The sequence below is a fragment of the Benincasa hispida genome, chromosome 3 (genome assembly GCF_009727055.1).
Source record: "Benincasa hispida cultivar B227 chromosome 3, ASM972705v1, whole genome shotgun sequence".
Classification (NCBI taxonomy): Eukaryota; Viridiplantae; Streptophyta; class Magnoliopsida; order Cucurbitales; family Cucurbitaceae; genus Benincasa; species Benincasa hispida.
In genome coordinates, this window is record NC_052351.1 from 6,557,679 (window position 1) to 6,629,767 (window position 72,089).

Sequence of the window (72,089 nt, forward strand, 5' to 3'; positions counted from 1 at the left end):
AGCCATTAAGTATGTCTACAATACTCACATGAAAGATGGTTCCAACATTAGAGAATATGTTCTCGATATGATGGTCCATTTTAATATTGTTGAGGCTCATAGGGTGATGATAGATGAGATAAGTCAAATAAGTATGATATTGGAATCTCTCTCGGAGAGTTATATGCCTTTCAAAACCAATGCTGTTATGAACAAAATTACTTATAATTTTACCACGTTGTTGAACGAGTTATAGACATATCAGTCTATGATGAAACTTAAGAAAAAAGAAGTAAATGTTATTTCTCGATCTAAGAAGTTTTTTAAGGGGTCGGCGTCTGCAACAAGACCCACTGATAACAAGAAGTTTGTTCCCTCTTTTTCAAAAGATAAATCTGTATAAATGAAGATTAAGGGTAAATTGAATAAGAAAACCATTGCTAAGAAGAACAAAAACAAAAACAAGACTCCCAAAGGAAGGTGTTTCCATTATGGAGAGGATGGGCACTGGAAGCGTAACTACCCAAAATATTTGGCTGAAAAGAAAGTGGAAAAGGCGAAATAAGGTAAATTAAATTTACTAGTAGTTGAAACATGTTTAGTGGAGAATACTCACCTAACCTGGATATTAGATTCAGGCACCGCTAATCATGTTTGCACTTTTCTACAGGAAACTAGTTATTGGAGAAAACTATCTAAACAAGAAATGACTTTCAAGGTGGGAACAGGTGAAGTCATTTCAGCTCATGTAGTGGGAGATGTCAAGCTATTTTTTGGAGTCTTTTATCTTACTTAGGAATATGTATTATGTACCTAAGATGAAAAAAAACTTAATCTCCATTTCCTGTCGCTAGAAAATATGTACAGAATATCTTTTGAATTAAATGAAATGATTGTTTTTTCAAGAATTGTTCACATTTGTTCTGCAAGACTCAAAAATAACTTGTACATATTAAAACCAACTGAAGCAAAGGTCACTCTAAATATAGAGATGTTTAAAATGGTTGAGACTCAAAATAAAAAACGGAAAATTTCTCCTAACGCCTATCTTTGGCACCTCAGACTTGGTCACATTAATCTCAACAAGATTGAGAGACTAGTAAAAAAACATTCATCTAAGTCAGTTAGAAGATAGTTCTTTACTTCCATGTGAATCATGTCTTGAGGAAAAAATGACAAAAAGATCTTTTTCTGACAAAAGGTCTTCGTGCCAAAGAGCCTCTTGAACTTATACATTCAGACCTATGTGGTCCGATGATTGTAAAAGCACGAGGAGGCTATCAGTATTTTGTCAGTTTTATTGATGATTACTCGAGATATGGCTACATTTAGTTAATCAGTCACAAGTCTGAAACTCTTGAAAAATTCAAAGAATTTAAGATCGAGATAGAAAATTTGTTAAGTAAAAGAATTAAAACACTTTGATCTGATCGAGGTGGTGAGCATATGGATTTACAATTCTAGAACTATCTAGTAGATCATGGAATTCAATCCCAACTCATGGAACTTGAAACATCACAACAAAACCGTGTTGCAGAAAAGAGAAATCAAACCTTGTTAGACATAGTCCGATCAATGATGAGTTATGCTCAGTTACCTCAATCCTTTTGGGGGCATACAGTAGAAAATGCAGTATATATTCTAAACGTTATTTCTTCAAAAAGTGTTTCAGAAACACCGTATGAGTTATGGAGAGGACGCAAAACTAGTTTACGTTATTTTCGTATCTGGTATTGTCCAGCATGTGTTGGTACAAAATCTTAAGAAACTGGAAACACGTTCAAAATTATGCCCCTTTGTAGGATACCCTAAAGAAATAAAAGGAGGATTGTTTTATGTTCTCTAAGAATACAAAGTATTTGTATCGACAAATGATACATTCTTAGAAGAAGATCATATTAAAAATCATCTACCTTGCAGTAAACTGATATTGCAAGAAATGACTAAAGATGCTACAGAAACATCAACAAGAGTTGTTGATCAAGTTGGTTTATCAACAAGAGTTGTTGATCAAGCTGGTCCATCAACAACTTTGTTGTCCCGTCACGTCCATCTCAAGAGTTGAGTATGCCTCGACATAATGGGAGGGTTATTCAAAAACCTGAATGCTATATGGGTTTAACAAAAACTCAAAACGTCATACATGATGATGGATTAGAGGATCCATTAACCTTTAAGAAGGCAATGGAAGATGTTGGCAGGAAACAATGGATAAAAGCCATGGACGTTGAAATGGAGTCTATATGCTTCAACTATGTCTGGAAACTTGTAGATCAACCAAATGGGGTTAAATCTATAGGTTGAAAATGGATCTACAAGAGAAAACGAGACCAAACTGGTTAGGTGCAAACCTACAAAGCCAGACTTGTGGTAAAAAGTTTTACCTAAAGAGAAGGGGTTGATTATGAAGAACTTTTTCTCCTGTTGCTATGATAAAATCAATTAGAATACTTCTATCAATTACCACATATTATGACTATGAAATATGGAAAATGGATGTCAAGACAGCTTTTCTGAACGGCCATCTTGATGAAAGTATTTTTATATTTCAACTAGAAGGGTTCATCAAACAAGAAAAGAAGCAGAAAGTCTGTAAGCTTAAATGATTTATTTATGGGTTAAAACAAGTTTCAAGATCCTGGAATATAAGATTTGATACCGCAATCAAATTTTATGGCTTTGAACAGAATGTTGACGAACCTTGTGTATACAAGAATATAGTCAACAAGACTATAGTATTCTTAGTTCTTTATGTTGATGATCTCTTGTTCATTAAGAATGAGACAAGCTTAATTTCTTGCTGACGAAAAGAGATGGTTAGCAACACAATTCCAAATTAAAGATTTGGGTGATGCTCAATATGTTCTAGGAATACAGATCTTTCGGAATCGAAAGAATAGAACCCATGCACTATCTCAGGCATCTTATATTAACAAGATGTTGTCAAGATATAATATGTAAAATTCCAAAAAAGGTATGTTATCTTTAGACATGGAATTCATTTGTCAAAGGAATAGTGTCCTAAGACACCTCAAGATGTTGAGGAAATGACAAAAATTCCATACGCATCTGCAGTTGGGAGTTTGATATACGCAATGTTATGTACACGCCCTGACATATGCTTTGCAGTTGGAATCGACAGTAGATTCCAATCCATTCCAAGACATAGTCATTGGACTGCTGTAAAAAACATCCTCAAGTATCTAAGGAGAACAAGAGACTATATACTTATGTATGGACCTAAGGATTTGATCCTTACAGGAAACATTGATTCTGATTTCCAGACTGATGTAAATTCAAGGAAATCTACTTCAGGATCAGTTTTCACTCTTAATGGAGGAGCCATAATTTGGATAAGCATTAAGAAAAGTTGTATCACTGACTCCACAATGGAAGTAGAATACGTAGCCGCATCTAAAGACGCTAAAGAAGCAGTATGGTTATGCAAATTCTTGGTTGACTTGGAAGTAGTTTCAGATATGTATCTACCTATCACACTGTATTGTAACAATAGTGGTGCTATTACCAACTCCAAAGAACCAAGGAGTCACAAACATGGAAAACATATTGAGAGAAAGTACCATCTCATCATAGAGATAGTAAACCGAGGAGAAGTGATCGTCACGAAGATAGCCTCTAAAGACAATCTTGCTGATCCATTTACGAAGGCCCTCTCGGCTAAAGTGTTTGAGGGCAAGTGGGAGAATATCTATGGTATTAGAGATGCCCTAGTTTATTGTATTTTCCCTTTATCTTTCTCAACATTGTATTGTATATATTTGTTCTCACTGGATTTTAGTCCAAGTGGAAGATTGTTGGAAATGTCCTAAAACTCGTAGTTCGAACATTTTGTGTTAAACATTCTATTTATCAATAAAGTTGTTGATTTTGCATTCTATTATGAAAATCCAATAAACATATCCATGGCTATAGTATGAATACTTTAACTTTATGTGGTGACATAAACAAGATCAAGTTAATAGTATATAGCTTAAATGATCTATAAGTATATGGATGAAATTGGGTATCTCATCCTAGTAACACTATTGGATGCGACCTATTTTGTGTAGGTAATACAGATGACGTTATCCATAGATCATTTATGTAGAGACATGTGAGTGGGGGCATCCTATGCAACATCCTATGCAATGAGTTTGCATACAGACTGGACCACGAAATAGTCACTTTTTCTTTATAACGACCGTTTACCGTTAAAACTGACTATTTTATACTTAAGTAACCTAGGATAACTCGATCTTAATCCTGAGCTAGTTATAAACTCCTATTTATTCGGAATTATCCTTTGATCTACATGGGTGAGAGTAGTCCAACAGCACTACTCAATAAGCCTTCCATTTTGGGGATAAGACCGGATGGGTAGCTGGGGACATAGCCCTATAAAATAGAATTCACTCCTACCCATTTTAGAGTTAGCAGATAGGTTGTTCTTGTTGGATCGATATGGCAACCCTAGAGGGGGGTGAATAGGGTTTAATTAAACTTTTTTTTCTAAATTAACCCAATTAAACTAATTAATACACTTTTTATAAATAATAAGAAAAATTCAATTTATGCAACAAATAAGATGACAAAAATGTGATAATTTAATTCTATCAAATTTTAGCAAATAAATAAGAACAAACTAAAACATACAATAAATTGCTTAAATTAATTGCAAAAATAAAAAGGAAAGAGTTAGAGAAGAAGACACCGTAATTTTTATATGGTTCGGTCAAACTCGACCTACTCCACTCCCCAAGCGCCTCTTGGGAATTTGAATAAAATCTTTCTGACTCTTTCCACGGATTAGAGCCCAACCATTACAACACCGCTCCTTTTATGTTCAAGAGCAACCCCGATCCTTTCCACGGTTTAGGATCAAACCGTTACAAATGTTGGAATTTTTGAAGAACACAATACAACTCTCACTAGAGTGGATTTACAAGTTTATGCATTCAACAAATTTATCCTCACAATACAATAACACTCTCTCAAGAATAAGATGAAAAGAAAAAAATTAGGAGCTTAGAGAGAGCAACAATGAAACTTTTGAGTTTTGGAGGATTACAAAATGTAAAATTTGTTGGTTTAAAATTTGGAGAGGAAGATGGTTTATATAGAGATGGAAAAATTTTTAGAAACCATAATTAATTTGGACCATTGGATTTTAGAAAAGAAAAATCAATGGTGGAGATTTTAAACTAAATTAGTCGTTAGATACAAACAAAATATAATATTAAATTCATTTTCTTTTGAAATTCATTTTCTTTTTAAAATTAATCCAAAAAATAAAAAAAAAACATACTATATGTCAAAAACTAGCCGTTAGACACAAACATAAAATAATATTAAAGTCATTTTTCTTTTAATTCATTTTCTTTTTAAATCAATTCTCTTTAAAGTCAATCCAAAAATTAAAAAAAAAACATATCATGTGTAAAAAACTAGCCATTAGACACAAACATAAAATAATATTAAATTCATTTTCCTTTTAATTCATTTTCTTTTTAAATTCAATTTTTTTTTTAAATTTTAAATCAATCCAAAGAACAAAAGTCTATCATATGTTAATCTCTTAATGATCCACCATTCAACCAATATGCTGCCACATGTCTACATGCAAATGGTCTGGTTATGTCACATCATCCACCACGTTATTTTCTCTATAGACTTGTTTCGGTCATATCGTCTTCATTTTAGCTCCGATTTGAGTGATTCAAGAGGTGTTTGAATCGTTGTTTCGAGCTCTACGCTATGGACATATTAAAACACTAAGATTTTCAGTAATTAAAAATTGAGTTTGTTATCATCAAAACATTGATTACTTAATTAATTAAAATTAATTAATTTGAGATTAAAGGCCAAAAAGCCAACAGTTCTCTTAAGTGCTGATTCCAGGTCTTGAACAATCGGGGCCCCGCCTTCTCATAGTAGAGAAGGATATGATTCATGAATAGTATTATGAATTGAATTGTTCATTAGAGGATCAGTGGGAACTTAAGGAACAAGATGTAGGGGTAAAACGATAATTTTGACCCAACTGTAATTACGAACAACTTGTGAATGATCGATTTACTAATTATGGTTTATATGGACAGAAATACATCTACAGTGAGGAGAGTGCAACTATCGAGTGATATATCTTGCTAGTTAACGAATAGTAATTAATTTGATTAAAGAGTTTTAACGAATTAATTACATATCGTTGGAGCTCATGATCTATAGTTCCATTAGGTCCCTCTACTAGCTCATTAAATTGGAATAATGAATTGAGTATCGATGTATGAAATTAAGGTTATGAATTTGAAATGTTCAAATTCAATTTTAGGATTTTCGATTGATTGTATATGATACAATTATAAACGTTTAATTTAATTGAAATTAAATGAAATTGGAAAATCAATTAATATTTAAATATAAAATTGATTCATTGGTGATGTTGATATTTTATTAATTTAATATTAGATATTAAATTAATATTTTTAAATTAAAAAGTTTAATTAAAAATCAATTAAAACTAGTTTTATTTATTTAATTATTTTTAAATTAATTTTATAAAATAAATTAAAAAAATAAAAATGAAAATGAAAATGATTTTTGAAATCATTTTTAGTTAGTGATTTTTCCAATTTTTGGAAAAAATGCACTAACCATATTTGATGGATTATCACCAAATTCCATTTCTTTGTGTAATGATGTTCAAGTTAGAGTTGCTCTTCATTGCAAAACCCATATATAATTGCATGAATTCTACCTATATATAGAAGCTCCATGCATGAAGATAAGTAAGCAATCTGAGTTATACTCGCTGAAGTGATAACCTGAAAACCCTACTTACCCCTTACTAGTTCTTCATCAATTCAACTTGATTTAAGTGTTTCCACCACACATTCCAGCTTGAGTGTAATAGAGAAGATCTCGGTGGTAGTCCTCTCAGAGTTTCAAGCTCTATCTTGGTGGATCTCAACTGAATTTGTGAAGGATATCTTCAAAGGTAATATGTGTTTCAAACCCTCTTATGAATATCATATGAATAACATGCTTAAAACTCAAATTAAATGTAGTTTAAGTGTTTATTGATTCTGTAGTCTTCCGTTGCATGATATATCATTCCTTCAGGATATGTGTCTTTTAGAGATGCATCAAAGATTCACGTCAAAGGTCGAGGAAAAATACGTTTTTTCCCAAAGGAATGGAAAATAAGGTACTATGGATGTCTACTATGTACCTGAATTGAAGAGTAATATTCTAAGTATGGGGCAGTTATTGGAGAAAGGATGTTCGGTCTTCATGAAAGATCGAATGTTGCACTTGAAGGACAGAAATGATTGGGTGCTTGCACACGTTGAGATGGGGAAGAATCAGATGTTCAAACTCAATCTGAAGAATGTACAAGAGAGGTGTTTACAAGTCAACATGGAGGACAAAACATTCTTATGGCACTTACGGTTTGGACACTTATATTACGGTGGACTAAAAGAGTTAGCAAAGAAGGACATGGTCCATGGGCTACCTAAAATGGACTACACCAAGAAGTTTTATGAAGGTTGTGTACTTGGCAAACTAGCAAGGACAACTTTCCAAAAGAAAGAAGAATATTGTTCAAAGGGATCTCTTGAGTTGATACACACAGACATATGTGGCCCAATCAATCCGAAATCTTTCAGTGAGAAAAGGTATTTTATTGCCTTTATTGATGACTATATAAGAAAGACTTGGGTTTATTTTTTGAAGGAAAAGTCAAAAGCATCTGAAGTATTCAAAAAGTTCAAGATGATGGTAGAGAAGACAACCAATCTTTACATCAAGGCTTTACGGTCAGATAGAGGTGGAACCGCTTTCACAAATTATGTTGAGGAATAAGATATCAAAAGATTTTTTACTGCACCATATTCACCTCAACAAAATGGCGTTGCAGAAAGGAAAAATCAAATGATCCTTGATATGGTTTGATCAATGCTGAAGAGTAAAGACGTGCCAAAGGAATTCTTGGCAAAAGTAGTACAATGCGTTGTATATCTGCAAAACCGATATCCATATACAAAATTGGCGAACCAAACACCGCAAGAGGCTTGGAATGGTCATAAACCAACCGTCTCACACCTTAAAGTGTTTGGTAGTGTGGCCTATGCGCAAGTACTATACCAAAGATTATCCAAACTCGATGATAAGAACAAGGAATATGTGTTTATTGGTATGATGAGAAGATGAAGGCTTATAAATTATTCGATCCAATTAAAAAGAAGGTGATTGTAAGTCGCGACGTTCAAGTGAATGAAGAAAGCGCGTGGGACTAGAAGAATCAAAAGGAGGCATTACAGGGAGAGCCATTGAGAATTGCACATATAAACACTCTAATGACTTCTCAAATATATGACGAAGTGGAAGAGCCAAGTCAACCTAGGATGCGGAGTCTACAAGATCTATACGACACAACCGATGAAGTACACCTAATTTGCTTATTAGCAAACTCGGAGAACATTGCTTTTGAAGCCATAAGAGACAAGAAGTGGAAAGGCACAATGTATGAAGAGATAGAAGCAATCAAAAGAAACAAAACTTAGGATTTGGTGTAAAATGAGTATACAAGAAGAAGGTGAATGCCCAAGGTGAGATTGAAAGGTACAAGGCGCGTCTAGTTACAAAAGGTTATAGACAAAAAGCAAGAATCGATTATGACGAGGTTTTTGCTCCAGTTGTAAGAATGGAGACAATCCGACTTCTTTTATCTTTAGCTGCACAATTCAAGTGCGCTATCTATCAAATGGATGTAAAATTATCATTTTTAAATGAAGTTCTTGAAGAATAAGTCTATGTGGAGCACCCCCTGGATACATGAAATCTGGAAAGGAAAATAAAGTATTGAAACTAAAAAAGGCACTCTATGGATTAAAGTAAGCACCTCAAGCATGGAACACTCGAATTGATACTTACTTCAAGAAGAACAAGTTCATACAATGCCCATATGAGTATGCATTATAGTAAAGAAAAAAGAAGGTAATTTGCTTATCGTTGCCCTTTATGTTGATGATCTTATTTTCATGGGGAGCAATGAGAACTTGGTTGTGGACTTTAAAGGTGCTATGACGCGGGAGTTTGAAATGGCAGACTTTGGATTGATGAAATACTTTCTTGGTCTTGAAATTAGACAAGAAAACTTTGGGATTTTTGTTTCACAGAAAGTATATACGAAGGCCGCATTGAAGAGAAATAAGATGGAAAAATGCAAGCTTGTAGCAACACCAATGGAACTTGGCACGGGAGGAATTTGTTGAGCATTCAATTCAAATTGTCAGTTTTTTTTTTTTTTAGCGGAAATTAAAAGGTAAAATGACATCCAAATTAAATGTGTGACCTATGGATTTTGATGCCCCGGATGTGTACTTTCTGATAGTTCAAGTCTCAAGTCGTTTGGTATTTTCTGTGAAAAGTTATGACAGTTTGAGTAACGAAGGGTCAAGAATTACTGCAACTTTTGAAATTCTGTCTTAATTATTGTAATCTCTTTCATTTGCTTTTATTAGTGATTTATTGAAGAAATTTAGGGAGACACTTTGTAAGACTATATATATAGTGATATTTTAATCTTTGCCAAGACAAGGTTGAGAAAGAAATCAATAGAAGATTGAGTATTAGTGTCATACTTCTTTCTCTCTTCAATAAAAAACTCCACCACTCAAATAATTTTGTATTTTTTCAGAACTAAGTTCACTTAGTTTATTGTAAATCGAAATTAGTCCCTTGATTGCACACACAACTTAAATTTATTGTTATTCTTGCGATGTATTTTCATGCTTTTACACATACATTTAGTTATTTGGTAGGATTCGAGGAATTGAAGTGAAAGCAGTGATTTGAACGGAAAAAAGTAGAGTATTTGGAGCTGTTGAGCTTAATTTGGAGTTTTGAAGAAGTGTTGCACCTAGAAATCCAATGAAGATAACATCTAATATTCTTAAGGGCATAAAACCCTTACCCACGACACTTTTACTTACATGCAGCTCAACGGGTAATTATTTAAAGGAGTTGTCACAACTCACAACAAAAAGTTATTTAAAGTTAATTAAAGTAGATTAAACTAATTTTCTAAATATCATTCCCATGTAGAATTCAAAAACATATAATATCTAGTTGATGTCTTCCTAAATTTGCAACTCAAACTAAAATTTCACCACATCAGCATCTCACCCAGATCAGTTGGACCCCAAACCTAATTATTGGAAGTTGAATGTTGATTCATACAAATTTAGAGGTGAGACGATCTAGATCGTGTGTGTTATTTTGACAGTTGTCTATGTCGTATGACTTTCTAGTGATTTTTATTTTTATGTACAATTAGGAGTAGGAGAATTCGAACCACGAACTTCATCGTTACCAACACTCTTGATGACAATTGAATTATATTCTATTGGGCTCTAGGGTAGTCGTTTGGTTGTATTGTATCGTTTTTCTCCTAAACAAGATACTCACTAAAATTTCTTAAATTGAAATTGAATGCTATTTAATTCCGACATTAATCCACAAGCAATTAGAAACCGTTACGAAGCCTAACTGCTACATGTCCAGCTTCTCTAGTTTTGAAAATTCATTCCCCCATTAATTCAAACTACTTTGAATTGATTTGAGAAAAAAAATGTGTTTCAAAAAACTCATTTTTATTTAAACAATTTAAAAAAAATAAATATTGAAAGTACACTTCATAAACTGATTCCCAAATAATCAACATTTTTAAATTTAAGGCCTAAGTTCTTTTTGTTTCTAGGCAACAAGAGAAGGAAGGGACTGAAGGAAAGCTTTGGCAATGAAGCTATAAGCAGCTTCTGTTAAGTGTAAACCATCCCAACTCACGTACGACCCAGGATTTTCACACGCCTTTGACCCGACATCGCCGCACTTTGCCGATTTATTGAAATTGTACGGCCCTCCTCCTCCGCAGCACGCTTTTAGAGTCCCCTCGTAAAACCCTGCAATATCGACCCTTTCTTTATTGTTTTGATCAATTTATTTAGGAATCGGCATTGCCTTTGGATTAAACAAAACCCACCGTGATGTTTCGGAGCGTGGAGTAATGGAATCGTGGCGCCGTAATAGTCGGCATACATGATTTTGGCAAAGGGATATTTGGTTCTGAGCGCATGTAGGGATCGTTTAAGATAATTGTTGTGATATTTGGCGAAATCGTTGAATGCCTTCAAGCATCCATTTTCATCGTAATCTGCTCTGTTTGGGCTCTGAAACAGAGTTAAGTACACGGCGGAGCAGCCAATCGGCAAATTTCCCGGTACCACCAGTTCCACCGCCCCTTCCTCTATCAACGCCTGCTCCCCAAATTCAAAATTTTTACATCAATCAATATTGACCAAAATGTCGGATCCCTACAATATACTGCTTCATTCTACGCTTCCCCATGTTTTTGCCCTCCATTTTAACAACACATCAGAAAAAATATATATTTTTTTCTACAATCAAGAAGGAATAAGAGTTTGTTACATTTATCACTGTGATTCGACCCACTTAAATAGACTGAAAAAAGATGAATGCACTTCAATTTCTTTTCCTTATCGATAAGGGTTAATGGAGATGGTAATATTTGAGAAATTATACTATATATTAAAGTAAGTGTATCTAGGTTGCATCTAATCTATATATATTCCTCTTTTTATACATAAAAAAATAAAAAATATACTACCACATAGAAGATTTTTACTGGATGAGCTGTGTATTACAATTTATCACTGAAAAGAATAAGGTTCAATCCATCATCTTACATTAGTTGAACTAAATAAAAAAAGTTTTTGGTGATAGGGATTAGGTAGATGTGCCAAAGACTTCCTAAGTAGAGTACTATGAGATAGGAAAAAAGAAGTTGAAGCATGAGAGTTTATTCTACATACTTTAAAATTTGCGTCTATTAAATCTCTAAACTTTAATAAGTATTTTGTGAGTTTTTAACTCTTCAATTTTGTATCTAATATCTATTATGCTAGGTTAAAAATTAATTGATTAGGTAGATTATTATTCATTAATTAGCCTCAATTATATAATACCAACGGTAATAAGGTAATACTTAATTAAAAAAATAAAAGAAGAGGCAGGAAGAAGATGCAATTCAAATTAAGGGTGGGTGTGTGTGTGGTCAAACAAGTGTAACGTCGGATATGACTTACAGCGGTGGCTGCAGTAATTGCCTCAACTACAAGTGGGACAAAAGATTGAACTTCACTAATACTTTCACCAACAAAATAGGCGTCGTTATAATCGTTTCCACCGATCTCTCCCACCATAAACAACGAATTCTTCATGTATTTGTCACACTCTTCAACCAAATACACATCATAATTCAGCAACATTAAATATCAATGATAGTCCAATCCCCAGTTGCTACTGGGTGTTCACCCCTATTGAATACATATAGAAAATTTCACCGCCGACCTACAGTCTCTTGGAATTCTCTGTACTCTGTTTAAGGGAAACATTGTTCTTCATTTTTAATTGCCAAAGCCTATTTTTTATGATGTTTTTCTGAAAAGAAAAGGAAGAATATGACGAACGGATTACCTTGTGTGGAAGTACAAAGAGAGGACTTGAGATTTCTAAACCAACCAAGTTGTACAGTAAGCGAATGGTTGGTCCAAAGTATGATTCCACTTTTCCTTTTGTAGAAGAAATCCGCGTCCAACGCCGTGGCTCCGGCCACCGCAAAGTTCACTCCGCGGCTGAAATTTTGTCCCTGTTTCAGACCCAGATACGGCGGCAAATGCGGCAACCCAAATGCCTCCGCTAAAAAACCCACTTACAAGTTAAACAATGCTTATACAGTAATTGATCTTATCCTCAAATCATTACCCAGAAATGACGGAAATTAAGACAAATACCAATGAAATCGATAACCAAACGACCGTCAGAGCAACGGCCGGTGGCGTGTCTGAAGAAGGTTTCGCCGTAGGGGAGCTTGCCGATGGCTGGAACTGCATGGGAACGAGAACGGAGAAGGTTTCCGGTGTCGCTAAGAGAATCGCCGAAGTTGAAAATTGCATTATATGGCCTAGAAAGTGCAGAGCTGCAGAAGCAAAAGCATAGGAAGAGGAAGGCCAAAAGTGAATTCATGGCAATTAGCAGTGGTCAGTTGAAGCTTGAAGACTGGGGGGGTGAGCATATATATACGCAGAAATAGTATACATATAACAAAGATGAATTTGAACCATAGTCTACTCTACTCACTTTAAGTTGGAGCCAAACAATTTCTTAAGATGAAATAATAAGAGAGAGGACAAAGAAGTTGTTAATCCAATTTGGTGCTAACTCATCTAACTAAATAAAGAGTTAAAACAATTACAATAATAAACTTAGGGTTGATTTTTTTTTCCTGTTATTAATCTCAAATTAATTAATATTAATAAATAAATAATTAGCATTTTTTAGGATAATAAATTAGAATTAATTTATTATCAATTTGAACCTTTCAAAATATTTATTGTTTAGAACTCCGAATAATGAATCTAACGTAATTTGAATTACTCGAATCACAATTCAATAGTAAAAGTTATAATCGAAATAAATTTAGTTGCCAAATCAAGAATTGGATCAACTTGTTAGCATTGGAAGAATCACACACATGGGATTCTTCTGGCGGTTTTTTTAAAAACTGAATTTAATATATATATATGCTTCTAACGGTCTAAATAGCCTCCATGGAGCACGTTTGGATTTTTAAATTTGTTTTTATTATTTTCTTTACTTCTAATCTCAACTTTGAATTTCTAAAAACCTAAACTAAGTTTAGTTTTTACTTCCCCTCCTTTTAAAAACATCTTCTTTTCCAAATCTTCATAATTTTTAATCCTTTTCAAAAATATAAAACTTCCATGGTTTCTTTCTCTAAACTTTAATTTTCTTCTTTTCATCTTATTTTAAAAGAGATTTATGTATTGTGAGGATTGAGTTGTTGTGAACTAAAATTTGTAAATCCACTCTTTTATAGAGTTTGACAAGTATATTATTCAATTTTTCCACTTTTGTAAGAGTTGCTCTTGATTTCGTAAAAGAGTTGTTGTAGACGTTTGATTATCAACCATGAAAAGGAACAATTTTGTACTTATTCCTGGAAGAAGAACTTGTAGCAATTCGAATAACTCATGGAAAGAGTCAAACGTTTCTAGTGAAATATCCAAGAGGAGCTTAAAAATGAAGAAGAGCAGTTGTATAATGCAGAATATGTTTTATCTATTTCAATTACTTAATAGTATGAAAATGCATTCATTTCCTCTGCATTGACTCGATTTATGATACTATCGGAATGAAACAAGGGATCTAAAGAAGAACATAGGCTAGACTCTATTAAGCTGGGAATTGTGGATTAGTCATACGAGATCCTGGAAAAAAGGATTTCAGAATACTAGGACTAGGAAGAGAATTAGCGATGTCTGTCTATCATTGCCCTGTTTGAGAATCAGATCCTTGTGACCCCATGGCCGATTGTGGGTTAATCCACCACAAGTTCAAAGCAAATCTGGAAGGAAATGAGAGGGACAAACCCATTTCTAGCATGAGCCAATCCGATAAAAAAAAAAAAGAATCAAAACTTATATTACATCAAACAACTAGGACTTACTGTAGTAACAAAGAATATTCTCTTTATTCATTAGTTTTTAAACTCAATGAAGTACATTCTATATTTAAGACTTCTGACAACAATTACCTCTATAAAATTTATGGTATCAGTTTCTTATCTCTCTATTATTTAATTTTGTAATTAATTTTTATTATATTTTATTGTTTGAAATTAATTTCACCTCATCTTGAAATTAATGGCTCATTTTGACTTATTTTGATTGATAGTTATTAAATTTCTATATCTATTACCATATTGTTTTTTCTTTTAGAATATTACCAATCTTGTTATTAAAATCAAAATAAGGGCACCTTAAAGTATTATTATTAATTTCTTGATTACTTTTGAGTTGAAATATTTCCATAAAATAATTTTTTAACTTAATTTCTAACAACAAGTTGGTTGATAATTTGCTTAATAGAGTCTACATTATCAAAAAAAAAATTAATTATTCTTAATAAACCGTATTCACACCTTCTAAGGTTGTCATACCAATCCTATACTTAGCTTAAAAAACTCTGTAACATCCCGAGTTAAATTCAATTTAATTTTCTTCAATTATTGGATTTTTATGTCGTTTAATTTTAAACTTTTCCAAGTCAAAATTTAGACAATTGAGTTATTATGATTGGTTCGGTTTTACTTTTGGATTTTATTTTGGAGAAGATTTGAATTTTGGGATTTAAAATGGATCTTGGAATTTGATTACATTGATATTTGTTGGGATTTGAAATTTTGAAAGGATTTAAATTATTGAGAGATATTTGCAATTTAAAATTTGGGAGATTAATTTTATGTTGGGTTTAGAAAGAGTTATGAAATATAAATAAGTGTATATGTTTATCGAAATCCAAATAGATTTGGATATTAAGGAAAATAAAAGGAAATTCTTTTTATATTTATTTGGGGTTTTGAAATTTAACAAGGATTAAGGAAAGTTGTATATACATACATACACCTATAAATCTGTCTCTTATACACATCTAGATGTGTATAAGAGACAGATATATATGCATCCAATTGTGCCCTTTCCTCAAGGCATGCATCCAACCACTCCATCTTCCATCCTCTATGCATCCAACATGCCTCTACTAGGGTGTGTGTCTAATGAGTCGTCCAACACTTAGCCAAATTCTCACCCTAAACACACCATGTGTCCATCTCAACCCTAATCGTCTAGGTTGGCTCAAGCATGTATCTAAGGTGGTCCTTTCTTGATCTAGCATACGTTCAACATAGTGCTTTTAGGGTTCTACTCGACTATGCTACGAGTTGAACTTCTTATTTTCAACACTTAGTAAAAAATTCATACTTCTTAATATACCAGACTTTCAACTTACACCCCAACTTTTGCATGCCTAGTTTCACCACTTAGAGGTTTTCCTAAGTCTCCAAACTCCTTCCAAAGCATAGTCTAAAAACTTAGTCACATTTCCACTTCTCCAGTGGCTATGCGTGAAGGGATCGAATCCCAAACGAAAGCGTTTGATTGCCTAACAATTTTGTTTTCGATTTTACATAAGAAAAAAAATATGGTGTAGGATAAACAATTAAGATTAGCATGCATTTAAGAGAAGAAAAGAGGGAAGAACTAAACCTTACCTTTGTAGATTCCCAAATTATTCACGATTCCCTTTGCGTCTTCTCCAGAACGTCTCTTCAATAATCAAGGGACACCATCGTAAGTGAAACCTTGTTATTCTCTAGGATCCCAAGAATTGGATACTAGAAGACTAGGATTCAGAATTCCCAATTCAATGTGTCACAAACATGGTAGTTCCAATTTAATTAAATAACTTTTATTTAATTAATTAGTCCAATAATTACATATCCATATATATTAAATCCAATTTAACTTATATAATTAATTAATTAATAAATAAACATCACATGTTTATTTATCTCTACTTCTAAAAAATTAATCAATTAATTAACTAACTATTAATTAATCAATTAAACGACTATATTAAATCATATTTAATATATAATTAATCAACATATAATCATCACATATTTATACGTATATATCTCTTTAATATTTGAATCTTATTCAAATATTTTTCTCTCTTAATTATAGATCACCTCTATAATTAACCATATTATATTAATCTCATTAATATACAATTGATTTGAACAATTCAAATCATTGCTCTTGTATATCTTTAGTGAGCTAACAAAGGGACCTTATGGACCTACAAATTAGAACCTTCAATGATATAAGATTAATTAATTAAACTCTTTAATTAAATTAATCAATTTTCATTAATTACCGATCACTCTATTAAAGACCGATAGTAGTAAGTTGACTCTTCACAAATTGCTTATAACAATAAGTGGGTCAAAATATTGTTTTTCCCTTGTAATTACATCTAACTTTTTAAATACCATCCCTCTAATGAACAAATAGTTTATAATCCAACTATAGACTAACATCTCTTGAGCCAGTGAAAGGTTAAGGCTTCAATGTTCAAAACCCAGAATCAGCTAAATGAACAATTTATCTACTTTCCCTAAGGTCGGGAAAGGAGTAAATTCCATCTTATATAGTTGTATTCTCAGCTCCCTACTCGGACAAGTCCCCAAAATATTAGGCTTGTTGAGTCAGCTAACAAGGCCACTCCCACCCATATAAATCAAAGGATTGTCCTCATAGATAGGAGTTTACAATTCACTCAGAATTAAGGTCAAGTCACCTATGGTCATCCTAGTGAAATGTAAGTCTCTTCTAGCAATGGTGTTATATAGAGACTATTCATTTCGCGATCCGGTTTTATACAAACTCTTTGTATAGAATACTCCCGCTCGCATGTCTCCACATGAACGATTAGGATTAAATCATTTGTAGCACTTTACAAAAATTGTAAAAAATTGTAGAATCTACAAGGCAGGCCGTATTCGTAGTGTCACCAAGATAAGGTATCTAATCTTATCCATCTACTACAAGTCGTTTAGGTTATCACTTAAACGTGATCCACTTGTATGTCTCCACATACATGTTTAAGTTTCATAAAATAATCTTGAATCTTAGTTTATTGGATTGATTTAATGCAGTCTAAACATTTTCTAAAATACCTCATATTTTATTAAATATATAATTTGTCTTTACAAACTACAAGATACACTCGATTTAGGACATTAGCTCCAACAATGCGTTCAACCCTCACTTCCAAGGCTCCAACGCATGATTCATCTTTTCCCTATGTGTTTAAGCACATTTATCCCTTCTAAATGCTTAACTATGCTTCCAACTTTTGTACCCCATCTTTTCTCTTCAATACTTGACCAAACTTTTTTTCTCCTCTTCTCTTCTAGTCCAACACATACTTTACTCCTAAGTCAACCACATGCTTCCAACACTTAGAAATTTTTCTAAATACTGATTCTTCCTCTAAAGTATAGTTCAAACACTTAGCCAAAATTTCACCTCCAAGGTTTCAAGTATGAGTTCATCCTTCAATTCATGGAATCTTGTGGAAGCCTGGGTGTTACATGATGTATGAGAGAATAAAAAAAATATATCAAATCTATATTTCATGATTATTTAGGATGGTTGCAAATTTTTTTAAACTTCATGATCTATTAGTTATTATGAATGCCATAATCATTGAATAATTTTTCATCTTAGTTTCTTGATCACTTTGGACATTGATATGAAAACTCTTTTGGGATGAGAACCCTTAATTCTCAATCACTAAAACGCTCAAATCAACTTGTTTTCAACCTTAAGGATTAGGTTAGACATGGATTGCTATAAGTCAAATATCTTGAAACATGAACAAGTTCATTGCCCTAAGATTCAAATACTCCACAAATAGGATGATCAATCCCACATGAATATTCTTGGCAAGCAACTCAACACATAAATTGTAAAAATTGAAGAAGCTCTCGAAAAAAGAAACTCAAAGACTAAATTCAATTCATCGTAAAACTTAAACTTCTGAACAACCTACAGACAAGGCTTTAAATAGCCTCCCAGTAAATGAAAAATTACCCCTTCTTAAATGTCATAAAAAGGGATAAAATTGAAAAATATTAAAATTATACCAAAATTATGTGTTTACTAATCCTACATGCCATATAAACTTTAAACAACTTACGAAATTTACCTTTTGAACTCGACTACAAATTAAATTTCACAATTAGCAAATGAGCAAATTAAACCAGATGAATCTAATATTCTAAAAATCATTCACATGTAGAATCCAAAAATATATATCGTATATAGTTCAAGTCTTCTAATTTTGCAACCAAAATTACTTTGAAGACTTCTTAGTTACCTGCGATAATGTTTTGATAATTATTCTTATGAAGTATTGTTTTGCTCTAAGGAAATCTTTTCGCGTTGATGGTTCAATCATAAGTATTGGATTATTATTCATTTGTGCGTAAATTTAATTTGTATATTCAATGGCCAATTGAAAGTTCTTTCTCCTTCTATTTGACATTTAAAACTTAATTTTTTGTTGAGATTTAACAGCCTTCATGACTATTCATGTGTTTCGTTGCTACTATGTGTTTAGTTGTGACTATTCTCCTTCATGACTATTCATGTCTTTCATGACTAAATTGAAATAATGAAGTGAGTGAATTCTTTTGACTTTATAAATCACTTCATTCCAAAATTTGTATCACGGATGCTTCTTGAATTTAAACGTTTTGTTGCAATTAAAAATATTGGTTTATTTGTTAGTCAAATTAGAATTCTCTTTGGTTGTTGTTAGTTCTTCAAAGTTACAAGCTAAATAGATTTATTATGATTGTCGTTGACGTTGATGCATTGAGTTGACTTCTAAAATGAATGTTGTGTTTTTACTAGGTCTTGCACGAACCAACTGAAGTGGTGAAGCTACCAAGTAAGTAATTGAAGTTTGGTAAGTGACAAAACTTAATATAGTCACATGTAACAATACCTTGTTGTATTTAGTTTCTTTGTAAAAAGTTTACCAAATTTGGTTATTAGTTTGTCTGTACTTAGTTTCTTTGTAAAAACGTTATCAACTTTATTGTTATATATGAAGGTTCTAATTTATGTTTGTACTTATTTGTTTTTGTCAAAATAAGACTAGTTGATGATGTACATCATGTGTAATGACAAGGTTAAAAAAACAACAAACTATCAAGATATGTATTTTACTAACAATATAAAAATGTTATAAATACGAAATTTTGTGAGAATAACAATATGTGGTGAGAAAACATTTGTCAACCTAAAGTATTTATCTTGATTCAAATATTTTTGACAATAAAGTGTTATCGCTTATATATTCTTGACAAAAAAAATGTCATTATATATCTTTTTTGACATTTTATTATTGTCATCAATAGTCATAACACTACAATAATAAGCTAATTTGAGGATTTTCACAGTGACAGTTTATAAAATGTCTACAAAGTTTTATTGTTGAGAATTAATATTGTTATTAAAAGTTTAATTACTAGATTTTTTTAAACTGTCATTAATATCAATATCTTTACAAGGATATAACGACACAAAATAAGTGTAATCCGATTTTATTATGGTACAAACTCAAATCTCTTTAATTGAGATATTGAATGCAATCGGAAACATTTTCAAGGCCTACATGCATGTCCAGCTTGTCTACTTTTCCAAAATAACTCTGTTAATTAAGCAAATTTAAGGCCAAGTTTTCTCTAGGTAACAAGAGGAGGAAGGGCATGAAGCAAAGCCTTGGCAATGAAGCTATAAGCAGCCTCTGTCAAGTGTATCCCATCCCAGTTCACATACGACCCAGGATTTTCACATGCCTTTGATCCGATGTGCCCACACCTTGCCGAGTTATTGAAATTGTACGGCCCTCCTCCTCCGCAGCACGCTTTTAGAGGCCCCTCGTAAAACCCTGCAATAATATCCTCTCTTTTATCGTCTGTTGATCGATTTATTGAGGAATCAGCATTGGCTTTGGATTAAACAAACTTACCGTGATGTTTAGGAGCGTGGACTAATGGAATCGTGGCACCGTAATAGTCGGCATACACGATTCTGGCGAAGGGATATTTGGTTCTGAGGGCGTGTACGGCTCGTTTAAGATGATTGTTGTGATATTTGGCGAAATCGTTGAATGCCTTCAAACATCCATGTTCATCGTAATCTGCTCTGTTTGGGCTCTGAAACAGAGTTAAGTACACGGCGGAGCAGCCAATCGGCAAATTTCCCGGTACCACCAACTCCACCGCTCCTTCCTCTATCAACGCCTGCCCCAAATTCAAAATCTTACATAAATCAATATTATTCGGAAAAACTCGGTGCCTTGCACCAATAGAAATGCACCACTATAATTTTACGCCTTTATAAGTTTATTTTTTTTAAGGAAAAATTATTTTTTGTTATATTATTGGTACAGTATGATCGGAGCAAAGCTCTATATTTCCTGTATTTCCTTTATTATTTTATGTTAATATAACAATCATATCAACTCTCTTGGTCAACAAACGGTCAAAGAATTGATGAACCAGAGAGATAATGCAAGGAAGAGACGTAATCGTCAAATAGATAGCCTTAGAGCACAACATTGATGATTCGTTTGCAAAGACACTCACAACTAAAATGTTTAAGAACTAAGCATAGATAATATGAGGAAAATTTAATGCATGTTGAGTTGTGTATCTTTGCAACCCGACAACATGGCAAACTAAGCATAAAATTGAGGGAGAGCTCGAGCTCCCTTGAGCCCATACTAAATCCGCCTCTGGTTCCAATTTTCTATTCCAACTTTTTTTAACTTTCTAGATTTTTCTTGCTTTTTGTATTTTTCTCTTATTTTTCTTTTCATATTCTTTTAAATAACGAAATCAATAAAATCCAATAAAAATTTTATTAATTATATTGATACGCAAAACAATATATTATTCACTCAATTACTTTTGGTTAACTTCCTATTCAAAACATAATAGTCACATTTATAGAGACTATTTGTTAATGGGTTTTTTTTTTTTTGGAAACATTAGTAATTGCTAACAAAAATCTAATCCGTTACAGATTGATGACTTAGATCATTAATGTATTTTGTTCAAGTTTATTTTGAATAATTTTAAATGAGACAATTAGATATAATTATATAACATAATATTTCAGTAGTGATTCTTTTGTTACATTATTATTTTAAGTCTTACATTTTTAATTGACAAGTCGGCTTGTAGTTCACAAGGGGTGGATTCTAATCTCTAAATTCTTTCAGAGAGTATTGGCCAATTGAATTAGCTTTTGAATAGTTGCTACGGATTTTGTATAGTAAAACTATATAACTGTATAATTGATAGTATTAAGGAAGAAAATAATGCCTACAATATACAATTATGTGTAACTAGGTGTACAATTAATTGAAAAAGTAATTTTGGGTTATTCATGAATTAACAATCTGAAAAGAAAATTTGAATACCTTACAAAAACCTGAACTAATAATTTCTGTTGGCCTTTGTTGATTATTTTCGCAAAAAAAATTGCCAAGAAAAAATAAGAAAAAAAAAACAAAAATCAAGAAAAATCTGGAAAGATAAAATACATTGGAATAAAGAAAAGAGATTTAAAAAAAAAATGGGGAAACGGGGAAGAGAAAAAAAAAAACGCGCTGAAAAGATTTTTTGTTTAGGATTTTTTTAAAAAAAAACTAACGTGATCTGATGTCAATGGTGCAATAGACATTTTTTAAATAAAAAACTGATAAAACATGGGTAGGTGATATTTTGCCACGTGTTTGGACTGCAAAAATACTCACAGACCGTCCTGCACCTAGGTTTCCGTATTATTTGTTATGGTTGTCCAGTCCACTTATTGTACAAATAAGATTTTATTTTAAATTTGTGTTTTGTGAATGAGGCTAATTTTTTTAATTGACCTATTTTGAAAGTCCGAGGTTTTCTTTTATATGACATGAGAATGACTTAAGGGAAAAAGGAGTGAAAAAAATAGGTAGAAAATCGGAGAGAAAGACAACAGTTCAATTTTTCAATGACAGCTTCCACAAAGTTGTTGATTGTCGAAGTTTGAACTATTGGATTGTGTTGAAATTTGGTCATCTTGTTTGGAGCTCTGGTTTGTCTGTGATCACTGCCATAAAACTAGGTGATTTTCATTCTTTTTTATCTATCAAGTGTTAATAAATATATTGGTGGGTAATGAACTTTTGTATATCTGATTTGGATTCTTTATCCCTCAATTTGACAAGATTGGACTCCTCACAAGTCCCGTGGTTTTTACTCTTCACATCGAAGATGTTTTCCACGTATAATTCGTATGTGCTTTTTGCTTTTAGTCTTCCAGAATTTTTATGGTTTATTGTTGTCCGTTGTTGGTTGATTTCTTGGTAATTATTTGGTGATTTATTTGTGGTGTTTTGGAGAACAATTATCTGGTTGATTGTCTTGGAGGAGATCCTAGTGCGTTGTTGTTATATTGTTTGGGTTCTGTCAGTTGGTATCAAAGCGAGTTTTGATTTAATCATCGTTATGGAATCTACTAGTAATGGTGGAGGTAGTTCGATGATAAAATTGACATCAATCAATTATTCCCTCTGGAGACCTGTGATGGAGGATTTGTTATATTGCAAAGATTTATTTGATCAAATTGAAACAACCACAAAAGCAGATGAAACAATTTCTAAACCTACAAAACCAAAGAAAATGGAAGAAAAAAATAATGGAAAGTTAAAGAGAAAAACTTTGGCGACTTATAGGTAGTGAGTTGATATTAGCATTTTCAACCATGTGTCTAAGGAGTCCGACCCATATGAGTTGTGGAAGAAATTAGAAGGCATTTATGAAAAGAAGACCGCACATAACAAAACTTCTTTAATCAAGCAACTTGTTAATTTGAAATTGAAGGGCGGGAAGTTTGTTTCTGAGCACTTGAGTGACTTTCAGGACATTATTAATAAGTTGATTGATTTTGATGATGAATTGCAGGCTTTGTTCTTGTTGAGTTCTTTGTCGGACAGTTGGGAAACCTTGGTTGTGACTATTAGTAACTCTACTCCAAAAGATGTTTTGTCTTTGGATGTTATCAAACAAATCATGTTCAATGAAGAGATAAGAAGAAATGAGATGGGAGTTGATAATTCACATGCTCTTGTTGTTGAGAATCGTGGAAGAAATAAGAGTAAATGACCTAAAGACCTTAGTAACTTAAAATGGAGGTCCAAGTCTAGAGACAAAGATACTAGGACATGTCATTACTATAACAAGTCTGGCCATATAAAAAAAGTTTTGCTATCGTTGGAAGAAAGAACAAAGTAAAAAGCAAGACTCACAAAAGGAGGAAGATGATAAAAATACCGTAACAATTATTTATCAGAGTGATAATATTGTCACATTGATTTGTGAAACCAGTGAGTGTCATCATGTAGAAAGTTTAAACACGGAGTGAGTGGTAGATTCGGGTGCTTCATACCATTGTGTTTCCAAAAGAGAGTATTTCATGAACTATCAATCTTGTGACTTTGGTAGTGTGAAGATAGGAAACAAGAGCTCAACTAGCAGGGTTAGGTGATATTCGTGTGAAGACAAATGTTAGGTGCACGCTTACATTAAAGAATGTGCTTCATATTCCTGATTTATGCCTTAACTTCATGTTTGCAAATGTCCTTGATCAATAAGGATTTTTGCATGCCTTTTGTGATGGTAAGTGGAGATTGTCGAAGGGTTCAATAATAGTTGCTCGAGGTGAGTTGTGTTGCTCTTGGTATAAAACAAACTTGAGCATATAATCTTTTGAGTTGAATGTAGTAGAAGAAAAGAATTCTTCAAATTTGTAGCATAAAAAGTTAGGGCTTATGAATGACAAGAGGACTAAATTGTTGATAGGTAAATATCTTATCCTTATTGATAAAACATTTTCTCTTGAACCTTGTGATCATTGTTTGGTAGGTAAGCAACTAGAATTTTCTTTTCTGGGAAGTCCACTAGAAGGCAAGGAAAATTGGAGTTAATACATTTTGATATTTGTGGGCCAATTGAGGTGGATTCACTTGGTGATAATAAATATTTTGTCACTTTTATTGATGATGCTACTTGAAGAACTTAGGTATATATGTTGAAGACAAAAAGCCAAGTATTCAAGATCTTTAGGAAGTTTTGTGTCATGATAGAAAGGGAGATCGAGAGAAAATTGAAGTGTCTTTGATCTGACAATGGTGGTGAATATACTTCGAATGAGTTCAAGTATTATTGTTCATAACATGGTATTGGACATGAGAAGATAGAGCCTGACACACCACGATATAGTGGAGTTGCTGAGAGGATGAATAGAACCATTATGGAAAAGGTGAGAAGTATGCTTAGAATGTCTGATCTTCCTAAGACATTTTGGGGTGAAGCAGTGCAATGTGTCATGTATTTGATTAATTGATCTCCATCAATTCCTTTTGGTCTAGACATTCCAGAAAGAGCATGAAAGGGACATGATCCCATTTATTTACATCTCAGAGTCTTTGGCAACAAGGCATACATGCATGTGCCTAAGGAACAGAGATCAAAACTTGATTTGAAGACCAATCCATGTGTTTTTGTTGGGTATGGGGATGAAGAGTATGGTTATAAGCTCTACGATCCAGAAAAGAAAAAGGTAGTGAAAAGCAACGATGTAGTATTCTTTGAGCACGAGAAAGGTGTAGATCTTCTTAGTACAAGGTACACTTCTACTTCAGAGTTGTATTTTGATACTATTAATGATTCTACTTCTACTCCTTCTGTTGTTCAGCCGACATATGAGAATGTTGATGATGTATATGATGATGTTGGTGAGATACAACCTGATGGTAATGTACCAGATCATATTGATGATGATGATCTTAATGAGTCTTCATCCAATGAAGAAATTCATGAGAAAGATTCATATGAGGAAGTGATTCATGGAGAAGTTCATAAGTAGTGGGAGCAATCTATTCCTCAAATGGAGGATACTGAGGCTCGAAAGTCCACTAGAGTGCGTAAACCTTTAACAAGGTATCCAAGCTTAGAGTTCATTCTAGTTAGTGAACATGGAGAGCTAGAGAACTATCAAGAGATTTTGTCACATTATGAAAAAGACCAATGACTCGATGCAATGGAGAAGGAGATAAATTCTCTGGAAAAGAATGAAACCTATAAGCTAGTGAAGCCTCTAAAGGGCAAGAAAATATTGAAAAACAAATGAGTTTTCAAGTACAGGAAAGATGGTGAGAAGATAGGGATGTACAAAGCCAAATTAGTTGTTAAGGGATGCAATCAGAAAAAAGGCATTGACTTTGATGATATCTTCTCTCCAGTGGTCAAAATGACATCTATCAGAGCAGTGTTAGGATTAGCAACAAGTCTTGATTTTGAGATAGAGCAACTTGATGTAAAAACTGCCTTTTTACATGGTGACTTGGATGAAGAGATATACATGGAGCTTGAAGAAAAAGGGAGAGATAAACTTGTTTGCAAGTTGAAGAAGAGTCTTTATGGGCTTAGACAGGCACCAAGGTAGTGGTACGAGAAATTTGATTCATTTATGATAAGCAATGATTATAAATGAACTACAACCGATTCTTGTGTGTATTTTAGAAAGTTTCCTACAGACAACTTCATCATTCTTTTTTAATATGTAGATGATATGTTAATAGTTGGACAAGATATAGATATGATTCAAAATTTGAAGAAAGACTTGTCCAAGTCATTTGACATGAAAGATTTAGGTCTTGCAAAGCAAATCTTAGGTATAGAGATTGCTCGCGATAGGAAAGTTGGGAAATTGTGGTTATCCTAGGAAAAGTATATTGAATGGGTGTTGGAAATGTTCAATATGAAGCATGTTAAGCCTGTTAGTACACCGCTGACAACTCACTTTAAGCTAAGTAAGAGAGCTTGCCCTATAGCAGAGAAAGAGAAAGAAGTTATGTCATCTATTCCTTACTCTTCTACTGTTGGTTCTTTGATGTATGCTATGGTGTGTACTAGACCTGATATTACACATGCAGTTAGTCTAGTGAGTTGTTTTCTATCCAACCCAGGTAAGGCTCACTGGGAAGTAGTGAAGTGGATCTTCAGATACTTGTAGGGCACTTCTAAATTGAGTTTATGACATGGAGGTGGAAACCTATGCTTGAAAGATATACTGATATAGGCATGATAGGTGATCTTGATAACAAAAAGTCTACCTTAGGTTATGTATTTACATTTTCAAAGGAGCCATCTCATGGAAATCCTAGCTACAAAAATGCGTAGCATTTTCAACAACTGAGGTAGAGTATATTACAGCAGTGGAAGCAAGCAAGGAGATGTTATGGCTTAAAAGATTCCTTCAAGAGTTGGGTTTGAAGCAAGGTGAGTATGTTATATTTTGTGATAGTCAGAGTGCTATATATTTGAGCAAGAATCTAATGTATCATACTCGTACTATACACATTGATATTAAATATGATTGGCTATGAGATGTAATTGAAGAGAAGAGATTGAATCTGAAGAAATTCCATATTGACAATAATAGTGCATATACGTTAACTAAGGTAGTTCCAAGAAGCAAGATTGGGCTTTGTAGTAATCTTGTCAAGATGAGGTTCAAGTGATCATGGATCTAATTGAGTCTTCCCCGTGTTAGGCTGGAGGGGGAGATTGTTGTGGGTGTCTAGCCCACTTGTTGTACAAGCAAAACTTTAATTTAAACTTGTGTTTTATGAGCCTAGTTGGGGCTAATTTTTTAGGTTGGCCCATCTTGAAGGCCCTAGATTTTCTTTTATGTGACATGAGGATGACTTAAAGAAAAAAAGAGTGAAAAAAAAGGTAGAAAAACGAAGAGAAAAACAGTAGTTCGGTTTTTCAATGACAACTTCCACAAAGTTGTCGATTCCAGACGTTTGAATCGTTGGATTGTGCTGAAATTTAGTCATCCTGTTTCGATACATAGGGTCTCATTATGAATGGTTGAATTGTTGTTTAGTGCTATGGTTTGTCTGTAATTGTTGCCAACAGAACTTATAAAACTGGATGATTTTCATTATTTTTTATTTCTCAATTGTTCATCTTTTATGTATGAAAGTATTGGTGGGTAGTGAACTTCCGTATGACTGACTTGGATTCTTTTCCCTCAATTTTATCATAATAAGAGAAGTTGACAAGGGTGGGCTCCTCACAAGTTCCGTAGTTTTTACTCTTCACATCCAAGAGGTTTTCTATGTATAATTCGTGTGTGATTTTTGCTTTTAGTCTTCCAGAATCTTTATGATTTATTGTGGTCCATTATTAGTTGATTGCTTGGTAATTATTTGGTGATTTATTTGTAGTGTTTTAAAGAACAATTATTTGGTTGATTGTCTTGGAGGAGATCCTACTGAGTTGTTGTTATATTGTTTGGGTCCTATCATTATTTGAGGATTGAAAATGTATTATATAAATATAATAAAAAGATTATCCTTCAAAGAGTTCAAATCCATATTGTTACATTTCCCTTACTCTTATATTATGTTGTACTAAAAAAGTTATTGGCGATAAAAATATTCAGGTGCATCAAAGAGTTTCTAACTAATTACGAATAATCTTAACACCATCAAATAGAAAAAAAAAAAAAGAAGTTAAACCACGAGATTTTAGTCTATAAACTTTAAAGTTTGTGTATAAGAGTTCTTTGAACTTTAATATGTATCTCTAGACCTTCAATTTTGGTGTATAATAGATATTTGTCATATAAAAAAATATTAAAAGTTAAATGATTTAGTTGATGAATATTTTCATTAATTAGGATCAATTATATAATAATAATAGTGTTGTACAATAAACAAATAGAAGATGCAATGCAAATTAATGGTAGGTGTGAGGGGAAACAACTGTAAAGTCGGAAATGACTTACTGCGGTGGCTGTAGTAATTGCCTCAACTACGAGTGGGACATAAGATTGAATTTCGTTAATACTTCCACCAACAAAATAGGCGTAGTTATAATCGTTTCCACCGATCTCTCCCACCATAAATAGCGATTTCTTCATGTATTTCTCACACTCTTAACATAATCCAACAACAATAAATATCAATTAAATCAATTATAAGGAACAATGTCCAAAAATGGATAGCTGAATCCACTTTTTTCTAATATTTTTCTCAAAAAGAAAATAAAAAATGAAGAACACATTACCTTGTGCGGAAGTGCAAAGAGAGGACTTGAGCTTTCTAAACCAACCGAGTTGTACAGTAAGCGAATGGTTTGTCCACAGTATGGTTCCAATTTTCCTTTTATAGAAGAAATCCGCGCCCAACGCTGTGGCTCCAGCCACCGCAAAATTCACTCCGCCGCTGAATTTTTGGCCCTGTTTCAGACCCAGATACGGCGGCAAATGCGGCAACCCAAATGCCTCCGCTAGAAACCCACATACAAGTTAAACAATGCTTGTACAGTAATTGATCTTCTCCTCAAATAAAAACTAGAAAATGAGTGAAATTAAGATTACCAATGAAATCGATAACCAAACGACCGTCAGAGCAGCGGCCGGTGGCGTGTCTGAAGAAGGTTTCGCCGTAGGGGAGCTTGCCGATGACTGGAAATGAGAGGGCACCGGAACGGAGGAAGTTTCCGGTATCACTAAGAGAATCGCCAAAGTTGAAAATTGCATTATATGGTGTAGAAAGTGCAGAGCTGCAGAGGGAGAGGAAGAGGAACGACAAAAGCGAATTCATGGCAATTAGCAGGGGTCAGTTGAAGCCGGAAGACTCACTTCGGTATATATAGGGGAATGATGCAGCCTATCCTTATACTTCTCTTTTCTTTTCTTAAAAAGAAAAATTAAAAATTATTTTGGACACATAGCACAATACCTCGGACTGCATAAAATTTTTTTCCTTGTATTATGCACACATAAATACACACCTAAAAGTTGGGATCATTATTACCACTTTATGAACTTAAAAAGATACTTTGGAAACTTTAGGCTTTATTATGTTGGTTATATATGAACAAAATTTTGAAAACAAGAATTCAGTATATACTGAATTATAGTTTAACTTTGGTAGTAAATTTAGAAATATGATTTCAATTTAAACAAGGATTCACAAAATTTGTTTATATAAAATATCTATAAAACATAAATTACCTACGAATTAAAAATAAATCATAATTAATTAATTTATGGATATATTTTATGTTAAAATGTATACAATATCTTATGATTTATAATAAATTATAGGATGACATAAGTTTTTATTTTTTTTTTTATCCTAGTGTAATTTTAAAGTGGACACTTTAATATCAAAAAATTTAAAAAATAGTTATAAATGATCCCTAAAACTATGTTAGTTGTTAATTGACTAACAAATTATGATGTTTGGCTTACTGTATTTTGCTGACTTCCTATATATATTTGTGATGGAGCATTTTTTTTTCCTCCCATCCTATTTTCTCTAAATCAGCGATTTATGTTGTCGTTGTTGTCGTTCATCATGATCATAATTAGCTTTTTTTTTCTACGATTAAGGATCTATTTGAACTCATGGGAAGGAAAAATGTTTTTTTAAAAAAATCATTTTTATTTAAACTCTTTGATAAAAATTAGAGTTATTATTTTAATTGATAAAATTATTGAAAATACTTACAAATATAGCAAAATATTACTTTCTAGTAGTGATAGATCGCGATAGACCGTAATAGACATCTATAACTGACACTAATAGATTACTGCTATAGATGTCTATCGCAGTCTATTACGGGTAAATAGTAATATTTTACTATATTTATAAATAAGTTGGTTTATTTTCCTTTATTTGAAAACAATCTTAAAAACTAGTTAAAATACACTTTAAAAACTATTTTGAATAGTTGTGAAATTTTTTTTCAAAATGACTTATTTTCGAAATTAAACATTTGAAAATTAAACATTTTCCTTTAAAAATTATTTTAGAGACAACAATGCAATACCACTTTTTATTACCATTAGCAACGCATAAGGTGTGGTTTTAGTAAAGTGCATGCGTCAGTAAAAGTCACGTTTTAGCGGCACACGAAGAATACGTTACTAAAACTATCAACTATGTAGCTACTGTGGCAGCTACAACAACATGTGCTTAGGCGTTACTAATACTTGTAACGCCATTTTTCAACTTTTAGTGACACATTTTTTGCGCCATTCAAAGTGGTCTTTCCTATAGCACCAATTAACTGGCAAATCATAATTCCATTAGCGAAGTTGAATGGTCAATATAGTTTTAGGGCTATTTAAAACTATTTTTGAAATCTATTAAATTGACTATTCTGAAAATTTTAAGAACCAAATAGACATTGGCTGGGGAAAAATAAATATAATTTGCCTTATACTTTTGTTTTTCTAAATATTTTTTTTTAAAAAAAAATTATGGTGCCCGTTTAGATATTTTAAGGGGCTTTTTCAAATATAGAAATAGGGTTGAAAATATTTACACACTATACAAAACTTAAAACAAATTTAGATAGCCCAGCTAAAAATCAGGTAAAATACCAAGAAAGCCCACACAACCCAAGCCCTATTACCCAACTAATTCCAGACCTGAGACAACCGATTAATCGCTCGACTGAAACAAAATCAAAATCGCGTGCTTCTTCATTTTCTTCCCCAACGAACGTCAGTTTCATTATTTGTTATATTCTTCTTCTTCGATCTTCTTCTTCTGTTGCTACTGCTTGTGCTTCATCTTCTTCTTCTTCCTCTGTTTCTGCTGCTTGCTTCATCTTCTTCTTCTTCCACTACTACAACTTTTTTTTTCTCCACTTCGTCCGTTATTCTCATTTATTTCTCTTCGATAGTATCTGTCGAACGATTAAAATCTATAAGTGACTACATCAATAAACACATCAAGGTAATTACTAATCATTTAAATTATAGTGAAGCTTATGTTGTTTTGGTCGGTTGGTTGGTTTGGTTGGTTTTATTCTTTAATTTTTAAATTTTCTAATTTGGAAATTTTCCAAACGTCCAGACTTCTGTTTGATCGACTCAATTTTTCGGTTCATCATGCTCAACCCTAATTATAGATAGAGGTATATTTGGATTGGGTTGAGGGTGTTTTTTTTGTAGTAACCAAAAAATTCGGATTGATTGGATTGACAAAAATGACCCAAATGAAGTTTTCAACCCAACCCAACCCTTAAAATTCAGGTTGGATTGGGGTGAGTTGTCGGGTTATAACTTATTTTTTATTTTTAATAAAAAAATATGTAAATTTATTTTATAACATATGACTAATAACTAAAATCTCATAAAATTCGAATTCTAAATACTAAATATCTATGATATTTATTGCAAATTTTAAATAAAAACAAATATCATAACGATTTTAAAAGAAAAATATTAAAAATTCACAAATTAATTAATACAAAGTAATCAAACTTCAAACGAAGAGGAATATATATTATTAATATATATATAATTCAAGTTAGGTTGGGTCAACCCAAATTCTTTTTTAGCCAACCCACAACCCAATCCAACTCAATAAAAATAGAATCATTCAACCCAACCCAATCCAAGAATCTGTATTGTTTGAGTTGTCGGGTTATTTGAACACTTCTAATAATAGTTATTAAACCTAATTTTTGTAAATATATGGTAAGCAATAAAAAAGAAAAACAATCAAAGATGAATCATTAAGCAAATGAAAAAAAAATCTGAAAAGTCGAGGAAGAAGAACATAAAAGCAAAGGTATAATTATAAACTTGTGATAGACTATCACTGTCTATCACTTATAGATATTTTGTATACATAATTGTGCTCTATCAAGGCAGTAATAGATGTCGATCACTGTCTATTACTAATATAAAGTGATAGACACTGATAGTATTTTATCGGTGTCTATAAGTAATAGACAATGATAGACAACTATCATTATCTTCACTGCTAATTGAATTGCAAAATAAAATTGTAATGTTCATCAATTGTAGTTGCTTCTTATATAATATTCTTGCAACTAATCCGTTTGATTATGATAGATACTGATAGTTGCTTGTTATATAATGTTATTGTTGATACCTAGTTGCTCATATATAATGTCATTCTAACTTTGTCTATCAGTGATAAAAATTGATAGATAATTATCATTGCATATCTAAGAATGGCAATGATAGACAATCGAACCCTAAGTGATAGATAAAGTGATAGGATACTATCATTGTCTAACACTAACATAGTCTATCAGTGTCCAACTGTGATAGACAATGATACTATTCTATTACTGTCTATCATTAATAGATAGTGATAGACTACTATTAATGTCTATCAATGGTAAACTATGCTTGTGTTCTATCATAGTCTATCTTAGAATGACAATGTTAGACAATCGGAGGACAACTGATAAACAAAGTGATAGAACACTCTATTTGGGATAGGCACTAATAAACTACTATCATTGTTTATCCGTGTCCAATTATAATAGATACTGATAACTTGTTGCTTGAAACCAAGGTCAACAAGAAATCATAAGACTGTTAAAAACAAGTATGAAAGGCCTAGAGGATAGATTTTCATTCCAAAATCTTCCACAATAACAAGGAAAAGAGCATGAAGAAAGTTTTGAAGAAAATAATGTTCCATCTTGTAGCCTTCAAATCTTGGAAGAAAATGATGATATTGATAGAATGGTCGATTATGCAGCAAAAATATTTAAGTGGGATAAGTCTTTGCTATGTGGTATTTTATTTTATTTAAATATAACCATATATTTACTAAAAATTGCTTTTCATTGTAGATTGAAGTCGAAAATGAGATACTAGAAAAAGAAAGGGAAGGAAAGGTTTGTCTTTGACTTTTTATATTGATAGATAGTGATAGAAGTCTATCACTGTAGCTTGTCTATCCTTGTCATTATCTTTGTGTTTGATGTTGTCATTATCTTTTTGTTTGATTTTGTCATTATCTTTGTATTTGATTTGTCAAGTCTATCATTATCTATCATTAATAGACAATGATAGTGTCACACCCCCTTCTGTTCTTACTCAAGCCCAAAAGGAGGCGTGAAGATGGTAGACACCACCCTTTTGTGATATCTACTGTCCACTCACCCCTGTATATTAGATAATTCTTATAATACAAATGTGTCTAATTTTAAGTTAATTTGATTACAACTATCTATATTAAGTAGGTTTATAAACATATCTGTGATTCTTTCTGAAGCCTAATAACTTTCTATTATAGTAGGATCTAGGGTTTTGTACCACTAGAGTGGTAGATCCTAACCTCGAGCGACACTCCACGAATGTCCTCTTCCATTACCTGGGGGAAAACAAAACATTGAAAAATGTGAGCTAGAAACTCAGTGAGTGATAAGACTTTAAAGAAACTAAGTTTTTCTTTTTATAATTCGTTTTGAAATAATTTCACAAGCAACAATCATAAACAATGTCAAGAAATAAGACATAACCACCCCAGCCTGATAGCCGAGGTAATACTGGCATGATCATGTATTTTCCAGGTAATCAAGTCCAATCCAAGACGAAAGTGAGAGGAAACACTCCCAGTACCCAATATGGCTCTCCGAATGTGCATATGTCAATAAAATCCCGTTAGACGTGCTCAAGACATGCTAAGATTTACCCAGGGTACAATTCCAATTTTCAGACAAATCCTTAAAAGCATGTTATCAAGCAAAAGAAAAGTTACACAGTTATTCACATAAAAAAACGAAAAATCAGTAATTTAAATTCGAGAAGACACATTTACTGATCATGCCAACCTTACCAAACCATACATATATATATCATAACATATATGTATATAGGTACAACCAAAACACTTGAAAATAAGACCACTCATAGTTCACCCACAGAAGTTCCCTTTCTTGAGCTTTTCCCACTTCCCTAGTGAAAGAACCGGTTCACAATAGAAGGAGATCATCCCAGTTGTACAATTTTCACAAAATCACAAATTTATAGAACAATCAAACTATACATTATAATAAAACTACAACATACTTTTAAGAATAATTAGGGAAGGAGCAAACATACCCTTGAAGACAAAAAAATCTTCACGAATTTCCTCGAACTGACCACGAACACTTTATCAAAAACCAAAAATCCAAAATGGACACCACCATAAATGAAACTTCCTGTATTCTCTTGGAGTTGAGAACTCAACAAGAGTAGTGGACTCTACTTCTTTTTGGAAGAGGGAAAAATTAAGAGAAGGAAGAAGAAGAAGAAACTTTCTTCTCTATGAATTCCAACGAGAAAAATACACAGAGAGATTTCTCTGTAAACAATAGAGGAAGAAGATGATTGGGCATTCTAAAAAACTGAACCCTGGTCGAGAGAAAATTAAGGGGAGTGAGTTGTAACTCCCTCCCTTTAATTAAATTAAAATTAAAGTTAATTAATTTAATTAATAACTATATAGGTATATATATATCTATATCTATATCTATATCTATATCTATCTATCTATCTATCTATCTATCTATATATATATATATATATATTAATGGAGTTGACAATCAATAAACGGAAACTATTACGGATCTAAGCACTCTAACTACATCAATTTTAAAGAAAAAAAACATGCATGTTCAATCGAAAAACCAGAAATAGGGTTTATGAAATACAACATTTGTAGAATCCACCAATTTGCTTGATTCCTTTATGGTTTCTTCTTTAATCTCAATAATAGACCACCATCAAAAGCTTATCTACTATCTTCAGGCCTTAGATTGAAGTGTGGTCTTCAAATTGAAAAGAATTTGGAGTAGTTTTTAGAGAAATTGAAGAAGGAAAAAATTGATTTTTCTGGTTCTAAATCTCAGAAAATATGGTTGCATCCATCCTCAATCTGATCTTCAACCCTCATTATAAAGCCTTAATCCATGTCAAATTGGATTAAATTTGGTGGTGCCATTTCAAAAACCATTAAGAAAGTGGCATGAAGTGTAGTATTTAATGGAAATTGTGGGATAAACCCACTTCCATTAAATTTCTATTTTTTTTAATTTGTGGCATGAAGTGTAGTATTNCATTAAATTTCTATTTTTTTTAATTTGTGGCATGAAGTGTAGTATTTAATGGAAATTGTGGGATAAACCCACTTCCATTAAATTTCTATTTTTTTAATTTAATTTCAAATTTTGATTTCAAAACCAATTTTTAATTAAACCAATTTTATAAATTTGAAAATCATAAATAAAAAAAAATTGATCCAATTAATTTTATAATTTTGAATTTCATAAATCTAAAATTTTAATAAATTAATTTGGAATTTTTTTTTATTAAACTAATTAAATTAATTCAATTTAATATCAAATATTAAATTAATACCTCATTAAATATTTAGATCATATTTAAATATTATCAATTCTCTAAAACCGACATGTTTAATTCATTAATTAAACATTATATCAAATATAATAATCCAAACTCTAAATCGAGCTTGAATATTCCAAATTCTCTCAACACGCTATTTTAAGGTTTAATCCTTTTATGAGCTAGTAAAGGGACCTAATGAACATACAGATCATGAGCTTCAACGATTTGAGATTAATTGGCTAAACATTTTAAACTGGATTAATCACTATTTGTTAACTACCGAGACATACCACTATGACTTAGTAGTTACACTCTCCTCACTATAGATATATTTCTGTCTACTTGATTTAACCATAACCACTAAGTCAATCCTTCACAAGTCATTCATATTTACAACTAGGTCAAAATTACTATTTTACCCATGTAATACATGTTTTCCTTAAGTCTTCACTGATCCTCCATTGAACAATTAGTTTATGGTCCAACCAATAAACCAAATCCCTCTCTATCATGAAAGGGCGGGGCCCCTTTGTTCAAGACTAGAAATCAGTACTTAAGAGAACAACCTAACTTCTAACCCTAAAGACAAGTAGAACTGGATTCCATCTTGCAGGACTATGTCCCCAGCTATCTATCCAGTCTTACTCCTAAACTGGGAGCCTTATTGAGCGGTGATGTTGAACCACCCTTACCCATGCAGATTAAAGGATAATCCCGAATAAAAACGAGTTCATAGTTTGCTCAAAATTAAGATTGAGTTACCTTAAGTCATCAATTTGAAATAGTCATTTTTAACAGTAAACGGTCGTTATAAAAAAAAAAGTTATTATTTCGTGGTCTGGTCTTATGCAAACATCTTTTGCATAGCATACATCCACTCGCATGTCTCTATGAACGATTCTGGGATCACATCGTTTGTATCCATATACAAAGAGGGCCGCATCCATAGTGTTCCCAAGATAAGGTACCCAATCTTATTCATATACTTATAGATCTTTTTGGCTATATACTAAAACTTGATCCTCTTCCATGTCTATACATAAAGTTTAAATATTCATATTATAGCCATATCTTAATTTATTGGATTTAAAAAAGAATGCAATTCAATAACACCTATATTGATAAAAATTTCAATAACAACGAGAATAAAATATGTTTAAAGATTACAAACTGCGTGTTTTAGGACATTCCCAACATATATACTATATGTTATATCAAACATAACACATAACCTATAGTTTTTATATTGTATCAAATACAATATAACCTATAGTTTTTATATTGTATCAAATACAATATAACCTATAGCTTTATTTTCTCTCAACAATGCATGGTATAAATCACATTTATACTAAATTCAATTATATGAATCTCATCCATATAATTAATATTTGAATCATATTCAAATATCAGTTCCTTTCTACCATTTATGGTATTTAACATAAATTATATTTATATTAAATTTAATTATATGAAATTCAATCATATAATTAGTATTTGAATCATATTCAAATATTTAATTCCTCTCAAAGTAACCTTTATGTTATAATATATCGAATACATTATATTAATTAATTCACTCAATTAATTTGAACAATTCAAATTAATAAAAAAAATTAATTCTCAATAATCCATGTTGAGCTATAGAGGGGATCTTATGGACTTGTAGATTGACGCTTCAATGGTACTTAGATAATTAATTAAAATATTTAATTAAATGTAACGACCCGACTCCCTAGGACTCAAGTTAGGCCGTTACTAAACACATGCATGCATGGAACTTAAAACGACATCATTTTATAGTGAAATAAATGTTAAATAAATAAGTTGAACTCAAAAGACCTTCATTAAATTTAGATATTAAAAACAGACGATAGGGTACCCATAAATCATAAATGATAATAAATAGGTCTGAAAAAAAATCTTAATAGTAAGTTTCAAACATCAAATTGAAAGTTGAGAAACATGGAAAGAAATTTAAATATCATGAGTGGAAGCATAAAACTGATCCCTAGTGGCTCGTTTAAGGATTCCTCTTGTCATTCGCTAGTGCGTCCTTGCCCTAACCTAAAACATAAACATGAGAAAGGGTGAGTATAAAATACTCAGTAAGTAACCCTACTACTGGGGTCGGGCTAGACATCTATGTCTTCTATATGCCTATCTCTGATGGAACATAAAAATTGCTCTAGTCCTCATGGGACACACATACATTCAAAACTGGTTTCTATCCTACTGTAGTTAAGTATGCCCACTACCTCTGATGAATCCCGAAGGAAACACAATATTTGGTGGATCTCAAAGGAAACACAATATCTGGTGAATCTCGAAAAAAATACAATCTGGTGAATCCTGAAGGAAACACAATATTTGGTGAATCCCAAAGGAAACACAATATCTGGTGAATCCCGAAGGAAACACAATCTGGTGAATCCCAAAGGAAATACAATCTGGTGAATCCAATATTTGGTGAATCCTGAAGGAAACACAATCTGGTGAATCCCGGCGGAAACACAACACCTAGTGGACATCTAACTAATCAGTAAAGACACGACCACAGTCTCAACATCACAATTATTACAATATGGTTTTATAACATACATATACACCTCAACATCATGGCTATACAACATGCATAAATGCCTCTATATCCTCATATCGAATATACCCTCAGTGAATCAAGTATCATCTCTTACTAGCATGCAAGTATCGGTCGTACTATACTATCCATCTATCATGTTATCGTTCTTTCATAATATTCATTTATCATGCTGGCATATATCTAGTGTCTGGCCCCTGGGCAGTTCCAGTAGTAAGATTACTTACTTTGATATTAGGTTGAACCAAAAAGCAATTGAATCTTTGTGAAATTCTTGAATCCTTAATCGAGCCAAATATTTGAGCAACTAACCCCTTCTAATCTCCATAATCTTTGAATTAAATCCTACTACATAAACCAGAATAAAATTTAACCTTTAGGTTCACACCTAAGCGTTTAATCACGCCAAAATCAGCAACAAAACTTAATAACATAATTCGTATAAATTACATTCGAACTGAACAAGTCACAAAGCCCTAAATCTTTCCAAAATTCTTGCCGAAATCACCTTAACTCTACTTGACAGCACGCTAATGACCTTTTAAAATCCTTCAAACTTTCAAATTCAACCTCCAAAATCACGATTGAAATGATAATTAAATACGTTATTTATTGAGTATTTAAGATCCTCAACAAAACCATGAAACTCATTTAGATCTTATCCCAAAACTACGAACCTCACGATGGCATTCGACAAAGGACAACGATTGGAAGAGAGGAGGACCAATGGCGAGCAGATCCAGGACGTGAAGGTCGGAGCAGTGTGGTTTCAACTTGACAGAGGAAAGGATATGGACGTCGTCGGTGCGGCAACCGAAGTTCGCCTAAACCAGAGAGAAAGTGAGAAAGTGGGGATTTGAAAATTCCATATTTCTTTTCTTTTTAATTTTCCACCACACAAATACATAAACAATATATATATATATATATTTTATTATATATATATATATATTTCCTTAATAAATATGTTATATTAAACTCAAATATTTCACCTCTTTTCCAATTAATTAAATAAACCTAAAATTAAATTCATAAACTTTAATCACTTCTTTCCAAAAATTCTAAATCCAAAAATTAAATTCTAACTTTCCAAATTAACTTGAATCCAAATTTACAAATCTTTTTAAGTACTTGATTAATTACTTCCAAATAAACCAATCATCTTTTCAATTTTTTACTTAAATTTTGGATCAAAGTTCCAAAATTAAAGAGAGTAAAATCTTAACATCACAATTTCCTCTTTTCCCTTTCAAATTTCACAAAAACTCAAAATTTCTTATACAAATAATTCAATTATCTCTTCCAATTAATTTAAAACTCTACTCAAAGAATCCACATAACACATAAAGCTTCTTCAACGGCAACAATTTGATTCCAAATTCCAAAGATTAGGGAAACCAAAACTCAATAATTTGCGATAATTAATTTAAATTTTTCTAAATAAATCGGAATGTTACATTAAATTACTGATAGCGTTGCAACGCTACGAGCTTTGATGAACGAGGAGCCTCACACATGCGCAAGTGAGCGTCAGTGCAGCGTTGGACTCTTCACCCTGACACTCTTGATCAGTTGCCTTAGCGTTGGGATGCTGTCTTATTTTCTATAAATAATCTCCTTTGATTTTAGGTTAATTCATGTTGAATGTCAATGGAGGTCGCAGAGAGGGCGCGTTTTCTTCTTCCCCCTTTATATTTTCAGTATCGTTAGGCTAGTTTTTGGTTTAATTTTGGATTGTGAGAATGGATTGGATTGTATCTCATGAGTTTGTCTATGAGTCGAGTGCAAATTTTCTATCTAGTTCTTGGATTAGGAATTCGGTGTAACTCTTGAGTTTTCTTCCGAATTTGATGTTGGATTGACACCCCTATCATAATTGCAATTCTCCGCTAGTTAATTTCAAGCTTGCACATTTCCTTGTAGTTCATCTATGCTTGAATTTACCCCGATAGCAACAATTGAACATGTATGTTTAGGTTTACAGGTTGACCTTAAATCTTTATATGCATGTTTAATTTAGTTTTGAAAAATGTTTGGTTAATTGAACATGACTTTTTTTAACACTTAATCAACATAGTTGAATCCTAAATCTTTATGCATGTGTTTCTAGTTCTTTATGGCCACTAAGAACCCAATTGAATCTAGGAGCATGTAGATTAGTTAGGGCATGGTCTTTCTAGCCTTTATTATTAATTAGGACGTTTGATTGATTTCGATTTAATTGATTGTCGACCTTTATAGAGATTAGTTAAATCACATCAATTGAATAGCTATGCATGCATAATTTGGTAAGTCAATTGGCAGAAAACGATGATTGAAATTATATTGAATGTTTACTTGATCTGAGAACTAGATGAACTAATTACGACTTACATTTATCCCTAGCAATTTATTTTCCTGCATGTTCTTAAATTTCACTCAAAAACCAAAATCACATTTTTACTATTTTTCTAAGATCAATTTTAATTTAAAAGAAATTAATTCAACGTTTCTCTATGGTTCGACCCCGTACTTACCACTGTTACTACGCTTTAGTAGTAATAGGAGTAGTTTGGTGTATACAAATTTTCTTTTGTTTCAGTTTGGAGTCAGATTAACGACATCAGTTCTCGAACCCGAAAAATTACCCAACATTCATTAACTATCGATCACTCCATAAAAGACCGACAACTGCACTTTTCGCACTACAGATATATTTCTATGTCCATTGGATATAACCAGTCAATACTGCGTTGACTCTTCACAAATTGCTCGTAAGTACAGCTAGGCCAAAATTATCGTTTAGCCCATATAGTTACATCTAAGTCCTTCATTATCACTGATTCCTCTAATGAACAATAAATCATAGTCCAACTATAACCAAATCTCTCTAGGGCCAAGAGAGGGTGTGGCCACATTGTTCAAGCCCTGGAATCGACCCTTAAGGGAGCAATTTATCTATTTACCCTGACATCAGGGAATGAGTGAATTCCATCTTGTATAGCTGTGTTCCCAGCTCCCTAATCAGACGAATCCCCAAAATGGTTGGCATATTGAGTCAGCGATCTAACCACTCTCACCCATACAAATTAAAGGACCGTCTTCATGGGTAGGACAACTCACTTAGGATTCATGTCATGTCACCTATGGTCATCATGGTGAAATGTAAGTCTCTACTATTAATGGTATTATATAATGAGACTAGTCGTTTCGTGATCTGATCTTATACAAACTCTTTGTATAGGATACCCCCACTCACATGTCTTCACATGAATGATTAGGATCATATCATTTATAGCACTTTACAACACTTGTAATATCTACAAAGCTGGTTGCATCCGTATTGTCACCAAGATAAACTATTTAGCCTTATCCATTTACTACAGACCGTTTAGGTTATCATTTAAACATGATCCACCTGTATATCTTTAAATACATATTTAAATTACATAAAATAACCTAGGATCTTAGTTTATTGGATTGAGTATATACTCATAAAATAACAATTATTTTATTAACAACAATTTATTTATACAATGCTTATAAACTACAAGAATACAAGAGAGATTTAGGACACCAATCCCAACAATCTCTCACTTGTCCTAAAGCTTAGGGAGCCAAATGTACAATATAAATAAAGTACAAAATACAATATACTAGGGCCTCAGTAGCATCTTCCATTTTCCCTAGAAAATATGTTGCATATCCCATAGACCTAGACTTTCTAGATGACCCTCAAACATTTTAGCCATGGGAGTCTTTGTAAATGGATCATCAACATTGTTCTCCGAAGCAACTTCATGACAATCACATCACCTTAATGCACAATCTCCCAAATAAAGTGATATTTCTACTCTGTGTCTTTGCCTCTTTAATGACTTCTAGGTACCTTAGAATTTACCACACCAACATTGTTATCACAATAAAGTGTAATGGGCAAAGACATATTTGGAACAACTTCAACTCAATAAGGAACTTCTTAAGCCAAGAACCTCTTTAGCGGCTTCACAAGCAGTTATGTATTCAGCTTCATAGTGGAGTCTATGATGCATCCTTGCTTGATACTCCACCAAACTATAGCTTCTCCATTCAGAGTAAACACTGACTCTGATGTGGATTTCCAAGAGTTCCGATTAGTCTGAAAGTCGAGTCCATATATCCTGTAAGGATGAAACCCTTATCTCCATATACAATCATATAGTCCCTTGTTCTCCAAAGGTACTTGAGAATTGTTTTGACTACTGTCTAGTGATCTAATACTTGATTGGATTGATATCGACTGACAATCTCTACTGCATAGCAAATGTCAAGTCTAGTAGATAACATTGTATATATAAGGTTACCAACCGTCGATGCATAAGGAGTTCATCTCATTGTCTTAACCTCTTGAGAAGTTTTAAGACACTGCTCCTTAGACAATACAATTCCATGCCTGAAAGGTAATAAACCCTTCTTGAAATTGTGCCTCGAATATTTGATAAGCATTTTTCAATATACGATGCTAGCGACAAGGACAACCTTTTGTTCTTACGATTCCTAATGATGATCTCTAGAACAAATTGCGTCTCTCTCAAATCTTTCATTTAGAATTGGGCGGCCAACCATTTCTTTACATCAGTCAGAAAACCTACATCATTCCTAACGAGTACGATATCATCCACATACAGCACAAGGAAAGTTACTGAGTTGTTGATGATTTTCTTGTAAACACAAGGCTCGTCAACATTCTGATCAAAGCCATAAGATTTTATCGTAGTATATAATCTTATATTCCAAGATTGAGATGCTTGTTTCAGTCCATAAATGGATTGATTAAGCTTGCAAAAATTTTGCTCTTGATCTTGTTTAATGAATCTTACGGGTTGATTCATAGATGATCTCTTCAAGATTGTCATTCAAAAAGGTATTCTTGACGTCCATTTATCATATTTTATAGTCATAATATATGGTCATGGACAAGAGAATTCTAATAGACTTTAACATGACACAGGTGAGAAAGTTTCTTCATAGTCCACTTCTTCAACTTGGGTATAACCTTTTGCCACAAGTCTAGCTTCAAAAGTTTGTACCTTTCCATTTACACCTCTTTTTCTCTTATAGATCCATTTACAAGCTATAGATTTTATCCCATCAGGTTGATCTACAAGCTCCCAGATAGAATTGAAGTACATAGGCTCAATTTCTTTATTCATGGCTTTAATCAATCTAACACTTTAATAGACTGTCCTTAACTTGCAACATGCATCAAATCTATCTAATTCACCTTTCTAGGTAAGTTCCCAGGTAGGGGTGTTACGTTTCCATGAACTTAAATACCTCAGCCTAGACAAAACCCACCTTAGACAAAAAGTCCCTCATAGATAGATTTGCTATACTTTAACCTTTTATTAGTCAATTTAATCCTATTAAACTGATGAAAAAGATTAAAGCCTTAGGGTTGCTAATCATATTAGCACCCTGATCTTAGGTCTATGTAATCCAAGTTTTAAACATTTTAAAACCATGAAATAAACCTAAGTGAGCATGCATGTCTTTCTTATTTCTTTTAGTTCTAATTTCTCTTTAACTTTTAAAAAGAAACAACTAAAAAACATTGCGCACAACAAGGTGTTAATAACAATTATAAAGTAACCTATGTGTCGTGCTTCATGCAATGTCCGGTCATTACTATACATAACTTTTATATATACGTGTAATAACCAAGCAAGCATGCTTTCCATTCACCCTTATACTATAACAATTATGATACAAAGATGATGCATGTCAATGTTTTTTATGCATACATAAATATAACTCTTATATTATATGATACATGAGCATGCTCTTACATAATTAAATCATGCTTCTCTAAATTATAACATTTACAATAAAGAGATGATGCATGACTAATGCATAACCTTAAGGTGGGATTTACTATATGTGCATACCATATGACATATAAAAACGATACATCGCATGTAATAAACCAAGGATTAATGGACTGGGATGAGCCTTTAAAAAACCAGAATGAAATAACCCTATCTATTACATTTTCAATCGAGCGAACCAGTTCACAGGCGAACTGGATCTTGAACCGCTAGGAGGACTCCATCGAGTAGTAAATGTCGAAGGTAGACGATTGTTCAATGCGCACTAGATGATAGGCGCATAAGCTAAACGATCGCTTAGACGACAACGAGGTTGCGAAGCCTAATCGTCTAGGTGATCGTATAACGTGGCGAAAGGTAAATGATTTACCGTATGTTGCTAAACAATCGTTTAGTCAGTTACTAAGCAGTGAAGCTTGCTAAGCTAAACGATCGTCTAATGCACGTGCACGCGTTAAACGATACGTGAGTATCCCATCATCTACACGATCCGATACTTAGCGATTGCGTACCCTATCGTCTACGCAATGCGATCAACCCTTGATCGTCTTCTTCCTTGAAGAACTGCAACTCTTGCTCCAATCTTCTTAAACGAAATTTGAATTACAGACTCGATAACGATTATTAATGCCAAAAAACACCAGGGCCTTTACAATCAACCGAAAATGTAAAAGAATTAAATCAAACCGAGGCTACCATCCATGAAAACATCCATTAATCCGTACATCCACAACAATTTAACGATTAAACAAAGCAGACATGCAAACACCAAGAACATATATGTAATTCGTTGCAACAATGAAATTGGAATATCAAAACCTGGCTCTGATACCAATTGAAGGAACTCTTAACAAAAAGCATCTATGAGTGCATTCGGATCTTTCCGATTTCGTTGTGACCAAAATATAACATGTACATTCTAACAGACAGTTATGCAAAATAACACTAATTAACAGCATGCTTCAAATAATAAAAATACAAGGGAAAAAGTTCTCATACCAGTTGAAGACTCTCTTCAAACGTCAAACTCAGAAGCAGCGAAATCACCTCTACGCGAATTCTATCACCCAACAAACCAGTTAGCTTCAGTAACATGATCGTCTACACGAATGGCAGCAACTCAAACAAGCGCGAACAAGTAAACAACAAGGACGACACCACCAGTTGGAGCCCTTGGTATTCTCGGAGTGAGAATCCAAAGCGTGGTCTTTGGTGAATTTGGTATAGGTAGGAGGAAAGGCGATCCTATAGACGATAAGCAAGTAGGAGAGAAGCTATCGTATATCGGAGTGCTTATCGTTTAGAAGAAGCTACACGATCGTGTAGGTTTTACTAAGCGATCGTTTAACAAGAGGTAGATGATCGTATAGAAAATGCAGCACGCTATGGGATTATTTAGGAAAGCTAAGGGATCGTTTAGAGACAGACATGCGATTGTTTAGACGTGAGGTGTGCGATCGTTTAGATGATAAAACTCTATCGTATAGGCTCTCGACTATGTGATCGTTTACGTTTTCACACCGATTGCAAAAAATTTGAACCATTTGCAAAACAAAACAAAATTTCATTTTATTCTTCGGTTACAATAACCGACTTCGGATTCTCCTACTAACGCACGACTGTGAGAAGTTTTCGACCAATTATCATATAATTAACCAATTTAATAATTAATGAATATAATCATATTATATTCTTATCCTTCCTATAGTTTGATATCACATATCTACTATAGTAATTTCTCCTCCACTTGATATAAATCATATTTATATTTAATTTCCTCCAAAATAATGTATTTCATACATTTAGTCAATTATATCATATATAATTAACCAGTCCAATTATATCATATACAATCAACTCTTTCTTGTCAATTTGAACATTTCAAACTGACCCAAATATTGATTCTCGACTTTATCCAAGCTATCTAGGGGACCTAATGGACTTATGGCTTGAAGCTTCAACAGTATGTGAATAGCTAACTAAACTCTTTAGCCACGATATCCACCATCCGTTAATTGTCAGGCATTCTATTAAAGACCAACAACTGAACTCTTTTTACCACATATATATATATATATATATATATCTGTTCCTATCGAATATATCCAATCATTAGTACGATGACCCTTCACAGATGCTCATAAGTATAGCTGAGCAAATTTACCGTTTTGCCTCTGTAGTTATATCTCACTTCTTAAGTACCACTGATTTCTCTAATGAACAATACAACATAGTCCAACTATGTGTGAACACCTCTCAGGCCAAGAGGAGGTATGTGGCGCCACATCGTTTAAGCCCTGGAATCAGCCCTTAAGAGATCTATCTATCTACTTGTCCCTGCCTCGGGGAAGGAATGAATTCCATCTTGTGTAACTGAGTTCTCAGCTCCTAAATCAGACGAATCCCCAAAATGGTAGGTTTGAATTGGTGACCTAGCCACTCGCACCCATACAAATTAAAGAACCACTCTCAATGGCAGGAATTCCCAACTCACTCAGGATTGAAGTCATGTTATCTATGGTCATCCTAGTGAAGTGAAGTCTCTGTCATGAACGGTGTTATATGATGAGACGTTAATACTTCGTGGTCAAGTCTTATACTAACTCTAGGACGCCCCTGCTTGCATGTCCCCTACATGAACGATCAGGATCAAATCATTTGTGACAAGTCACAACATTTGTGACCATTCCACAAAGCGGGCCACATCCGTAGCGTTACCAGGATAAGGTTTCCCTCCTATATCCATATACTATAGACTATTTTGATTATCACTCAAGACATGATCCACTTGTATGTCACCACATACATGCTTAAGTTATATACAGATAAATAGGGATTTTATGTTTATTGGTTTGTGGTAAAGCAAATAAAACATACAACTGAGCAAAATCATGATGTGAAGTAAATATCATATATTATACAACACAAGTGTTCGTACAAACTGTTTACAAACTACATGACACGAGACTTTAGGGCATCAACCCCAATAGTGTACACACCCAGACATATGTTATGCAGTTGGACTAGTCAATAGGTTTCAGTCCAATCCTGGATATGATCATTGGACTGTTGTTAAGAATATCCTCAAGTATCTTCCAAGAATGAGGTTCTATATGCTCGTGTATGGTGCTAAGGATTTGATCCTTACATAATACACTGACTCTGATTTTGAGACAAATATTGATTCGAGGAAATCAACTTCGGAATCAGTGTTCATTCTAAATGGAGGAACTATAGTATGAAGAAGTATAAAGCAAAGTTGTATTGCTGACTCCATCATGAAAGCGAAGTATGTAGCTGCATGTGAAATGGCGAAAGAAACGGTATGGCTTAGGAAATTCTTAACTGATTTGGAACTAATTCCAAATATGCATCTGCCTATCACACTATATTGTGATAACAGTGGAGTAGTTGCAAATTCAAAAGAATCGAGAAGCTATAACCGCGAAAAGCACATCGAGAAAAAGTATCATCTCATTAGGAAAATCAAGTACCATTTCATTAGGGAGATCGTACACCAAGGAGATGATTGCAAATCGCCTTAGAAGACAATCAAGTTTATCCGTTTACGAAGGCCCTCATGGCTAAAGTGTTAGAGGGTCACTTAGTCAGATTAGGACTATAAGACTCATAAATCTAGGACAAATGGGAGAATTCATGGATATGTGATGTTCTAGTTTATTGTATTTGTATTTTATTCTCTCATATTCAACATTGTATATATGTAAACCCACTGGAATTTTAGTCCAAGTGGGAGTTTGTTGGGCTGTATGTCTTAGAACTCGCAGTTTCTAAACATTAAACATATTCTATTTTGCAATAAAGATGTTATTGAGGTATATTCAGTAAGGTTGTTATCGAATATGTAAGTTGCACTTGTTAAAGCTTAAATCCAATAAATTAATGGACCCCTGACTATAGCATGAATACTTGAACTTTATGTGGAGACATAAAAGCGAATCAAGTTTGAGTATATAGCCAAAACCATCTATAAGTATAGGGATAGGGCTGAGTACCTTATCCTAAAAACACTATGGATGTGGCCTACTTTGTATTGAAGACAAACAATATGATCCTAAATCGTTCATGTAGAGACATGCGAGTGGGGACATCCTATGCAAAAGATGTTTGCATGAGACTGAACCATGAAATAGTCACTTTTCTTTATAACACTGTTTACTATTAAAACTAACTGTTTCATTTCGATGTCCTAAGGTAACTCGATCTTAATCCTGAGTTAACTATGAATTTCTGTTTATTCGGGATTATCCTTTAATTTGCATGGGTGAGAATGGCTCAACATCGTCGCTCAATAAGCCTTCCATTTTACAGGTAAGACCAGGTAGATAGCTGGGGACATAGTCTTACAGGATGGAATTCACTCATACTTGATTTCAAGGTTAGTAGATAGGTTGTTCCCTTAAGTATTGATTTCTAGTCTTAAGCAAGGGGCCCCGTCCTCTCTATGACTGAGAGAGACTCACTTTATTGGTAAGACCATCAACCAATTGTTCATTAGTGGATCAGTGGAGACTTAAGAAGCAAGTGTATTATAGGGGTAAAACAATAATTTCGACTCAACTGTAAATACGAACAACTTGTGAAGGATCGACTAACTGATCATGGTTAAATCAAATGGACAGAATTATATCTACAGTGAGGAGAGTGCACCTACTGGGATTTAGTGAAATGTCCTAATAGTTAATGAATGTTGGTTAATTTGGTTAAAAAAGTTTAGTCAATTAATCTCGGATTGTTAGAGCTCATGGTCTGTACGTCCATTTTGTCCCCCTACTAGCTCATATCGGACTAAACCTTAAAATGGTGTGACGAGTGTGTCTGGAGTTTTCATATTCTAATTAGAGAATAAACGTTAAATATATGCGATATATTTAATGATGTGTCATTCAATTGAGAATTGAATTATAAAAAGAAAGTTTGAGATATTTAAATAAGATTTAAATATCAAAACTATGAATAAGGATTCATCGGGATTAGTGTTGGATTTAATAATTGAATATCAAATTAAGTTAATTAAATTATTGTGTCTGGAGTTTTCATATTCGAATTAGAGAATAAGCGTTAAATATATGCGATATATTTAACGATGTATCATTCAATTGAGAATTGAATGATAAAAAGAGAGTTTGAGATATTTAAATAAGATTTAAATATCAAAACTATGAATAAGGATTCATCGAGATTCGTGTTGGATTTAATAATTGAATATCAAATTAAGTTAATTAAATTATTTAATGAATTATTTGAATTAATTTTGAACTAAATGGAATTAATCAAAATTGGTCGAAGTTAAATGTTGACTTCACCAAGCTTTGAAGGTCAAAGGTCAAAAGTTGACTTCACTAAGTGGGAAATTCCAAGATTAGTTTTGAATTATTTTTTAATTAAAATTGTATGAAATTAAATTTGTCTAAAGTCAAATGTTGACTTCAAAATAATCAAAAGTCAAAATGTTGACATCACTTAATGGAAAGATCAAAGAATGATTTTTAGTGGAAAAGATCCAACTTTTGGTAAATTAGTGAGTAATTCATTTGGCAAAGTGTTGATTCCATAAAATATCACTTATCTCACTAAATTGAGTACATTTTGAAATGTCAAAATCTGGTTAACCCAATTTTACATTAATTGTATGTAATTGCTCTACAAATAGGATGCTTTGATAAAGATTAAAATTCTTGGCCATTTTGATGATTTTCAAGTTAGTTGAAAAACAAATTCTTCTTGGGAACTTAGAGATTCTAAAAGAGTTTTAGAATTTAAGTCTTCAATTCTCACTCAATTTCTATTCTAAATTCATCCCTAATTTAGCTACTCACTGGATCCCGCCTTCTCGTTCTAAGGCTAGAGAATAGTTGGGAAGACCTTTATGGTGGTTCACAACCAGCTTGTGAAAAGATTGGAGCTGAATTGGTGGTCAATTTGGAGCTACAAAGGTTGTAACTCAAACCCTAATTTCAGAGTTATTTGCATGCATATTTTATCTTTAAAATTAATGAAATTTAAAGTACTTAAAATCCAAACTGTTTCCACATGCATTTTGTTTATTCTTACAATTGATATTAAAGCATGTTTTAAGCACTTAATTTGCATTAATTTTAGCTTGGTGGGTGTTATATTTCATGAGATGAAAGTGTGGTGGCTAAAGTGGATATATTATGGTTTTTGCATTTTTTAAGCCTCGTTAATTGCCCGATTGTAATTACTGTAATAGCCTGGTTGTTTGTGGGCTTTAATATGTGAAGAAGAATATGTAATTTTTTCAAAGTCATTAGAGTTGATATTAGGTTGTAATTTGAAGAAATCAGAGCAAGGCACAAGCTGTTTTTGAAGTTGTTTTTTGGACTGTGTAGACCAGTTTGGACCGGTTCGATTTTTTTAGGTGGTTCAGCTTGATTTTCAAACTTTGGAGGTTTGATTGAAGATTTTTTAAGCTGTTTTGGGCCAGTTTGAAGTGTTCGGGAGCGATTTAGAGTTGTTTATGAATTATTATTGTAATAATTTAGTTGTTTGTTTGCCAAAGATGCCAAAATTAGTCCACTTTAGTGTGTTTTATTAATTATGCTTTGTGAATGTATGCATTAATTATATTAATCTTGATTGTGCATAAAGTATGTCATGTAGATTTAAAACCCCACCATAGGATAATATGTTGTACCATTAAAAAGTATGTTATAAGTGTTATAACATAATTTGCATGCTTAGAATTTTATGAGTATTAATATAAGTTGTGAAATGTATGTTGTATGTTATAAGTGTTATAATATAATTTGCATACTTAGAATTTCATGAGTTATAATATAAGTTGTTATATTAAATTATGAAATGCATGAGGTATGTTATGGAAGAATGTCTAAGTTATAGAAGTTATAAAATCAATTAGATATTTAAAAATTTATAACAAAGATAACATGCATGCTCACCTAGGGTTAACAAATGGCAACTTGTTTTAAATAATTAAAATAAGTCATTATCTTGTAAAAAAAAACTTTGGTTACAAACTCACTCGGGCTAAATCCTGTCTAAAGTTGTAGGTACTTAAGTTGACTGTTTATGAAACACCTGCTACCTGGGGATTTTAGCCAGCTCTTGAGTGTTGTTAACCTGGTTTTATGAGCATGCGTGAGCGATATGAGGTAATAAATTGGTTTATCACCTAAACATTGTAGGTTAATTTGAATTGTCCAAATTAATTAAATATAATTAGTTGTATAAGATATAATTAAATAATGTATATTGATACATTATAAAATATGATGTATATTGATACATCATATAAAAACTATATGTTAAAATTTAATGTGAATATGATTCATATCAAATTTATATAGTTTTATGAGAGAAATGAATATTTGAATATGATTCAAATATTAACTATGTGAATATGATTCATGTAGGAACTATATGCTAAAATTAATGTGAATATGATTCATATTAAACTTATATAGTTTTATGAGAGAAATGAATATTTGAATATGATTCAAATATTAACTATGCGAACATGATTCATGTAGGATCTATATGCTAAAATTAATGTGAATATGAATCATATTAAATTTATACAGTTTTATGAGAGAAATGAATATTTGAATATGATTCAAATATTAACTATGTGAATATGATTCATGTAGGAACTATATGCTAAAATTATTGTGAATCTGATTCACGAATTTATATAGTTTTAGGAGAACAATAATTATTTGAATGTGATTCAAATATTATTTATATGAATGTGATTCATATAAAAATTATAGGTTAAAATTAATATAAATATGATTCATATTAATATCTTAGGTTGTTTGAGAGTATAATAAACTATAGTTTATATTGTATGTGATATAACATAAACTATAGGTTATATATTATATATGATATATCATATAGTTTGAATATATATTAAAATGGTTAATATATATTAAATTCAAATTTAATAATTTCCTTTTGGAGTTATTCTCTCAAATTAATAAATTAGATGAGAAGTTATTTTGGATTAATGGGATGAGTCTTTTACGTAAAAGTAGTTTTCAAAAAAGGATGGATCTCCCTCCTTATAAATCTCTCTTCAAACTACTGATATCTAGTAACTCTTTTTGGGAGTTATTCTCTCAAATTAATAAAATAGAGGGGAAGTTATTTTAGATTAATGAGATGAGTTTTTTAACATAAAAACAATTTTAAAAAGAAGATGGATGTCCCTTCTTATTAATCCTCTTCCCAAATCTCTGATGACTCTCTGAAGAAAAGATCTCTCATGCTTCCTCTCCTTCCCTCTTACCAAAATTGAGTGTAAACCCACGAAAATCTACATGATTCTTGTCATTGAGAATAACGAGGAAGACCTTGGGGTGGTGTCTTCTTCATTCTGTACGTGACGTTCACGATTTCAGGTTCGGAAGATCGATGAAAGCAGCTCTTGTTCTTATTGTGGAGAGAAAATATGCAGATATAGATCTTCAAGGGTATATATCTCTTAATTTCATCTCCTCTTTAAGCATGTTGTATTTCGAATGTTTATCTTATAGATTATAAGTTTCTTGTTCTTTTCTATATTTCTATTTAAAAATCAAATTGAAAATTGAATCGTACGACGTTTATACGCTTCCGTTTGGGATTCAATCCCTTCAGAGTATATGGATATGACATTCCAAAATTATTTGATAGAATATGGAATCATATCTCAACTTTCAGCACCTGGTAAACCCCAACAAAATGGTGTATTAGAAAGGAGAAACATAACCTTGTTAGACATGGTTCAATCGACGATGAGTTATGTTTTTCTACCTAACTCATTCTAGGGTTATGCAATGGAGATTGTAGCCTATCTTTGAACCAAATTCCATAAAAATGTATTTCTGAAATACCTTTTGAACTCTAGAAAGGTCGTAAAAGTAGCTTACTACATCTTAAGATTTGGGGGTGTCCAGCTCATGTGCTAGTGGCTAATGCAAAAAAATTGGAGCCACGTCGAACTTTTGCCTTGGCTACTCAAAAGAAACGAGAGGTGGTCTCTTTTATGATCCGAAAGAGAAAAAAGTGTTTGTATCAACAGATGCTACTTTCTTGGAGGAAGACCACATTAGGAAGCATAAATCAAGAAGCAAAATTGTATTGAATGAGTTTTCCAACGAAACTACTGAAACTTTAACAAGAGTTGTTGAATAACCTAGCAATTGAACAAGGGGTGTTGAATTTGCTTTATCTAGTCAAACACATCCTTGTCGAGAGTTGAGGGAGCCTCGACGTAGTGAGAGGGTTATTACCTAACCTGCCTGCTATTTTGGTTTAATAGAAACTCAAGTCGTCATACCAAATGATGACGTCGAGGATCCATTGACCTATAATCAAGCAATAGGTGATGTGGACAAAGATGAATGAATTAAAGCCATGAATCTTGAGATGGAGTCCATATACTTCAATCAAGTCTAGGATCTTGTAGATCAACCTAATAATGTTAAACCTATAGGTTGTAAATGAAGGAACTCTTTGATAGGTCCTTGAGCAGAACACATCGTCCTAATTTCCCAACATAATACAAAATTTTATAGTAAACATACATTATTCATCTAAATTTACAGCATGCATACACTAAATTATAGAGAAGAAATTACGGTTCAGAATCCATTACTTTTGAAGAACAGTTCTTCAATTGAATCCTTTGAACCGACGAACACCACCACAAGACTACCTCCATATTCTCTGAGATGAGAACCTAAGAGTTTAAGGGCTCTGGCTATTTTGGTGAGAGAAATTAGAGAGAAGAAAAGAGAGGAAGGGAGGAAGATAGTAATGTGAGATCTCTTAAAACGTTCTGTGTTCTTTGTGAAGGAAAAAACTAGAGCAAGATAGTGAAGACCTACTACCCCACTATCACGTAGTGGAGAGAAAGAGGGGGAGCGAGTTACAACTCCTTCCCCCCCAATTTTTTTTAAATAAATTAAATAATTTATTTATTTAATAAATTATTTAATATATAAATTTACATGATAACTACCTTATCATATAATATATACATTAAACTATATGTTATATTAAATATTTTATAGCCTATAGTTTATATTCTCTCACTAATGATATTTAATATAAATCTCATTTATATTAAATTTAATCATATGAATCAAATTCATATAATTAATATTTGAATCACATTTAAATATTTATTTTTTCTTAAATATATTTTATGATATAATGTATCAAATACATTACAATAATTATGTCATATATAATTAAGTTAATTATATCATATATAATTAACTCCCTCGATTAATTGAAAAAAATTTAAATTAATCCAAAAACTGATTCTTATTTCTTTTCGTTCAGCTACAGAGGGAACCTTATGAACCTATAGCTTGAAACTCCAACGGTACGTGAATAATTAATTAAACTCTTTAATTAAATTATTCATTATTCATTAACTATCGAACACTCCACTAAAGACAGACAGTTGCACTCTTCGCACTATAGAGACATTTCTAGTCAACAAATTATGATGACCCTTCACAAATTGCTCATAAGTACAGTCGGGCCAAACTTACTGTTTTGCCCCTATAGTTACATCTAACTTCTTAAGTACCACAGATCCCTCTAATGAACAATAAATCATAGTCCAACTATGACCAGACCCTTCTCATGCTAGGATAGAGTGTGGCGCCACATTGTTCAAGCCCTGAAATCAACCTTTAAGGGAGCATTTATCTACTTACCCCGACGTTGGGGAATGAATGAATTCTTTTTTGTGTAGTTGTGTCCACAGCTCCTCAATCAGACGATCTGACCACTCTCACCCATACAAATCAAAAGAACTGCCTTCATAGACAGAAGTTCACAACTCACTCAGGATTCAGGTTATGTTACCTATGATCATCCTAGTGCTTGTTTACCCCTAGTCTCCAGCTCTCTTCTTTCTTGTCATGATGTGCTTGTTTACCCCTGACCCTTGAAGTCTATTGTTGCGAAGGTGTTTGTTTACCCTAGCCTCCAACTTTCTTATCGTGTTCTTGCATAATGAGATGCTTGTTTACCCATGACGTCTGAAAAAATTACAGTTTGGTGTTCACCCCTCATTGTCCAAAATTTTATGTTTTAGAATCTAACCTTAGTCATTCTCTTTTTTTCATGCATTGTTATTTTCGTTCTTTGTTTTTGTATGATGAAGAAATAAAATATCGAACAATATAAGGTCTACTTCTTTGTCCACCTTCTATTCTATAAGGATGAACAAAAGGGGTAGACTGTAGACTCCTGAATTTGTTTGATATTTTATTTCATCATCCTTATTTTTGTTAATTTTTTGTGACATTGCTATAATTTAGAATTCGTTAGTTTTTATGTAAATAAATAGAATATAATAATAATAATAAACTTTTGAGTAATTGATATTGAAATAATTTTCTTTTTTTTAATTAAAATAAAATGATACATATTTTTTGAGGGAGAATAGTTTGAATATTCATCTCTTTCGGTTATGAAAAATTTCCATCTAACAAACTTTTAGGGAATTAATTTTGTCAAAATGTTTTTCAAATCAATCAAATTATATTTAATTTATTTTTTCTATTTATTCCTTATTTTTTCCTAATTTAAAATGATTTGAGTTTTCTATAAATTGAAAGGACCATCGCACACAAGATCATACTAGAAAACCTACATTTTTCTCTTCAACATTTGTCTCTCATTTTCTCTTCTCTTTCTCTCTTTTACTCCAACAATCTTCATACTGTTTTTTCCTCATTTTTATAACAGAAAAAAAAAATCCATATTCTCAAAAGTTTTTTTTTTTTTTCCTCTTTTTGTTTCCATTCTTTTTTAAATTTACCATTTTCTTCTCATGATATTTAAGCTTCATAGCAACTTTATTTTCTTTAAAAAAATTAAGTTTTCTTTGTTCGTAACTTTATTTTCTTTAAAAAATTAAATTTTCTTTGTTTGTGAAATATAGGAAAAATCATGGCATTATCTCTTATGGGGTAAGTCTCATTTGATTTTATTAAATATATTTTTATGTTTATATTAATATATCTCTTTTGCATTCACTCATGATGTTACTAAAAAAAAAAAACAAAAACAAACAAAAACAAAAAAAACAAAACAAAACAAAAGATCAATTTTGTACAAGCATATTTATTTTATGACAATTGTATCCATAATCATTATATATATTTGATATTTGTGGCATGAAATTGGTTGAATAATGTTCTTTTATGTTGTTTTTCGTGAAGTATTTGTTTTTTTTTTTTTTTAATCTTCTTCTTAATAATTGTCCATGCATTTCCTTTTGAGTTGAGAAACACTTTGTTCTTGCATTTATATATATATAAAAAAAATCTCCAATGAAACTTAAACTTTTCGAAGGCGATTATTTGAGATTCTTGAAATATAAATCCAAATTCTTGGGAGGCAAAAATTTGATTTTAATATGTTTTCTCGTAAATAATATTTTCTTCAAGTAAAATTTCTTATGCTTTCATATATTCTTTGATTTCTTTAATAATAAAAATTCATTTATTGAAAAATATGCATTACAAAAATCCTATCATAAAAGACATTTTTCTTTAAAAGTAAATTTTGAATTTTGCTAAAATCAACCCCTTACTATTTATTTCAATAAAACAAATTAAACATAAAATTGATTTCACAAGATTTCTTTTACTTGCAACAAAAAAAGTAGTAAAATTTTCTTTTCCTACTTCTCTTTTAAATTAAATTAAATAAAAAATTGATTTCAGAAAGGAGAATTTTCATGATAGAAAAAATGTCAAACTATTTACAAAAATAGAAAAAACACTGATAGAAACTGATAGACTTCTATGAACGTCTATCAGTGACTTGGTATCAGTTTCTATCACAGATAGTATTAATGATAGACTTGTATAAGTTTCCATCACTGGTAGATGCTGATAGACTTCATTAGTGTCCATCTGTGATAAACTTTGATAATAATATCTATCACAACTATCTAAAAGCAACAAAACTAAAATCTGGCATCCAACTTTATGGGTAAGTCAATTTTAATACCAAAACTTAATAGGTGTTCAAGAACAAAAAAAATTAACCCAAAATGTCCAAAATCTTACCCCTAATGACCAAAAGTCCGACGAACTCTAGCACTGGCAGTGATAAGATAGCGACGATGAGGATTGGGCTACCTGAATATAAGAGTTAGAGGAAGAGAGAGAGAAGAATTGGCTCACCGGCCTTTGAAAAAAAAAAAAAAAAACTAGACATCCCTTAACAAACCCAACAAGAAATTCATATCAAAATTGCAAAATAGAGCTTGACAATGATCAATAAAATCTCATTAAAAAAAATCTCATATACATTTAGGAAAAAGGGTCCCAAAAAAAAATTGGAAAATGCAAGCAGCTAGGAAAATTTCAATTTTTACCAAAAGATCTAGAAATTATGAAAGTAATAATAGAATCCTTCTTCTAAAGACCAATTAGAAATCAAAAGTAGGCCACGGTGGGAAAAACCTTCAATGGGTCTCCAGTTCTAACCCGATCCACCAAAAGAAGCTCGATGGATTAACGAAAATTAGAAATATTTTACAAAACATGTTTGAAAGAAGGAAGACAAAGAAAGAAGTTAGACAACATATGAAAATCTTGCTACTCTATTTTGTGAGTTTAATGGTCTAATGGGTTTTCAGTGTTTTGTTTTGTTGTTATTGAAAGGGAAGGACAACAACACCGAGGGAGTTAAGGAAAGCGGATGAAGATTGAAAAGGGACAAAAATGACTGCTGGACGTCAAAGTGCGTGGGTTAGAGAGGGAGATGAGATTGGACCGAAGAAGAAGAAAATGTGTGGGTTAGAAAGAGAGATCGAGAACGGATCAATGAAGAAGAAGAGGAAGAAGAAGAAGGCGGAGAAGGGGGAGATGGAAAAGGGGGAGGATGATTAAATTCTAGTTTGTATAAATAGTTTTCTTTATTTTTCTATTTTTAAAAATCTCCTTTTTATAAATAATATTTTCCTTGAATAAAAAATAAAAAAGGGTTTTTGCAAAGGTTTTTTTTTTTTCTTCAAATATCTTTTTAATAAAACTTTCCTGTGATGGAAATTAGGGTTTCAAGAGCTTTATTCCCTAATATTCTTGAAGTGATGAATTTATTTGGAAGACCAAATTAAATTCAAATAACATCTTATAATAGCCTTTGGCCACTCATAATTATTGGTCATTATTTATCTAATAGTGACCAATAAAATATGGGACATTTAAAAGTCAACACAAAAATTTTGTTTTTCTACAAAGGTCATTTTCCTTAAGTTACACGAGAAAAATAAATTTTGTTCTTTTCCATATACAAAAAAAAAAAAAAAAAAAAAAAAAAAAAACTCTGAACCCTTTATCTTTGTATGCAAACCATTTTTTGCAAGTTTTTTATGCCAAACCATACCTTATAAATCAAGACTGGTGGTGACTTCATATTTCTCCTCTTAAGAACCAACTCGGCAACTCCATGTCGCAAACTCGTAGTGACACTATCCGTAAACGAAAAGGTAGAATACTAATTGATGTAAAAAAGTACATGTTTTTATCATCTATTTTAGTATTTTTTTATAGTAAAAAGACACTTTTTGGTATTTAGACTCCGAGATGCCCTAAATTAGATAAAATGAGAAATCACACTTCTTTGAATTGTTTAAAGTGTGTTTTTAGTAATCGGGGCTAATTATATGAGTTTTTGACTGATTTTTTTTATTATTTTGCAAATTTTGGTTTCACTGCGACAGAATCACTAGATTCATTGCGTCTGTATCAGAAAGCCCTAATTTTATTATTTTCTTGGTCAAAACTATTATTCAATGCCTAGGATGATGGATAAATGTCTAGAGCATGATTTAAGTCATTCCTCAACCATCTTTGGCCTATATAAAGGAGGAGAAGCCTTCCATTTCAAGCATCAACCCTCCAATGAACTCTTTCCACACTCCACCAACGAAATTCAACCATCCCTTACCAGAAATCTCATCCTTCCATTCAGTAAGCTTCAAGAACAAAAGTCCCTCTAAGGCTTCGCTCTAGGTTAATTCTACCCTGTAAAAGCATGTGGAGAAGTGAGATTCATCCTTGAAAGAGGAGAATCATCCTAGAGAAAGATTGGACGAGTGAGAGATCATCACAAGATTGTTATTATTATATTTCCAGCATTTCTTTTAGTTTCTTTTTGCAATTTTCTATCTATATTTTTTTTTTACATTGTAGTCATGATTTCTTATTTAATGAAATCTAGTCATTTGTTATTGATCATGAGCTAAATTCTATAAGGGGTTCAGTTATGTGAATACCTTAGGGCTTTATGGCTTGACCAATGCTTATGCTTCATACCTCATTGACTTTTACATTTCCTTTGTGGAGTTTATGAACAAATATTGTTAAGTTAAACTGATCACTTGATTTAGTAATCTAGAGGAGTCTTAATGCTAAGAAGGTTAGGATATAAACTGATTTCACAAAGGAATATGGGACTAAGAGCCTAGAAATAGGACTTTCATATCGCTTTAGAAATAAGGAATACCATAGAGTAAAGGAATTGCATGTAATTAATCTAAGATCTAGCTAATCATAGAAATATAGGCATTAGCTGCTTAGAGCTCCTAAATGAATTTGACACAAGACCGAATAGAAGGAGCTTCATTGCCTTTTTGGTTTAAACATAACTATATCCCTATTTGACACTCTTGTTTACTACTACCGGTTACCCCTTGGTTTGCATCGAAAAACTCCTTCTTAGAAAAGTTGAATTTCATAAATAGTCTCGTGGAATACGACTCTTGGAGTACTCCAAGATTTATTACTTCATCGACAATGTATGCTTGTACTTTGACCATACTTATTCTCATTTTCATCATTCATACACATTCGATCGATCACATATCCAACAGTATTATCTACTAACACGTCTATGTGAGGAAGAGGGAAATTATCCTTCGAACTTGCATGATTGAGACCTCTGTAGTCTACGAACATTTTGACTTTGTCGTCTTTCTTTGGAACTGGGACGATATTCGTGACCTATTATGGGTAATTAATCACTGCTAAGATCCGACATCAAACTTCATTTTAACCTCTTCCTTATTCTTGATCAACATTTCAGGCTTCATTTTAACCTCTTGATCAACATTTCAGGCTTCATTTTGCAAAGCTTCTGCAGTATAGGTTTACACTTAGGCTTGAGTGGTAGTTGATGCAATATGATCTCAGTATCTAAACCAGACATATCTTGGTAGGACCATGTAAATATATCTTTGTATTCATGAAGCGAAGCAACAAGATCTGCATGATCTTGCTCTAAGGCTAAAGTGCTAATTGGCACTCCTTTCACCTCTTCTAGTGTCCCCAAATCGATAACTTCCAAAGGCTCTTGATATGGTAGTCTTCTTTTCCTCTTGCTCTATCATCCTTAGTAACTCGAGAGATATATCGAATTTGCTTCTATATTTTGCTTGAGATTATAAATTGTAACTTCAAAATCAATAATTAAATCGATGTTGTTTTCATCTCTTGCGTCCTTGTTATTGACCTTAAATTGTATTGGTAAAAAGGTAGAGGAGATGAAAAGAAGCGAAGAGAAAAAAAATCATGCTTTGAATTAAGAGGAATAGACATGGTGATAAGGATAAAATTTAATTTGATCATAACTCTTCATTTCTTAGAAAAAAGAATGTATACATGGTGCCTAGATATTGAAAATGCGTCTTTTCAAAACGGTAAATGGTGCCTCTATTACATAAATAACCTCGTAACCTTAGGCATAACTAAAGGGTGTATAATAACGCCATTACTTCTGTAACCCTTTAGTGACTTTTGATGTAACGACCCGACCTTTTGAGCACTCTGATAAGGGTCATTACTCATAATTACATATTTACATTCAAAACATTTTGACCATTGAAGAAAATAAATTTTTATTAAAATAATAAAGACAGCTTTCCAAAATAAATAACAAATAAGAAAAACCTTTGTTCGGGGCCCCTAAAATAATGAAGGAAAAAAAAAATAACTTAAACAAATAAAATTTTGACCAACATTGAGTTTCAAATCAAAACTTTTAATAGCTTGAAAACGTAAACTGAGCAGAAGCGATTTACACGTCCCATATGGCACAATCATAGGTCTCTCTCGTCACCCGCCGGTCCATTCCTATCATTATCTAACAAACATAAATTAAGAAAGGTTGAGTATAAAATACTCAGTAAGTGATCCCATTACCGGGATCAGACTATACATCCACGAGCAAAGAAAGAATAGCCCGTGGCTCATTCAGCTACATCGATTTTTTATGATGAAAGGAATACCAAAAGACGGCCTTGAAACGCATGTCTATCGGCCTGTAGGCACATCGTCAAACATGATAATAACATGAACGTGAATCCGTCGACCCACGCATGTCTAGCGGCCCGTAGGCACACCGTCAAACATAATAATAATATGAACGTGAACCAATCGACTCACGTATGTCTAGCGGTCCGTAAGCACACCATCAAACAAGATAATAACATGAACGATAACCTGTCGGTTCACGCATGTCTAGCGGCTCGTAGACACACCGTCAAAACATGAAACATGAAAATAAAAGTAACATGAACGTAAACCTGTCAGCTCACATATGTCTAGCGGCCAGTAGGCACACCGTCAAACATGATAATAACATGAACGTTAACCTGTCGGTTCACATATGTCTAGTGGCTCGTAGGCATATGGTCAAACATAATAATAACATGCATCAAGGCCAGACAATAAACTGCCCTACTGGTCTATTCATGCATCACATACATAATATCAGTACTTGTAAAACCCATAGCTCAATTCCCTCAATAGCATAGAATAAAGAAGAATTAAATCCTACGGTAAGAGTAGGAAGGACCCTAAGGGATAAAAAGGAATGGAATACCTTGGAATTTAAACCCTAAATAGTGAAGATGTGGTGAAATGAAATCCTATTACAAAATTGGCTAAGTGTTTAGGTGAGTACATGCATTGGCCATAAGGTCTTGGGCAAAGGGAGAAGTGTAGTAAGCATAAACACATGCCTTAGAGGTTAGGTCAATGTATTAGGCAAAGGATGCGTTAAAGAGTGGTAGGCGATTGAAGGATGGCATGAGGGTTGGAGGGTGGCATGCGTCGAGTAGCCTTGGCCAAGTGCCCAGGCGTGCGTCGAGCAGGCTCCGCCAGACGCCAGCCGTACATCGAACAACCTCGGCCAACTGCCCAGGCATGCATTGAGCAAGCTTGGCCAGACGTCCAGCGATGCGTCCAAGCGCCTCGCTCAGTGATGCGTCCAAGCGCCTCGCCTATACGTCGAGTGACCGAGCGAGCCTTACGAGCGGACCCAGCTGCCATGCCAAGCGATGCATCAATGCAAGGCTCTATGCGTCGAGTGGCAGAGCAAACGATGCAAGCGCCCATGCGTCGAGCGACCAAGCGAACGATACGTTGATGGCAGCATCCATGCGTTGAGCGGACGAGCAAGCCCTGCCGAGTGATGCGTCCATGCCAAGTTGTCGGCCAAGCGCCCATGCCATGCAACCCAAGTGTACTATGCGTTGATGCTAAGCCATGCGTTGGAGAATTGGTAATGGCTTGCACGAGGGATGCATTGGACATAGGCCATGCATTATACTAGGTTGGACACATGGTGTTGGCTCTTGCGATGGTGCTATGTTGGAAATTAAGGGAAATTAAGGATTTCTATGCATTGGAATCATACTAGGTGTTGAGGATCATTATGCGTTCTAAGTATGCTATGCGTTGATACCTTAGGCTAGTTGTATGCATTGAGAATCACCCTAGTGAACGCATATTGAAGGGAATGAATGCATAAGAATGCTGAGTTCATAAGGAAGACGTCACCTTAACATGTGGCTCGTCAAGAATAAACCTTCAAACTTAAGGAATTGAGGTGAAGGCTTGAGGAGTCATGCAAATTTAGTCTCATGCGTTGGCATTATAAAAGAGAGACATCCAGCACTTGATGGCTCAAACTTACATTGGTAGACACCTCAAGTAAGAGGTGGAATGGGCTGTAGGTTGGCAAACTTTAAGAATAACACATAGGAGAGTAGGTGTCAAGCTTAGAAGGCTTTTGGACGCCTATAACAGGAGGGACGCCCCACTCAAACCTACACACCAAGTCTTTTCTCAAAAAGCATAAAGAGAGGAAAAATAAGAAGAGAGAAAAATTAAGTGTGGGTCGGAGATTCCAGCAAGGACGCGGAGGAGCCAAACTGTCTGGATAGAAGCGAAAGGCCAACTTCAAATCACTAGTTCTCCCTAACCACTTGTGCGAATCAGGTGATTCTTGGACCAAAAGTTTCTAAATTAAATTAGTTTCGTGTGTGGGCTTCCTCAGGAATATGCTAAATCTAAAGCTATCAAAATTAAGGAAAACCGCGAGGTACTTACCAGGGAAAAGACAGTCGGGCCAGGAAGAGTAAAATTGATCCTCAGAGCTTTCACCAAGGAATTTGGGGGCAAAAATTTAAGGTATGAGACATTTTCACACATTTTTGAAGAAGGAATTGTCTTGAGAAAAGGCCCGGAAATAGTAGTAATCTAAGCTTCAAAACTAAATAGGATCTAACGGTAGAATCAAGGAAACCAGGTGAACTGCGTGAAAGGTTCTCCATAACTTCACTGTGAGTGGTTAATTCTTCCCTTGTTATTTTGAGCATATTGTAAATTAATATGTTGTAGGTTATGTATGATGATTGGGATGGTCAGGGGGTCTAAGGACCTAGAACCTAAGCCCAGAGTAAATCCTTACAGGATGGTCAGGGGATCGAGGAGTCTAGTGCGTGAGCCTGTGGGATAAAGAATCCTTGAAGTGGGATGGTCAGAGGGTCGACGGGCCTAGTTTCTGAGCCCATGATAGGATGAGCTATGTGCACATAGGCTGATATTATTGTTATGCTATTGTATGTTAAATATCTACCGGGTGTGTAGGTGGATTTGTGAAAGTTTCATGCTTTGTTGGAGGTTCACTTGGAAACCTCATGTTGGTTGTGGAAGACTTATAATTGTGTTACCACTCGCTGAGCTTTGTAAAAGCTCATGGTTTGTCTCTATGTTCACCTTACAGGTAGCTGACGAGTCCAGGTTGCGGTATTGGTTAAGGTCTGCCACAAGTTGAAAAATAGTTGTAAATAAGACTGGTTATCGAGATAGGGTTTGCATGTGTATTTTATAAATTGAACTTGTAAACTAGTTTCTAATAAAAGCATGTAATATTTTCAGCTACGAATATACTAAAAGAAACTAGTAGCTGAGCTAAACTAGTAACAGATTATATCACGCCTCACCGCAAGTTCAAGAGCACGGGCTCGGGGCGGGGTGTGACAGTACTGATTAGAAATTTTAACATGCTCATAATACTTGTAACTGCCATACAACTAGCAAAACATAATGACAAACAAAATCATGCTCCAAAGTCCACAAAGTAACTTTATAGGCTTAATCTAGGTCGCCTGACACGAAGGCACCGGTAATAGTATCACTTACCTCAACTTGGTCACAAAAGTCCACGCAAAACAAAAGCTCCTTAGAACTTCTTTAGCACACTTGAATCAACCTAAAGTTGTAGCTTGGTCCAAGACAAATTCCAAAACTTGATTTAATTAGCCCATCTAATCAAGAATTAAATCCAAAATCAGTAACTTACTTTTTCCACTATTACTCTCAATCCAAAATAATAACTAACCAATGACTTACCCAAAACTTATCGATCTTACCAATTTTCTGCAAAACGAAAAATGGACTCTAGCTTGATGGTCAATGCCTCAAAACTTCCAAATCTGAATCTAAGTTTCACGCCAAAGAGAGATTACTAATTTAACCCAAAATCAAATGGGTGAATTTCACCTTCTAAATTATAAGGAAAATAAGTCATCCCCAAGGTTTTTCTCAAGATTTCGATAAAGATCGGACAGTGGCGGCTGATGGTGCATCGGCTCGTGGCTACCAAAGATAGGTAGCGGGTGTTGCTGGCGGATGACATAAATTGTTTAGGCTAGCGGCTGGTAGTGAGGGTCTTGCATGAGGAGAGTTTGCGAGAGTGGGAGAGAAGGGGAATTTCTAGTTTTACAGATTTTATTCAGCAGCGATTACGAACAAACTAGAGCTTCAAACAACGATCCAACCGTTCAAAATGATATGTCTCGTAGACTGACTAAATTTGAGCACGATCCAACGGTTAAAACTCTGGCAATCGACAATTTTGTGGAAGCTGTAGCTGAAAAACCGAATTGCTTTCTCCCCAATTTTTGGCATCTTTTCGCTTTCATTTTATTTCGAAAAAAAAAATCTCAATTCTTTTATTTTTTTTTTCCAATTTTGAAAAGATAAATAAAATATTTTATCACAATATCTCCAAAATCTCCAAAGATTTTATTAAATTTATAAATCAATTAGCTTTTCAAATTATCTTAATTTAGACTTCAAAAACCAAAATTAAAGAGCATAAAATCCATCAATTTGATATAAATTAAATCCTTCCAAATATTTAAATCAATTAAACCACATGAAATTAATTATCTCTTAAGTTGACCCTAAAATCCAAAATAAGGAAGCAAAATTCAATATTTTCAAAATAATCCGTTCGAATATCTAATGAAAGAGTACTTTCAGTAGCAACGATTGAGGCCTCAGAACCTTCATTGCATTTCACCAGATTTGAATGTCTCGGACAGAGAAGGGATAGGCATTCTTCCTTGCTCCACTTCACGTCCCTCAAGACATGCGCTTTTTTTTCCTTTGGTGTCCTTGATTATTCTTTTCCAATCCCCTGTCCATCTCAAAACTGCTTTAGATATAAAACGATATATATCTAACCCCTCAGTTGGGAGATAGTAGCACTAGAAACTTTAAACGATCGTATGAGCATTTCGAAGCTTCTTCTGCTGCTTCAACATAAGGCAGTGAAGGCGTTTTCGTTACAAACATGTCCTCTTCTCTGTAAACAATAGCTTGACCACCTTTCACATTGAACTTCACCCTGCCCCTACTGAATGGATCCAAGGTCGTCCAAACAAACAACTATAAGATGAGTTTACATCCACATTGAAGGTGGAGGGCCCAATTTTCAGTGGGACCTCTTATCTCCAATTATCTCCCTGCAAGCATCATCAAAAGCTCTAACGACCACAATACTTATTCTTAAGTAAGATGGAACTATCAAGAATTTCCTCAAAGTAGATCTTGACATTATGTTTAGAGAATATCCATCATCCACTAGGACCCTAGCCACACGGTGATCCTTACATTTCATAGACGTGTAATGCCTTTGAGTGCCTAGTATTTTCAAGAGGGATTTCTTCATCTGTATAAGAGATGCAATTGGTAGCAGTTATATTCTCCACGATTTCACTAAGCACATTTACCGAAATGTCATGGCCTACATGCGCTTGACTTAATATATCAAGCAAAACCTTGTGATGCGGCTCAGAATGCATGAATAGCAATAAGATTAATTTACGTCTACTTGATCAATTTAAAAAACTCACTGTTTCTTTTTCGAAGATAGGTTCGTGATTTGTCTTCTTCCTTGCTAAAGTTGCTTTTTTCAGCAAAGACCTTGCTTAAATCATTTAGATCATCCCCAGTTGTTATCTCCAGAGCTTGGTCGTTGTATTGTCGAGCTTCATTCTCTTTTGGAATATTATTTAAATTGTCTGGTGTATAGCATCTTCCACTACGAGTCATCCCTTCAACTACCGTAGAAGCAACATTATTTGTGATGAACTAACATTCATATTTTCACGATATAACTCGATTGTCCATATAAGCAAAAGGACCGGGTACTTCAACAGTCATTGTTTTAGGCATTTGGATACAAGAAGTGGTACTGGATCTCACTTTATAATGGATGACTAATGGTTCTCGTATAGATGTTACCTCTCTTGGAGTTCCTCCATAAGATGAGGTATTGGAAATCATATCAACTTCGATTTCCTGTATGTTCGTTTGACTTACGATTAGAATTTTTGATCCATCAATTTCTGTACCTCCTTCTTAAATTCAACACAATATTCTTGTTGAGTTTTATGTCCTAAAACTCGAATGTTATTAATTGACTCTCACCAATAAAGAGTTATAGATGTTAATTCAATGATGTTATTATGTTGTTTTCTATTATGTCTTAATAATCTAAATCCAATGAACTAACATCCAAAGTTGCCTTATGAGTCTTGAATTGTATGTGGAGATGTACGTGGATCAATGTTCAAGATACAACCTAAAAGGTCTATAGTATATGGATAAGGCTAGGTATCTTATCTTGGTGACATTATGGATACGACCCACTTTGTATTTGATATAAACGTGATGATCCAACACATCTGTGTAGGTGACACATGAGTGGGGGTATCCTATTATTTCAGTGATTATTATATGCGTTGATTTTGGTCTACACTCAGGTGTATTTGTGTTATTAATGTTCTACGTCTAAGTGCAGTGAGTATGCGTCGATCACAAGTTTTCTTGTTCTCTTACCAAGTATAACAAGATCACAAGTTTCTCCGGATGATCTAAGGTCAAATATGGAGACTTGCAGCTAAAGATGTTTGCGAAGTAATGTGTTTGAGGCGGAATCTAAATGACTAAAATAAAGAAAGTATGAAACATGCGACTAGCTACTATGCGATGAACTAATTGATGTGACTAAACTAGCTAAACAGACAGTGAGCATTTGAAGAATAAATCTGAAAGTCTTTAGTGAAACAATAGCTTTTACGCGTAATAAAAGTACATAGGAAAATCAAGGTTTAGGGGAAATCAATATCGCATTTCTAAGTTTAGCTTTAAGCAGAATCCTAGCTCGCATCATCCGTTTGTCACACACATCTTGGTGGTTAGCTGCATTTGTCACATCTCTATAACGCATGATCGATAATGTGTTGAGCATAAGGTTATCTCTATCTCTAGAAACACTTCTTACATTGCTTAGTGAGTTCCACAACTACTTACCCTCTCGGGTAGTTGGTCATAGTTGCTTGACTCAATGGGTGATCAACAACAAGCATTCAAATAATTATACATTAAGCAAGCAGGATTGACCTTTAAAGGTTCAACTTAGTTCAAAGCATTAACCATCCCCCTTATCTCGTGAAAATTAGCAATGCATGGTAAATAAGAAAGCAATGGTTAAGAAAGGAAGATAATAAAGGTAGACATGTGATATGTAGATAGATGTGTTGATTACAAGATGTATTAATGTCTTAAGCCAAAATGTAATACAACAGCAGAGATAAGATAGAAAGATGGATGGCTATTTTTCAACAATCTCTTGCTTCTAGCAGATTTGTGTCAAGACTGCTGGTGGTGGAATGGTAGCATGAAGTGGAGAAGGGCCTCTTAGACTCTTGCTCCAGCGTAGTTTTGGTCGTCAATCAGAGGTGATCTATGTAAGTGGAGAACTCTTAGAGAAATTCTTGGTGCTCTCGTCAGTGGTCACAGGTTTCTGCCTAAGGTAGAATTCCCGGATACTTTACCTATTGATGTCAAGGCTCTATTTATAGAGCCATCCTTTGATGACCTCAAAGATCCCGCAATGGATAGTCACCATCCCTGACAAGGTAGGTGAGGATGTCAGATTGCTATCATGGTCATCATTCTAAAGTTGCAGCAGAATATCCGCTGGAACAGGATCAGAGATCCTGAGGCATGTGATCAGCGTTTCTTCATCATGATCAGCGTATGCGATTAACTCCTGTGATAACTTCAAAATATACACTTTATCGCACGTTAACTCATGATATGCGATCATCAGTGTTTTTGTGTGCACTTTAGCGCAAGTAGCATTTTTAGCATGAATTTTAGCATTATTGATGCATGATCTACCTATCTACCTCATTATTCTAAGTAAAAGGCTACAATAACTTGTATTTTTACAAGTTATCACCTATACATGCGTAAGATCAGACTGCGAAATAGTAACCACTAGATTTAACACCGTTAACTAGTTAGGTTCCTATTTCAATAGTATGACCTAAGCAACTTAGTCTTAATCCTGAGTATATTATGAACTTCTGTTCATGAGGGATTGTCCTTTGATTTGTATGGATAAGGGTGGCCAGTTTGTCGACTCAATATACCTACCATTTTGAGGACAAGACCGAGTGGGGAGTTGGGAATATAATAATACAACCTGACCATTACTTGGGTTTAATTAAAACTTAGGTTGTCATACCAGATGATAGTGTTAAAGATCCATTGTGTAAACCCGTGAACTTATTTTTCTAGTTAATTAAGTTTAAGTCTTCTTGATTATGAGTTAAGATGTGAGCCAACGTTAATGAAAAAAATGGTAGTTAAGTATGTATAGTAAATGATGTGTCTGAAATGTAAGAGAATGAAAATTTTCTAAGTGATATGATTATATGCGTTCAAGTTGTAACACGGTTGACACGTAGATCGTTGGAGAAGTCTATTAATGCTAAGCCAGAAAAGGGAAAGAAAATATGTTAAGTATGGAACATTGGGTTCTCAGGTGAAGTAGGAACAAGTTAACACCTAAAGAGAGGAGAGGGTTCCATGCATTGGAATTGGTAGACGCCATACGGCCAGCTTGGTTAAATGATGTGGCAAAAGGCCCAAGGAGGGGACATTGTGGCTAAGTATAACAAGTGGTATGTAGGGTTTATGCAACAAACTTTGTATACCATTGTTGAGGGCTAAGCTAACGAAGGATGTGGCAGACGATCATGCGTTGGAGGGAGAAGTTCTGGATGCCTGCAAGCCCATGCGATCAAGCTTAAGTTGAGGAATTCAACTTAATTAACGAGTAAGTAAGCTAGGTGGCAGTCTTGCAAATGTTAATAAAGTGATAAGCTTGCTATGTGACAATTAATTAAGCTAACTCTTCATGCAAGCCCAAGTATAAATAGACTTAAACAAGAAGGAGATTGTTTTGCCAAAATTTTCCTAACGTCTAAGTAAGGGAGAATTGCTGCCATCTGACAAATTTGAAAGTTGAAGAATTTTCGGCCAGCCAAAGAAAAATTTGAGGATTTTTTTAATCAGTTTTGGAAGAAATGATGCTCAAATCTTAAGGTAAGCAAAAACTAAAATGTTTATAAGCATTTCATTGAAAGAAGTTTAGTTAAAAAAAATGTTGGAATTAAACATATGAAATCTAGAAGTTTGATTTTGAAATGATGTTGTGGATGAATCATGCTAAAAGTATTGGCATATAGCACAATGTAAAAGAATTTGTAAATGTAACAAAATTTATATATAACTCTCGAAGTCTATTAATAATATCTATCATTGATAGGAATCTATGGCAGAAAATTTTTGTTATATTTGTAATTCTTTTAAACTATTTTATTTTACACTTTATTATTATTCTCAACAGTGCTATAAAAATGTAATTACTTAGGCTCTATTTGATAACTATTTTGTTTTTAAAAATTAAGCCTATGGACACTACTCTTACCTCTAAATTTTTTTTTTGTTATCTATTTTTTACCAATAATTTAAAAAATCAAACCAATTTTGAGAGCTTCCAAAAAACTGTTTTCATTTTTAGAATTTGGTTAAGAATTTAATTTTTATATTTAAAAAAGATGCAAACTATTTTAAAAAAATGTGAATAAAATAGATTTAATTTTGAAAAAAAAAAGAAAAAACTAAAATGGTTATGAAATGACCTTGAATTTTTTTCGTTCTTTTACTTTTCTAGTAAACAACGGTAGAATCGAAATGAAATCTGCGAAGCGTCGACGATTGTTTTACTTTTCAGGTTGTGGACTGGAGAAGAGAACCCACTTGTCATTCCAAAACTTGCTTTTGGCGTCTATTACACAATTGCGTCTATCAAATATTCGAGGAAATGCCTGAGAAAATGTAATATCCAGCATCACCAGGATCTGTTGTCGCCGCAATCAAATCCAATAGAAACTTCAGAATCTGCGACGGGTCATCGTTCTTTATGCCTAACTTCTTCTTCTGTACTTCAAAACAGCGATTGAATTTCCACGTCTTATCTGCTGTTCCTCGTTTAGCTCCGCCTCTTTCTTCTCTTCCACCAACACTTGGGATCGGCCAAATTAAGCAAGCCCATGCCCGTACTGTCGTCTTCGGTCTTGCTAACGATGGACGCATCGCGGGTCACCTCCTCGCTTATCTTGCCATTTCTTCCTCTTCACTGCCCTGTGAGTACGCCTTGTCCATTTATAATTCTATTGCTCATCCAAGTGTTTTTGCCACCAATAACATGATACGGTGCTTTGCAAAAGGGGACTTGCCTCGCGTGTCCATTTCTCTTTACTCGCACATGCGCCGAAGTTTTGTGGCGGCGCCTAATAAACATACTCTCACCTTTGTGTTGCAAGCTTGCAGTAACGCTTTGGCCATCCGCGAAGGGGTTCAAGTTCAAACCCATGTGATTAAACTGGGTTTTGTCAAAGACGTTTTTGTCCGAAATGCGTTGATTCACTTGTATTGTACTTGTTGTAGAGTTGAATCTGCGAAACAGGTGTTTGATGAAGTTCCCAGTAGTCGAGATGTAGTATCTTGGAATTCAATGATAGCTGGTTTTGTTAGAGATGGACAAATCAATGTTGCAGAGGAACTGTTTGTTGAAATGCCTGAGAAAGATGTGATCTCATGGGGCACGATGATATCTGGGTGTGTTCAAAATGGGGAATTGGAAAAGGCGTTAGACTACTTTAAAGAGATGGGAGAGCAAAAAATGAGACCTAATGAGGCAATATTGGTGTCTTTGCTCGCAGCAGCAGCCCAGCTTGGTATGCTTGAGTATGGGAAAATGATCCATTCCATCGCAGACTCGTTGAGATTCCCAATGACTGCTTCTCTTGGCACAGCACTA

At 33.3% G+C, this 72,089-nt stretch overlaps 2 protein-coding genes across 6 annotated transcripts in view; one reads left to right on the plus strand and one right to left on the minus strand.

Annotated features, from left to right (window-relative positions):
• Window positions 1–10,735: 10,735 nt before the first annotated feature.
• On the minus strand, window positions 10,736–29,365 carry LOC120073730 (GDSL esterase/lipase At5g45910). Of its 3 annotated transcripts, none has more exons than XM_039026545.1 (5): window positions 29,001–29,365; window positions 12,538–12,759; window positions 12,147–12,295; window positions 11,024–11,297; window positions 10,736–10,943 (listed from the first exon to the last, which is right to left on the minus strand). In XM_039026545.1, exons 1-5 carry the CDS (start codon window positions 29,224–29,226, stop codon window positions 10,738–10,740), a joined length of 1,077 nt encoding a protein of 358 aa, XP_038882473.1. In that variant the 5' UTR covers window positions 29,227–29,365; the 3' UTR covers window positions 10,736–10,737. The 3 variants fall into 3 exon arrangements, with proteins under 3 accessions (XP_038882473.1, XP_038882471.1, XP_038882472.1); XM_039026543.1 differs by lacking the exon at window positions 29,001–29,365 and adding an exon at window positions 12,855–13,120; XM_039026544.1 differs by lacking the exons at window positions 10,736–10,943; window positions 11,024–11,297; window positions 12,147–12,295; window positions 12,538–12,759 and adding exons at window positions 19,997–20,448; window positions 20,530–20,803; window positions 28,407–28,555; window positions 28,688–28,909 and having other exon boundaries at window positions 29,001–29,357.
• A 41,588-nt stretch (window positions 29,366–70,953) lies between these two features.
• Window positions 70,954–72,089, plus strand: part of LOC120073728 (pentatricopeptide repeat-containing protein At4g21065-like) — a 2,189-nt gene continuing 1,053 nt past the window's right edge. The window contains exons 1-2 of one of the 3 annotated variants that reach the window (XM_039026539.1): window positions 70,954–71,412; window positions 71,497–72,089. The exon at window positions 71,497–72,089 is cut by the window's right edge and continues 1,053 nt beyond it. In XM_039026539.1, the coding sequence (XP_038882467.1) occupies window positions 71,190–71,412; window positions 71,497–72,089 (816 nt within the window). In that variant the 5' untranslated portion in view covers window positions 70,954–71,189. The other 2 variants (XM_039026541.1, XM_039026538.1) reach the window with 2 other exon arrangements.

Coding starts and splice junctions, on each gene's coding strand:
- LOC120073730 (XM_039026543.1), bottom strand. CDS start 13,086: ATGAATTCACTTTTGGCCTTCCTCTTCCTATGCTTTTGCTTCTGCAGC. Junction 11,298..12,146: donor CAATTACTGCAGCCACCGCT/GTAAGTCATATC, acceptor TTTGGGGAGCAG/GCGTTGATAGAGGAAGGGGC. Junction 10,944..11,023: donor CCACGCTCCGAAACATCACG/GTGGGTTTTGTT, acceptor TCGATATTGCAG/GGTTTTACGAGGGGACTCTA.